The sequence below is a fragment of the Puntigrus tetrazona genome, chromosome 25 (genome assembly GCF_018831695.1).
Source record: "Puntigrus tetrazona isolate hp1 chromosome 25, ASM1883169v1, whole genome shotgun sequence".
Lineage (NCBI taxonomy): Eukaryota > Metazoa > Chordata > Actinopteri > Cypriniformes > Cyprinidae > Puntigrus > Puntigrus tetrazona.
Genome location: NC_056723.1, coordinates 16,460,833 through 16,516,043, shown reverse-complemented (window position 1 = coordinate 16,516,043; position 55,211 = coordinate 16,460,833). Strand labels below are relative to the sequence as shown.

General features: G+C 38.2%; 4 protein-coding genes and 1 pseudogene across 4 annotated transcripts in view; all 5 read left to right on the top strand.

Moving 5' to 3' along the window:
- Window positions 1-1,978: 1,978 nt before the first annotated feature.
- LOC122331315 lies at window positions 1,979-18,430 on the top strand (annotated as a pseudogene).
- Window positions 18,431-25,359: 6,929 nt separating this feature from the next.
- LOC122331314 (serine/threonine-protein kinase pim-3-like) lies at window positions 25,360-32,807 on the top strand. Its single transcript, XM_043228876.1, has 8 exons — window positions 25,360-25,445; window positions 28,439-28,483; window positions 29,192-29,243; window positions 29,338-29,686; window positions 29,775-29,984; window positions 32,115-32,315; window positions 32,404-32,563; window positions 32,673-32,807. Exons 1-6 carry the CDS (start codon window positions 25,360-25,362, stop codon window positions 32,132-32,134), a joined length of 762 nt encoding a protein of 253 aa, XP_043084811.1. The 3' UTR covers window positions 32,135-32,315; window positions 32,404-32,563; window positions 32,673-32,807.
- LOC122331312 (serine/threonine-protein kinase pim-3-like) lies at window positions 32,398-42,655 on the top strand. Its single transcript, XM_043228873.1, has 5 exons — window positions 32,398-32,563; window positions 32,673-32,746; window positions 41,485-41,535; window positions 41,684-41,978; window positions 42,067-42,655. Exons 1-5 carry the CDS (start codon window positions 32,398-32,400, stop codon window positions 42,414-42,416), a joined length of 936 nt encoding a protein of 311 aa, XP_043084808.1. The 3' UTR covers window positions 42,417-42,655.
- On the top strand, window positions 42,139-45,264 carry LOC122331045 (laminin subunit beta-1-like). The gene is made up of 3 exons (XM_043228475.1): window positions 42,139-42,276; window positions 44,492-44,929; window positions 45,016-45,264. The coding sequence occupies exons 2-3, from the start codon at window positions 44,764-44,766 to the stop codon at window positions 45,150-45,152; spliced, it is 303 nt and encodes a 100-aa protein (XP_043084410.1). The 5' UTR covers window positions 42,139-42,276; window positions 44,492-44,763; the 3' UTR covers window positions 45,153-45,264.
- A 7,300-nt stretch (window positions 45,265-52,564) lies between these two features.
- LOC122330713 (immunoglobulin superfamily containing leucine-rich repeat protein 2-like) overlaps window positions 52,565-55,211 on the top strand; it is a 3,763-nt gene continuing 1,116 nt past the window's right edge. Inside the window, exons 1-2 of the mRNA XM_043227958.1 lie at window positions 52,565-52,785; window positions 53,311-55,211. The exon at window positions 53,311-55,211 is cut by the window's right edge and continues 1,116 nt beyond it. Coding sequence (XP_043083893.1) covers window positions 53,320-55,211 — 1,892 coding nt within the window. The 5' untranslated portion in view covers window positions 52,565-52,785; window positions 53,311-53,319. The remainder of the gene's footprint in view (window positions 52,786-53,310) is intronic.

Below are 55,211 nucleotides of genomic sequence, written 5' to 3'. Positions count from 1 at the left end.
ATCAGTTTACGTGAATGTGGTTCGAATAAATGATGCTTCTTTTTTTGTTGTAAGTTACCGGCCGCACAGGCAATGCTTTGGGGATTTGCCCCAGGTGGAAGTCCTACATACAAATTCCAGGAACCGTCAGCAACAAACGCCTCGTCACTGGAAGGAATCTGTGACTTCAGCGTCTGGTGCGTGCTCTATTTATTTTATGAGTTCTACTATTCCTTCTTGTGCAAATAGCACTGTGAATGGGTGATTTTAGAAACATGATATTCAATTATTAATGTTAACTACATCAGCAGTAAAAGCGTGACTATGAGGATAGAATGGTATGAGCGCAGTAGATTCTGTGATTCTGTACAGCTCCATCTCTGCATTGCACAGCACTGGATTTGTATCAAGACATTATTTTAACTCAAAAAGCAAATCTATGCTCTCTTCTGAAACTGGGTTGCTGCTTAAAATACAAATCTTGGGTAATCCTATGGGGCTGTCTGTAGAGAGGCTGTTGTGAAGAATAGGCTATAAATGGCAGGATGCAAAAGCTAAGTCTAGTAGCTGGGACTCAATTTCTTGTGTTTACAGACGGGACATGATGACTTATTATAAGTTACTTCTATTTATTGTATCTCAGTTATTCCTAAAATTGTGGGATCTTTTGTCTTTAAGAACTGCTGCTTCTTGTGAGGTCTTTCAAAATACTCTGTGGTGTTCAAACGGTCTTTGAATTCAGCCTCTCTTTCTCTCTTTGTGTCCCTTTCTCTTTTCTCCCTTCTCATAGCCTCAGCACTGTGGGTCTGTGGTTACGACATGGGATGGCTGCAGACCATGCGATCAGGATCATGGTGTGCAATCACAACCAGTGAGTAAAACTACTCTAATTCTGGCGATGTTCCTCTAATCTCTCATTCAAATACATTTAATTGCTGGCTATTATTAGTACGCATTTTTTATAAATTTTTCTCATTGAGACACTTATGGTACTCCTCTAACTCTATGCTGCTTTCTATGGAGAGTTGTGTTATTACTTTCTTTGTGATCATACTTAAATTTTGACAACAAAAATGGATTTAAAAATACACATTTTCTCTTCCAGAATTTGTAAAAATCTATTTCCTACTTCTACTGCCCTCTCTTCTAAGCAAGTTGAATCAGTTTGTTGAGAAACTGCTGGCAGGAAGCCTCAAAATAACAATGAAAATAAGTCTGAACTGGCTGTGTCATCCAATAACTAAACTGCAACATGATCCAACATGGCGGAAGATGGTACTCGGGGAGAAGAATGGCTGAGTAGTGTTTTTCTTTGCACAAAAAAATTCTGTAAAGCTAGCCACAAAACCTCCAAGCTTAGCCACTATTTATTTAAGTTAAGCATAGACTATTTTACTGGATGTATTTACTACGCTCCCAGGCCTGGAACAGATAGCACTCAGATTTCATAAAAAAATATCTGAATTTATATTCTGGAAGATGAATAAAGGTCTTATGAGTTTGGATCGAGACGAGGGTGATTAATTAATGACAGAGCTTTAATTTTGGAGGAACTAACCTTTAAATATGTCCTCCAGATCTTTAGGAAGAACTATGCAAACGTAAACTAAGAAGTTGTTTCTTCCCCAGCTGCTCTCCTGAATCGGTCAGTGTCAGTGTCATGAGCACATGTTTGGCAGACGCCGTGACCAGGTGGAGTCTGGTTTTTATCTCCATCGCTTCCGACCACTACACTTATGAAGCCGAGGATCGCCAAGTTTGACCTGCACGCGTCCTCCCCATTGAGATCTCTCAAAGTCTTAGCATTTGAATGATTTATCTCTATATATGTCTGTCTTTCGGGTAGGGGTGTGACTGTCGCCCCAAGACCCCAGCCTCAGGACAGATCTCCTACGTGACTGGCATTGGTTTTGTGAACGCCTCCTGAAGGCGCCTTTTCTCGAGTTCAACATCGATAACATCCCCTACTTCCTATGGAGTACTTACATTATCATCCGATATGAGCTCTCAGGTGACTAGTTTTATACCTCTGCAGTATAAAACCAACTTAGGAGTGTAGACGTGTTTCATCAGCCTTGAGTTGGAAAGGTAAGTAGATCCTTACATCATCTGTTGCTCTTTCGTGGTGTGTAGCTGCTGGAGCAGTGGGAGGAGCTGTGCGATGACTGCCTCACCAGGCCTCGAAGTCATTACTGTTTCGACCAGCCACTAAAAGCAACACAATGCCTGACGATGACAACCAGGTGGTGTCTCCTGCATCCTGGATCCAGGTATCTACAGAAGATTGACCACCTGAAGCACATTACCTTTCATCCAGTAATAATTCAGGCAGTGTTTGAAAGTCATCATGCTGTAGATGCATTCTTTATGCAAAGATTAAAATGAACTGAAATTAAAGTTAAACATTAGATTAATGTGAAATGTTGTTTTGATAATTACCTGGTTAAAAATAAAAATGGAAATTAAAACAACTAAAAATGAAAACTGAAATAAATTTAACCCAAATACAAATAAATTAATACTATAAAACAATAAATTGTGAACAATCGATTTAAGAAGTTTTTTGTTTCATATAGTATTTGTGTGTGTACTTGTACGTAATGCACATATTTATGTATATATAAACACATACATACATAGTATATAATATTTCAAAAAACGATGATAGTGGATAACATTTAGCTTATTTTGACCAAATTTAAGTGGCAGAGAACCTAATCCCCAGAATGCAGTACAATAAATCCAGAAAGTGTTTATTATAAATGCTTATTGCATTTAAAGCTTTAAAAGTAATAATATAAAATAATAAAATCTCAGTAAAACTCCAAAATGTTTGTGCTCATTGCATTTTATTCTTTATTAGAGTATTAAGTTAATTATCTTAAACTCCTCCTTAAAACCCCATTGAAGCTAATTGCATGTTGAAGTCTTATTGTAGTGGTACAGAGTTCCTGCCAATGTTTTTTTAGATTTGCTACCAGTTAGGGTAGTCTAGTTAAGTTTTTTAGTCAGATGATCACATCAGCTAAATGTGCAGCCAAAATAAAACTCTTTAAAATGCTTTAAAGTAGCTTGTGGGTCACTGAATCAAATTTGCAGCACTAACTCGAACTCATGTGGAAATCTGCAAAATAACAACATGCGCCTAATTTCCATTGAAAGGACTTGAGTTTTAGCGCAAGAATGAGCTGAACTGTGAAAATGTACCTGCACCTTTAGACGGCTGTTTGTTGTCTTCTATTAAGCTGATGTGTTTGAGTGTTGAATCTGAGAAGGTGAATTCTCTTGGTTTTGCCTCCATCAGGTATGTGGTGCTGTCTAGGCCTGTGTGTTCCAAAGAGGGCTTCAACTACACCATGCGCTTGAGTCTGTCTCGCTACTGCCTCTCAGCGGCGTGCAGTCGCCGGTGACACGCTCATCGACTCGGTAGGCTCCTCTTTACCTCCTTGCCACAATTGCACGGGAATCTTCGAATGCTGAAGGAGCGATTTCTGTTCTTGCTCTCAGATCGTCCCCATGCCACACTGCAAAAACCTGGATCTTTTCTCTGGCTCTGGGGTCAGAGGGTGGAGACATGGTGACCAACAGCGCCTGGGAAACGTTCCAGCGCTACCGCTGTTTGGAGAACAGCCAAGCAGTGGTGAAAACTCCATGACTGATATCTGCAGGAATTACATCTTCAGTGTGTCGGCTTTTCTCCACCAGGAGTTAAAGGTATAGCCATAAGGTCGTGATAAAATACCCACCTTAAATGTGAAAATTACAGCATATAAATGCTGACTGCTCATTCTAAAAATTATTACAACCTCTACAATATATTACAAAGTAAACACCATAAAGTAATCTCAAGGCAATTCGTACATATATTACGAGGTGTAAAATTTTGCTAAATTGTGCATATTTTACGTGTTGCCCACGCTGTACTTTTCAGAATTCTTCAGATTTTTTCCAATACTAGCTCTAACATCACAATGATCTCTTGAACTTTTAAGACCTTTCCTCTTTGTTTAAAGTGCACACACATACAGATTCTCAGCCTGTCATCAAAATGACTTTGGCTCCATTCTCTAACCACATAAGAATCCCCTTTCCCTTTATGACAGACGTGACAGTCTTCATTCTGTCATCGTTCATTCAGCTTTCATTTTCCTCCGTCTGCCGTCTCTCGTCAGAGGTGCTTTCTGCCTCGTGTCAGAGCTTGTAACAGAGCCTCGGGCATAATTATACTGCTTTACATGCTTCCTGTCTGAGAATTTACAATTTCATCAACTGTCAGGATGAGAAGAAAAGCAAAAGACGTGGCTAGAGGCATAAATCAGAACGCAAGCTTTGCTGACTATAAATATCAGTGTGAAAATATCGACTTTCACACGATGAAATCAAACACACCACTACCGAGAAGACATCTTCAAGTCATACTTTAAGAAACTGTAACTTGTCAAGCTTCATATGATACATAATGTAAAAATACAATCAAACTCCTACTGGGAAAAGTGAGGCCACATTTCAAGGCTTCACTTTAATAAGTAGCAAATAACACTGAATCTACGTGAGGAAGCAGTCTTTTTAAAATATGTAGCTTTGATTATATAACAGATACATCTAATGCTAAAAACAGAGCAGTATAATGGCACAAAATTAACAATTTTTCAATGACGATAGTGACAACATTAAACGTATTCAAACTAATAAAACTCTAATTAAAGTTAAATCAAAGTGATGAACAGATGCATTTGGCTTTAAAAAGACTAGTTTTGTGATCCTTCTTCATCTTGGTAATCTTCATCAGGTATTATTATATGTTTTAATTGACTTTGATTTTAATTTTAGCGGTGAGATCGATTAATTCAGCCTGTTTAACTTCCAGTTTCAATATGTTATTTGTGTCATTCTTTGAATTTTTTGCAAATAAATAATAAAAAGTAATTTGTTATGCACTGATATTGCGCTGCAGAAATAAAAATAATGTAGTATTCATCCATCAGTTAATTTACCAAAAACTACATAGCATAAAAAGATCAACGCACAAAAACATGAAAGATCATAAAATGTTTGATTTTAGGATGTTTGTATCTGAGTGTGCTCGGCTGTAAAGGGCATTAAAGCCAGCGACCTGCTACATTTTGGAAAGCATAGCCAGTAACTAGAGAAGTAAGACTATTTTGAAAAGGTTTGTGGTGTTGTTACCTCAGTTTCCCCTCAGTAATGCTTTAGCGATCCGCTAGGACTGATGTTTGGTTTAAAGAAAATGTCAAATTTCATTTCATTTGACTTTTGGCCTGCACCGGTGATTTCTCTAAGTCCTGTGGGTCTTCGTGGGTCTTTCATGGTCTTTCAAGCAAGCATTTTTATGCAGGTGGTTTGAACTCAGAGCCACTGAGGTGTCGGGTAAACTACCTCAGTGTGATTTATAAGCTGTGCACATCCACCAGAGAGGCTTTTTTTTTGGGTTTGAGCCCATGCTTAAACGGTATGCAAGCTCCAACCTGTGAATACTGATATTAAAACTTTGTTAGCCAAAAAGGTATTTTTACAGCAGATTAACTAATATAATGGATGATATACATAAATGTAGAAGAGATCGAGTGAGAATATTAAACTGCTTTACACACATGTACCTAATATGTTATGTTTATTTATTAAATATATTTCTATTTCTATATGATATAATGTATATGAATATATATATATATATATATATATATATATATATATATATATATATATATATATATATATATATAAATATATATATGTAAATATTCTCCAAATGTATGCTGTATGTGTGTATATTTATTTATACATATTAAATATACACAGTACACAGACATATAATATGTAAACAAAAACTTTTATTTTGAATGTGATTAATCACGATTAATCGTTTGACAGCACTAGTATTTATTCGTTCGTCCTATAAATATGCAAAATAACTCTAATGCAAGCCTTTCACTGCCATTGCTTTGTGTTTTAATGGCCAATGTTTAAAAATGAGTGAAAAGATATGTTTTCACCACCATGCAGCACAGCAATATAAACCGATATTACTTAACCGATATTCGAGTAAGGAAAAATCCTTAAATCTTGTAAAATATATTGGTTGATCTGTAGAATGTAGAGAAAAGTTGTGGAAAATAGTAGAATTTGAAAAATGAAAAAAAAGTAGATCAATCTTGACAGTAAAAACTAATATCGGTTAAGTGGTTAATGTTATATAAAATGCAGCACTTTTGAAGTGAATTAACCCTGTATTTCTCTTTTGGCTTCTGTTCCTCTCAGCCTGTCAGTGTGACCCGCAGGGCTCTCTCAGCACGGTGTGCGACCCGAGCGGCGGCCAGTGCCAGTGCCGTCTCAACGTTGTTGGCAGGAACTGCGATAAATGCGCCCCGGCGACCTTCCTCTTTGGGCCGCAAGGCTGCAGACGTAAGTACAGCCGGTCGGCAGCATAGACCGCACCGTGTATTTCTTTCACAAGCGTAATCGTGGTCTCTCGTTGGTTAGCATGTGACTGCAGTCCTGAGGGGTCCGTCCACTCCTTCTGCCACGAGGCCACCGGTCAGTGCGAGTGTATTCCCGGGGCGTACGGGCGGCAGTGTGACCGCTGTCTGCCGGGACACTGGGGATTCCCAAACTGTCGCCCCTGCACCTGTAATGGCCACGCGGAGCAGTGTGACCCGCTCACGGGACAGTGTCTGTCCTGCCGGGACCACACCACTGGACACAACTGCGAGAGGTCGGTCACCGGGTCTCTCCACAATTATCATGATAGGTCGATGTGTACTGTACAGCCTTTCATTTATAAAATCTCTTCCGCAGGTGTTTGAATGGCTATTACGGTGACCCCGTCCTGGGCTCTGAGACCACTGCCGCCCCTGCATGTGTCCGACGGTCCGGGCAGCGCAGACAGTTCTCCGCACGTGTTATAAAAGCCTCGACTCCAACCAGGTGTTCTGCGCCTGCAACCAGGGATATAAAGGTAACCAGCAGACGTGTATTTGATTTATAAGAGCATCTGTCAGGATCGCCATACATTTCCTGCATCGCGACACATGTTGGAACATGTCATATAGTTTACTGTAACAGCCAAACGTTTGGAAAAGATTTATGTTTTGACAGAAGTCTCTTATGCTACATTTACCAAGGCCTCATTTATTTGATTAAAATACAGTATAAAATTTTAAAGAACTGTTTTCCTTTGAATATAGTTTAATTAAAATTGTTTTCAAATATAATGTGTAATAATCTAAAATATATGTAATTTTTAAATATAATTTATTGTGATCAAATCTACTAAATCCTTCAGAAATCATTGTAGCATGCTGATTTTATTATTTAATAATAAATAATAATATTATTTAATATTTAATAATAATAATAGTTTTTCTTGAGCATCAAATCAGCATCTCTGGAGGATTTCTGGAGGATCATGTGACACTGAAGACTGGAGTAATGATGCTGAAAATTCAGCTTTGATCACAGCAATGCAATATATATTCAAATAGAAAACAGTTCTGATTTTAAAATGATTTAAAAAAAAAAAAAACAATAGTGAATGACAGTGTATGTGATATTTTGTCTTGTAATATGTAATATGTAATTTATTACCGTAAGCGAGCTGTAATTCAGCACACTTCTTGTCTGGTGTCACCCGAGGTGCCAGGTGTGAAGAATGCGCCCCTGGTTATTACGGAAACCCACACGAGGTGGGCGGAGAATGCCGGCCCTGTCAGTGCAACAACAACATCGACATGACGGACCCGGAGTCCTGCGATGCTCGAACGGGCGCTTGTCTCAAATGCCTTTACCACAGCGAGGGTGAAAGCTGTGACCGCTGCAAGATCGGCTATTACGGCAACGCACTGACCCAGAGCTGCAGGAGTAAGTTCTTCAGGAAATCTGTGCTTTAATACTGTGTTTACAAATGTGTTTAGAAAATGTGATCCAAACATTTTTATTATATATTTTTGGCTCATAACCTGTATTTATTTGATCCAAAACACAGCAGAAGCAATATTTTTTTTTAAACATCTACAATAACTGCTTTCTATGCAAATATATTTTTAAACATAATTTATTCCTCTAAATTTTGCATAAGTGACGATAGAAATATTTACTAAAATTATAAATGTCTTTATGTCAGATAAATGCTATTCTTCCGAACTTTTTGTTCTTCGAAGAAACCTGAAAACTCAGCTTTTTTTTCAACATAATAATAATAATAAACGTTTCTGAGTACCAAATCCAAATATTAGAATGACGTCTAGAATCATGTGACTGGAGTAATGATGCTAAAATTCAGCACTGAAATAAATTACATTTTATATTTTTTTTGTACGTTATTAATTAATATTCAAACTGAAAACAGTTATTTTCAATAGTAAAAAATATTTCAGAATATCAGTTTTTGCTGTATGTTTGGGTCAAATAAATGCACTATTGTTAAAACATAGCATGCACGATTAAAAGGTCTAGATAAAGTTTATTTTACTAATCTACCCAAATTATTTCTTTCAAACAGAAGTTATTTACCCCATTGGCAGGTTATTTAGCTTAGTAAAAACTCTCAAGACTAATTAAATCTTCTTAATTTAGGATTTTTTTAATATTTTGGCAAAAATCTAGTCTTGAAAACAATTTTGCAGTGCACTATCCCTATGCCGCTGTGTTCCTAATGCGTAGTCGTGGTCTTTCTCAGAGTGTGTGTGTAATCACATGGGCACGGTTGAGGAGGCGTGCACCTCTCCGGGTAACTGCAGCTGTGAGCTGAGCAGCGGTCAGTGTCAGTGTCTTCCTCAAGTTGTGGGTCAGCGTTGCGATCAGTGCGCTCCGACACCTGGAACATGGCCAGCGGGAACGGCTGCGAGGCCTGCGACTGCGACCTCAAACACTCCTTCGGCTCGTCCTGCAACGAGGTACGGCCGCCTGCGCGCTGACATGTCAGGTTGGGGATCCTAATAAAGTGCACATGGATGAATCTGTGCTTTTATTCCCTGTGATGTAGATCATGGGCCAGTGCTCTTGTAAACCCGGGTTTGGAGGCAGAACCTGTCGAGAGTGTCGAGAGCTGTTCTGGGGAAACCCTGAGGTCAAATGTCACGGTGAGTTCGGAAAAACTGAAAAATATCAGTGCAGTAAATGAGCCGCTCAGTTATGATAATAGTTTGCAATGCAAATGTAATGTATCTCTAAGGAAACCAGAATATTATTTTATTAAATTGTTATTTGTTATTTTTAATATTAAGACAAGTTGGCTGTGATACCTGTTTTAATATTATATTATTATTCAGATGTTGGGGGGTTAGGTCTTATAAAAAAATATATTCCTGCGTCGCAGAAATAAACTACATTTTAAAACATATTCAAACTGAATATAGTTATTTAAATTAAAATAAAAATTCACAATGTTACTGCATTTTTGATCAAGTAATAAAACCTTGATGAGCATCTTTTTTTGAAAAACATAAAATGTTCTTACCTTTTTTTCAGCTTTTGTATGGTATTGTTATATTTAAGTTATATAAGTATTTTTAAATATAACACACACACACAAAGTAAAAAAATATGTTTATATTATTAGTAGTATATAATTAATAATAACGGTAATGTAGTTTTTGTATTTTTTTATTAGCGCTGTCAAACAATGATTTGTGATTAATCAAAAAACAAATGTTTTTGTTTACGTGGCATATGTGTGTGTACTGTGTTTATTATGTATATAATATAACTAAACAACCATGCATGTAAATAAATTTAAATAGAAATATATAAATATATCAGAAATCTATGCTGTATATGTGAATGTATTTATATATACATAATAAGCACAATAAATACACGCACATATATTATGTAAACAAAACATGTTAATTGCAATTAATTCTTTGACATGACTAATTATTATATTATTTTCCCCCACCCATGTAGTCTTCAGTATGACAGCAATCTGAAAACGATTATTTTGTATTCCCATACAAAAATTCACATCAATAAAATGTGATAAATCTTACATTTAAACGATCACTGCCGAACATTGAATAAACCCATAAAATGCAACTCGCTTTGCTGACATTGCAAAAATGCTCTTCCAATACCCTACACCATAAATTCAGTCGACAGCCCGACTCTGTAGGAATGTCTAGCAGAAAGATTCGCCCCAGATGTGCAGGACCATGACGAGCTCATGGGGGGGATCTGTCCAAACCTCACAATACCCTCTCTACTCCCACAATGCACCTTTGTATTCGTGGGCTTCCCTGATGGGGCCATTGAGTCTGCTGCAGCGCTCCTCCTCAGAAAAGAGGCTTTGTCCTCTCTCTGACTGTATCCATGGCTGTGCGGACCATATCTTTAGAAATCTATTTGAAGAATAGTTCTGGCGCTTTTGAGGTCCTGAACCCAAGAAAAGTCAGACGATCTCCTTCAAGAACATCGTGACACATTTATTAGAGCAATCTCAGCCCAATTAAAATCTCATTCTCAAGAACGACGCGTGTGAAATATGACACAGCATCTGCATTTCCTCTACTTCACATGGTGAAAGAGATTTCCAATAAGTAACATTTCACACAAAGCCACACAAGTCTTGAAGGACGTGAAGATAGTCAAATGCTTTTTATGCACAAACTTTTCCCTTAATAAGCCATTTGGTCTCAAGCAGCGCAGGTTTCGGACTCTCTTTGGGCCGATGAAGCGCTTTGCTGACACAGATCTGTTCCACCCCCACACCCTGCGTTTGTTTGCAGAGTCCTGACAGAGCAGGAAGCCCCCCGTGTTCCTCTAAGATCCAGTTACCCCTCTATAACCCTCCTGTTGACTCACCCTCAGTGCGCACCGAGCGTTTGTTCAGCTTGAGCTCCGCTTTATGTGCTTTCCTGTTAAATACTAGTTCGATAAGCTTGTGAAATCTTTACGCTCTGTCCAACCACAACTGATTTCCTCAGAGGTTTTATAGGTTGTTGCTAAACTTTTTGTATAATTAGTAGAAATTTTGTGTGCCTACCACTGTAGTAGAATGCGTTATTGTTATCAATGACTGGGAGATGTTTTATTGAAAATGTGTTACTTATATTTGAATTACAACAATAGGTAAAATTACCCTGTGGTGGATCTAGTCTTAAAGACTAAAAGTTAAACCAAACAAATTAGTTAAAACAAACTCTAAAAGCCCTTGTGAAAGAAAAGATAGCCAGACATAGTTGTGTTCAAGAAGTGACGTTTCCTCTCATGCATTTTTACAATAACTTTATCTGCGTGGTGATGAAAAACAGATGGAAAGGATACATATATTCAGGGGTGCAGATATGTGCACGCAAAACCGTCAGAGCGTAGTTTAGATTTGAGCTTTTTTTTGAGTTGAAACCTTTACAGTATTAGACTTAAGGTCATTGCACACTGAAATTTTCAGATGCGCTTTTTTGTATTCATCATCTTTTCCTGTCAAAATGTATGCTACAGATGCGAAAAGGCAGAAAATCTAACCTGATCCAAATCCGAAAAGCAATGTGTAAACGTGATTACACTTATTTAATTGTTATTGAGAATTTCAGACCCGGTATGCAAAGAAAGTCCTTTAGTCAATCAGAAACAGTTCTTAACAGCCACCAACCATGCCAGCGCAGAAATCAGCGTGCTCACCTATGCACCACTTACTTACTTATTACTGTATGAGACAACCATATCTTTGACAACCATATATAAAACATAAGTGAAAACCTATTGACAGTTAAATTCAAAGTTACTGCTTAAGACTACATTCATTGATAAAAATTGATATTGGTCATGCAGCGGCAACTGCTCTCATGGCTGGTTACTGTTTACACAAATCTGGCAAATATATTACCAACCCAGAAGTTGGTGCATTTTTTAAGGCATATTTCCAATAGCTTGTTAACATCGTCATGAATGTTTAACAGCAGTAAAATGGACTTTGTTATTACAGAAGTACCTCTCGAGTGGTTTCGTCTGGGAGACAGTGGTTCTCCTTCTAATTTTGCGTAATATATGTTTTACACCCCCATGCCTTAGCCATATATGTCTATGTAAACGACTGCTAAATACACAAACACACTGCACTGCATCGAATCTTGTTTATTTTAGCTCTGCTTTTCAAAGGTTCATGCAATTCTCAAGCTGGCTTGTAAACAATAAAATCCAGATGTGTTCCTCTGGCAGTAAAAGCCTATTCTAGCATTTTTGTGACAATTGCTACTAAATACTTCCCGTCACCGACACAAAAGCTCCTACGCCTGTTCACTTCTCCAGGGGTCACATTCATGGCATTGTTCCAACAAGAAACACCCCCGGTGCCTCCTAAGGCCCCCTGGATAATGGCAGGGATTAACCTCCCAGATAATTCCCTATCTCTAGTACCTCATATGCATTAGCGGCCTTAGGTGAAGGAGTCTTTTCCAGTGGAATGTGTGTTTAATCACGTCACACTGGAATGCGTTTTAAGTAAACGAACCATCCCAGACAGGATCCCCATTCACAAATTGTATGCATCACACGTATTGTCCTGAAATCTCCTCGGGGGTCAAAAAGTGCTGATCTCTGGTTACCTATTTGCCTGTAAAGACCTGCACTTTGGTATAAATCCCAGTGAGCTACCAAGACAGCATCATATTCCTGCCCTCTAATGGCGAATTTACTCTACAAAGGTGGCACAGAAGCGCTTCTGAACTGGCATTTGTGTGTCTTTAACTGACTGCATAATGCTGCTCAGAGGTGGCATGAATGCATTTACGCAGCAATTTCTACTGTATACTTTGATACGAGAGGATGTGGTGGATCAGAGCAAGCATGAAATCTGGCTTTTATACAGCGTTTTGTTATATCTTTACAGAGAAATTTAAGGAGGCACAGAGCAGCCTTAACATGCAAGCTGTTTAAAGATGCCTGAAGTTAATTAGTTTTGGCCTAATTTTTATCACCACTCATGGAGAAGTCCATGAAGATTTTGTATTTACAAATTGAAAAACACCACCACAAAGTCATAGTTACGAATGAGAAACCACGCGAATGCAACCTTTGTTTTCAGTTTATTTAAACGCACATGACAACGTAATTTAAAACTCATAAATGCCAACTTTTCAGTAGGGCTTGAATGCACCATCAGAATGATTTGTGCTGATATACTGAAAAGTATTAAAAATAATTAGTTTAATCTAATTAAAGTGGACTATTTCACACAATATTGGTGACTTCTACGTATTTTTAGAGTAGTCTATTGTTAGCTTAGCAACATGCTAAGAGTTGATGCCTGTGTTAAGCATTCAAATTAGGTATGTTTGTCGCAGTAGACAGCTAGCTTATAAGTTTTGGAATAGTGCTAAACAGGTATGTTCAAAATATGGCCTTGATGAAGGTTAACAAGGCTGTTACAACTAGAATGTTCTGTGGAGGAGTACGTTTGTTTAAGGGCCTCATGCTAAGTCATTCCTACTGTGGTGTTTGCTGAGTGTCTCGTCTGTCATTGTGGGGCAGTTATTGCCTTTGTTCACCAAACACTCGCATTGCAGCAGTAAAATGCGCAAACAATCTTTTCCTTCATCCTTGCACTCCCACCACCTCCCCCTGATTCCTGTGGCTCGCTCTTTCATCTCCAGCTTAATAAGGTCACAGTCACTCTAAGTTTGCAGAAAATGCCAGTCAAAGAACAGTCTTAAACATCTCAGGTTCATTTCTTTTAGCCTTTCTAATATCAGCTGTAATTACTAAATCACCATTTCGCTTTTATGCAGAATACACCACATAATTATTGGATTCTTTGTTTTAAATATAATTTCAATGTTTTATTATTTTTGCTCCTTTTATAAATGCAAAAATCTGCACATCAGCTTTATTTCAGTTAACAGAAACAGATTTAGCTTTAGTTGTACCTGTACTTAAACGTCAATGTTCCTGTATATTTTCAGCATGTGATTGTGACCCAAGAGGCATCGCGGAGCAGCAGTGCAACAAGGTCACAGGTCACTGCGCTTTGCGTGGAAAGTGTTTCCGGCCTCGATGTGACACGTGTGCTCGAGGCTACACCGGTGAGTTCCCACACTGCGAGCGCTGCCACCAGTGCTTCGCTGAATGGGATGTGATTGTGGGCGACCTCACCAACCAGACCCACAGACTGGTCCAGAAGGTCAATACCATCAAAGCCACTGGCATTACCGGACCCTACCAAGCTACCATCAATAACGTTGAAAGCAGTGCCAACTCAATCCGCAACATCCTGGCCCAAAATCCAGCCACTCAGCCCCTAACGGAGATCCAAGGACTTCTCAACAAGCTACGTGAGTTAACGCCTTTCTCAGGATGTGGAAACAAGCATAGATCTTTCTCATGAGAATAATCTTTTTGAATATATCTTCTCTCTGAAGTGCCTTGATGTCTGAAATGAACACCAACCTTAACCTGACGGAGGAGACCTTGTCCGAGATATCATCCGACAGCAACAGCACAGGCACCAAACTGAAGTCCTCAAAGAAGAAGCTCAGAAACTGGAACAGACGGTGAAGGACCTTCAGGAGCAGGTGGAGTTTGTGAAGAACTCAGACATTCGAGGTGAGTAATAATCAATCAAGTTCTTGTAAAGCCTTTTCTTTAACACAATGCATCAATGCAAAAAGTTGTTTGATCCGCAGGGGCCAGAGCCAGTGTGACTCGATACTATGAGCAGTCCCAGATGGCGGAGATCCGTGCAAATGCCTCCATCATTGATCCAGACAACCTGGTCAATCAGTCTGCCACCCTGAGGACAGAAACAGAAGACTTAATGAACCAGACCAAAGAAGAGTTCATCCAACGACACGATGAGTTTGAGAAGAAACTGGACAACCTTGCTGGACAGCTGGAGACTCTGGACCTGTCTGAGCTTAGCAAGAAGGTAAAGTGGTCAACAGATCAATGAACATGGTCAAGAGCTTATCTAAATTTTAATTTTTTTAAATTTTAATAAGCAAAGTTTAGTTTTCAGAAACAAATCAATGTCACTTTCATGTTATAAGAAGTTGTGAACACGATTCCTCGTTTCAAAACGTTACATTTTAATTATTCAATAAAAAAAGTTGATTCTGCATCTGCAACTGTAGTTATATGCCTGTAGTAGTAACTGTAGTAGATTCTTCCATTTTCCATTTTCTTCCATTTTTAGTGATGTATAGTGCTAGTTTATCAGGAAGTGACAATTTTGTTCTCTTTGACTCGTTGGATGGAAACGGTCCAATTTAAATTCAAAATTCTTGACTTTGGATGAAAACCCAGCTAGTGAGTTTTGCATATGTAAATTTAAAGCTAGATTTAACTTTGTGCTCTCTCTCCGGATAGACATGTGGCAGTCCAGCTGGCTCAGAGAACTGTGCCGACTCTCCCTGCGGAGGCCTGAGCTGTGTGGATGGGGAAGGAAAGAGGAAGTGTGGAGGAGAGGGATGTGACGGCCTCACCACACTCGCTCACAACGCCTGGCAGAAAGCCAAGGACTTTGACCTGGAGATCATCAGCGCTATGGAGGAAGTGGACAAGCTCTCCAAAATGGTGAGGTTTCTCAGCTGATACCGTATCTGATGTTGATATGACATGCATTTTTGTAGAGGTATGCTTCTGTTTGGATCTTCTCACTGTAAAAGTAATAGTTCACCCAAAAATTTTAATCCTGTCATAATAAACTCACCCTCAAGTAGTTCCAAACTTGTATGAATTTCTTTCAAAGGAAGATATTTTGAAGAAAAGTTTGTAACCAGGCTGTTTTGGGTTATAAATTCCTTTAAATACTAGATAACTTCTGAATGCTTTTGTGGGGACATTGTAGAACTTAAAGGATTTCTTGAATTTGTGTGTTCAGGTGTCAGAGGCAAAGGTAAAAGCAGATGAAGCAAAGTTTAATGCTCAAGAAGTGCTGGCAAAACCAACGAGACCAAAAAGCGTGTGGATGGAAGCAATGAGGAGCTACGGCAACTCATCAGACAGATTCGAGACTTTCTCACTCGTAAGAAACACTTGTGATAGATTGCTTTTGATGATCAGATCCTTGATTTTGAACTCCTGCTCTGTCTGGTTCTACAGAAGATGGGGCGGACCTGAAAGCATCGAGGCTGTGGCCAATGAGGTTCTGCAAATGCAGATGCCCACCACTCCAGCCCAGCTGCAGAACCTGACCGCAGAGATCAGGGACCGCGTGAGCAGCTTGACAGACGTCGAGGACATCCTCAACCAGAGCGCTGCTGACATTCTGAGAGCAGAAAGCCTGCTGGAACAAGCCCGCAAGGCCAGGTCTGAGATCTATTCAGTCATTTACATTAGTCCCAGAGTACAGTCTGATATAGTAAAAATTAAAAATGTATTTATCGATGGATATATCAGATTTACGGAGCTTCAAAATAATTGCCGCTATCCACAAGCTTTACCAAGCATGGATAAATTGTTAAAAACTATGTGTTGGTTTGAAAGAAGAAAGTCATATACACTTAGAATGGCTTGGGGTGAGTAAAATATGCCGTAATTTTAAATTTTGGGTGAACTATTCCTTTAATTTCTCTTTTAATTTTTGTTTTTCCTAAATCAGGAGGGAATCATTTCTCTAATGCTTCAAAAATTTTATTATTTGACTTTAAGTCTCACTATTGTCAACTTAATAATAATAATGACATGGAATTACATTTTTTTTAGATTATAGGCATGTATTTGCCTTCAGGCATTTATAAACAAAAAAACAGAATGTTAAAAATCAAGATTTTCTAAATCATTGAAATGTAAAAATTATATTATATATTATATTATATATCATGTCTTCTGTAGCATTTTTAATTAAGGCATAACACAAGACTTCTTTGTCCTACAAATAATTAAAAGTAAAACATTTAGTAGAAAAATCTGTCATGAAGTGTTTTATTTTTGGAATGAGAACCCCAAAATGAACATGAGAGGGATTCTGGTTGAGAAGCACTTCCTTAAAATGTACCATATCTGTGGAGTGTGGTAGCATTGCCACCTACTGACCAGTTCATTGAACAACATGTTACCTGTATTTATATAGCCCTTTTAACAATACAGATTGTGTCAAAGCACTTAAGATTATCAAACAGGAGAACAGAGTGTCAGTAAAGTAAAATGTAGTACCTGTGCAGTCAAATGACAAAAATAACTGGAAATGAATGTAAATGTTTGTATATTGTCTGGTTTTCACAGAAAGGAGGCGATGGATGTGAAAGACACTGCTGAGATGGTGAAGGAGGCCTTGCAGCAGGCTGAGCGCGCCCAGAGTTCAGTGACCGAGGCTCTGAAACAGGCCAGCGCTGACATCAAGGGAACGCAAGACCTGCTGATCTCCGTAAGTTTACGTTTCTAGCCATTTGTTCCAAAGGGGACCGTTTTAGCCATTCTTTAGTCATTAGTCATTTGGAATTGATCTTTGATGTCATTTGTGACTCTTTTGTTTAAAAGGTGGAGTCGGAGACGTCGGACTCGGAGCTAAAACTGAGTAACGCCACCCGAAGGCTGCTGAAGTTGGAAAGCGATGTAGCTTTGCTGAAAGAAAAGGCACTCAACACCTCCACCAGCGCCAACAGCACAGAGAAAGAGGCGGACAGCATCAAGGCACTTGCTGAGCAGCTCAAAAAGGTGCATGAATCACCTGGATATGATACGTCATCTGCTATGAAGTGTTGTGGGTTTGTAACCTATACTATACATGACTGTTTATGCAGGATCTGGATTCAGAGTTGAAGGACAAGTACAGTAGTGTTGAGGAGCTAATCACACAGAAAGCAGAAGGAGTGGCAGAGGCCAAGAAAAGAGCAGAAAAACTCCAACAGGAAGCCAAAACTCTGCTGCTACAGGCCAGTGACAAACTCCAGCTGCTAAAAAGTATGTAAATAACGCATCTCTAATTAAAGTATTAGAAGAGAACATAACAAAACATTGATATTTTAAATGTTCTCGCTTAAAAATGAACTATATGTCTGTGTTTTTCAGATCTTGAGAAAAACTATGATGAAAATCAGAAGCTGCTGGAGGACAAGGCCAATGAACTGGTGGATCTGGAGAAGGCTGTGAAAGAACTGCTTCAGGAGATCAGTCACAAAGTCACCGTCTACAGCACCTGTCTGTTTTAACACTACTACTGACTGCTTTAGGAACATATATTACATCAAATCCCTGAGAAAGTTTTGTGAGTTTTACCCATACTTTATGATCACTGTATGGAAGGGTGTTACACACTTTTATGAACACGAGAGAATGTGATTTGGATTTTAAAACATAGCAGACCAAAGAGTGAATGTAGGATATGCCCAACATAACTATGAGACTGCAATTACATTGACCTCATTGTTTCAATTTTAGATTAGAGTTAAAAAGTAAAATAATATAAATGTGATTTTTAAAAAACGTTTTTGTTTACAGATACTTGGACCAACTTGTGAATACCATGAAAGTTCAATCAGAATAAACTCAAGTGTGAAACTGACATTGTTATTTTGTGAATTTCTCAAATCAAGGAAATCGATCAATCTGAGGAAACCTTAAAATATGCAAATAACACTGAAGACTTGTGTATTTTTACATTGTTTATTTTCAGTTGTTGGTTTTATTTCTGGAAAATGATACTGATATGGACCGGGATCATGGCTGTAGACTGGAGCTGGACCTGTCCTGAATCAATTAGGCTCACAGACTGATGATACACGGAGCCCATGACTGATCTAAATGATCCAGATAAAGATCTGTTACCTATTCTCAATTGCCCTGTGTATCATCAGTCTTGGGCTACAGCTCTGACATTGTTCTTGTGGTCATTAAAATAACCAGAAGCAGCGTTATTTGACATTACGTTAGATTATGCTCTATTTACTTCATTAAGTTAAGGTTACATCAGACTTGTCTTACACTGGTAACGTTCATTCCAGACACTTCCATAACAGTTGCATTAAAGATGGATATTTTGGAAGTGTCTAAAATGACTGCTATATGTACAGTACATGTTTACCAGTACGTACATTGGTGCTTGGTGATGAGTTTTTGGCTCAAGGACTACATTTAAACTCACACCAGAAGTGTTTAGCTGGGATTTGGCTTTATGAAGACCAGTGAAGTTTTTACACACTGACTCAATCAATCATTTCTTATTTAAACTACTTTATACACAGAGGCATTGTCATGTTAGAGTCCTGTCCAAAAATATGTATCCACAATTCCTAGAACATCATTGTATGCTTTAACATTACGATTTGTACTCATGGATATTATAATAATACATACATACTTAATAATAAATTTAATAATGAAATTAATAATAAATTAAAGTAGTTCAACCTGTTTATTGGAAGAGGGTGACCCAATACTTTTGTCAATATAGTGTATAAAGTTACATTTATGTTTGTGATTACACTTGTGTTTAATTTTAAGTTTTAAGTGTTTTATCTGTCTTTATCTCTTTAGACTGTTTTTAGACACATTAAATATGTTACCCTGTACTCTACAGAACTTAACTGCACTCTAAAAGACTTACTCAACAAACATCACCTGTACTCTGCAGGATTTACTTTTAGTCAACAAACCTTAGCTGTATTCTACAGGACTTACCTTTAGTCAAGAAACCTTACCTATATTCTACAGGACGTACCCATATTCTACAACACTTACCTTTATATAACAAACCTAACCTGTTTCCCCGAAACACTTACCTTTAATCAGCAGACCTAATGTGTACTCCAAAACACTTACCTTTACTCAACAAACTTTACCTTTATTCTGCAGGACTTACCTTTAGTCAACAAACTGTATCTGGACTCTAAAACAATTACCTTTAGTCAAAAAACCTTTTCTGCATTCTAAAACACTTACCTTTATTCAACAAACCTTACCTGTATTCTGCAGGACTTACCTTTATTCAACAAACCTTACCTTTATTCTGCAGGATTTACCTTTAGTCAACAGACCTAATCTGTACTCTAAAACACTTTCCTTTAGTCAACAAACTGTACCTGTAATCTAAAACACTTACCTTTATTCAACAAACCTTAACTGTATTCTACAGGACTTACCTTTAGTCAACAAACCTTACTTATACTTTACAGGACTAACCTTTAGTCAACAGACCTAATCTGTACTCTAAAACACTTACCTTTAGTCAACAAACCTTACCTGTATTCTGCAGGATTTACCTTTAGTCAACAAACTGTTCCTGTATTCTACAGGACTTACCTGTTTTCTAAATCACATACCTTCACTCAACAAACCTTATATGTATTCTACAGGACTTACCTGTTTTCTAAATCCCTTACCTTTAGTCAACAAACTGTACCTGTACTCTAAAACACTTACCTTTATTCAACAAACCTTAACTGTATTCTACAGGACTTACCTTTAGTCAACAAACCTTACGTATACTTTATTCAGCAGGACTTACCTTTATTCAACTAACTTACTTATACTTTTACAGGACTTACCTTTAGTCAACAAACCTTACCTACATTCTGCAGGACTTACCTGTAAATCCTTACCTTCAGTCAAAAACCTTACATGTATTCTACTGTACCTTACTTATTCTACTTACCTTTACTACAGACCTAATCTGTACTCTAAAACAGTTAACTTTACTCAAGAAACCTTACCTGTATTCTACAGGACTGCATTCTGAGGCTTACCTTTTTCTAAATCAGTCCTTCAAAAAACCTTACTGTACCTGTATTCTACTTACCTTCAGAACTTAACTTACTTATACTTTACAGGACTTACCTTTAGTCAACAGACCAAATCTTTACTTTAATCAACAAAACTTACCTGTATTCTGCAGGACTTACCTTAGTCAACAAACCTTACCTGTATTCTACAGGACTTACCTTAAATCACTTAGTCATTCTAAACCTTACCTGCATTCTACAGGACTTACCTTTAATCAACAGACCTAAAATCTGTAACAAATCTGTACTCTAAAACAGTTACCTTTACTCAACAAACCTTACCTGTATTCTGCAGGACTTACCTTTATTCAACAAGGACTTACCTGTTTTCTAAATCACTTACCTTCATTCAACAAACCTTATTCTGCAGGACTTACCTTTAGTCAACTATTCTACAGGACTTACCTTCAGTCAAGGACTAACCTTTACTTATACTTTATTCTGCAGGACTTACCTTTAGTCAACAGACCTAATCTGTACTCTGGACTCTAAAACAGTTAACTTTACTCAACAAACCTTACCTGTATTCTACAGGACTTACCTTTATTCTGCAGGCCTTTACCTGTTTTCTAAATCACTTACCTTCATTTAACAAACCTTACATGTATTCTACAGGACTTACCTTTAGTCAACAAACCTTACCTGTATTCTGCAGGACTTACCTTCAGTCAACTAAACTTACTTATACTTTTTACAGGACTTACCTTTAGTCAACAGACCAAATCTGTACACTAACACACTTACCTTTAATCAACAAAACTTACCTGTATTCTGCAGGACTTACCATTAGTCAACAAACTGTACCTGTATTCTACAGGACTTACCTGTTTTCTAAATCACTTACCTTCATTCAACAGAACTTACCTGCATTCTACAGGACTTGCCTTTAATCAACATACCTTACTTGTACTCTAAAATACTTACCTTTAGTCAACAAATTGTACCTGTACTCTAAAACAGTTACCTTCATTCAACAAACCTTACCTGTATTCTGCAGGACTTACCTTTAATCAACAAACCTTACATGTATTCTACAGGACTTACCTGTTTTCTAAATAACTTACCTTCATTCAACAGACCTTACCTGTATTCTGCAGGACTTACCTTTAGTCAACTAACCTTACTTATAATTTACAGGACTTACCTTTAATCAAAAAACCTTACCTGTATTCTACAGGACTTACCTTTAGTTAAGAAACTTTACCTGTATTTTACAGGATTTGCCTTTATTCTGCAGGATTTACCTTTATTCAACAAACCTTACCTATACTCTAAAGGACTTACATTTACTCAACAAACCTTACCTTTATTCTGCAAGACTTACCTATATTCTGCAGGACTTACCTTTAGTCAACAAACTGTATCTGGACTCTAAAACAATTACCTTTAGTCAATAAACCTTTCCTGCATTCTAAAACACTTACCTTTATTCAACAAACCTTGCCTGTATTCTGTAGGACTTACCTTTATTCAACAAACCTTACCTTTATTCTGCAGGACTTACCTTTAGTCAACAGACCTAATCTGTACTCTAAAACACTTTACTTTTAGTCAACAAACCTTACCTGTATTCTAGAGGACTTATCTGTACTCAACAGATCTTACTTGTACTCTAAAACACTTACCTTTAGTCAACAAACTGTACCTGTAATCTAAAACACTTACCTTTATTCAACAAACCTTACATGCATTCTACAGGACTTACCTTCAGTCAACTAACCTTACTTATACTTTACAGGACTTACCTTTAGTCAACAGACCTAATCTGAACTCTAAAACAGTTAACTTTACTCAAGAAACCTTACCTGTATTTTACAGGACTTAACTTTATTCTGCAGGACTTACCTGTTTTCTAAAACACTTACCTTCATTTAACAAACCCTACCTGTATTATACAGGACTTACCTTTATTCAACAAACCTTACCTTTATTCTGCAGGACTTACCTTTAGTCAAAAAACTGTACCTGTATTCAACAGGACTTACCTTTATTCTGCAGGACTTACCTGTTTTCTAAATCACTTACCTTTAGTCAACAAACCTTAACTGTATTCTGCAGGACTTACCTTCAGTCAACTAAACTTACTTATACTTTACAGGACTTACCTTTAGTCAACAGACCAAATCTGTACTCTAAAACACTTACCTTTAATTAACAAACCTAACCTGTATTCTGCAGGACTTACCTGTTTTCTAAATTACTTACCTTCATTCAGCAAACCTTACATTTATTCTACAGGACTTACCTTCATTCAACAGGCCTTACCTGTATTCTGCAGGACTTACCTTTAGTCAAAAAAACTGTACCTGTACTCTAAAACACTTACCTTTATTCAACAAACCTTAACTGTATTCTACAGGACTTACCTTTAGTCAACAAACCTTACATATACTTTACAGGACTAACCTTTAGTCAACAGACCTAATCTGTACTCTAAAACACTTACCTTTAGTCAACAAACCATACCTGTATTCTGCAGGACTTACCTTTAGTCAAGTTAGTTAAGAAACTTTACCTGTATTTTACAGGACTTGCCTTTATTCTGCAGGATTTACCTTTATTCAACAAACCTTACCTGTACTCCAAAACACTTACCTTTACTCAACAAACCGTACTTTTATTCTGCAAGACTTACCTATATTCTGCAGGACTTACCTTTAGTCAACAAACTGTATCTGAACTCTAAAACAATTACATTTAGTCAATAAACCTGTCCTGCATTCTACAACACTTACCTTTAATGAACAAACCTTACCTGTATTCTGCAGGACTTACCTTTAGTCAACAAACTGTACCTGTATTCTACAGGACTTACCTGTTTTCTAAATCACTTACCTTCATTCAGCAAACCTTACATGTATTCTACAGGACTTACCTTTAGTCAACAAACCTTACCTGTATTCTGCAGGACTTACCTTCAGTCAACTAACTTTACTTATACTTTACAGAACTTACCTTTAGTCAACAGACCTAATCTGTATTCTACAAGACTTACCTTCATTCAACAGGCCTTACCTGTATTCTGCAGGACTTACCTTTAGTCAAAAAAACTGTACCTGTACTCTAAAAACACTTACCTTTATTCAACAAACCTTAACTGTATTCTACAGGACTTACCTTTAGTCAACAAACCTTACATATACTTTACAGGACTAACCTTTAGTCAACAGACCTAATCTGTGCTCTAAAACACTTACCTTTAGTCAACAAACCTTACCTGTATTCTACAGGACTTACCTTTAGTCAAGTTAGTTAAGAAACTTTACCTGTATTTTACAGGACCTGCCTTTATTCTGCAGGATTTACCTTTATTCAACAAACCTTACCTGTACTCCAAAACACGTACCTTTACTCAACAAACCTTACCTTTATTCTGCAAGACTTAACTATATTCTGCAGGACTTACCTTTAGTCAACAAACTGTATCTGGACTCTAAAACAATTACCTTTAGTCAATAAACCTTTCCTGCATTCTAAAACACTTACCTTTATTCAACAAACCTTACCTGTATTCTGTAGGACTTACCTTTATTCATCAAACCTTACCTTTATTCTAGAGGACTTATCTGTACTCAACAGATCTTACTTGTACTCTAAAACACTTACCTTTAGTCAACAAACTGTACTTGTAATCTAAAACACTTACCTTTATTCAACAAACCTTACGTATACTTTACAGGACTAACCTTTAGTCAACAGACCTAATCTGTACTCTAAAACACTTACCTTTAGTCAACAAACCTTACCTGTATTCTGCAGGACTTACCTGTTTTCTAAATCACTTACCTTTATTCAACAAACCTTACATGTATTCTACAGGACTTACCTTTATTCTACAGGACTTACCTGTTTTCTAAATCACTTACCTTCATTCAGCAAACCTTACCTGTATTCTGCAGGACTTACCTTTAGTCAACTAACCTTACTTATAATTTACAGGACTTACCTTTAGTCAAAAACCTTACCCGTATTCTACAGGACTTACCTTTAGTCAAACAAAAATGTACCTGTACTCTAAAACACTTACCTTTATTCAACAAACCTTAACTGTATTCTACACGACTTACCTTTAGTTAAGAAACTTTACCTGTAGTCTGAAACACTTACCTTTATTCAACAAACCTTACCTGTGCTCTACAGGACTTAACTGTATTCTACAACACTTACCTTTAGTCAACAAACCTTACCTGTATGTGTAACGCCCTGGAAAAAGCTGGAAAAAGCAGGGGAAAATAACCACGAGTGTTACGACTATGTTTCTTGTTGAAAACTTTCACTCAGTATCGTACACAATCACATTACATGTCACAAATCAATCATGGAAGCAAATCCATCACCGTATGGATATATTGCGTTTGCATAAAACAGACAAACGCATTTTTTCATACATTTGTAATTGTTTGTAATTGTAGTAGAATAAAGTAACTTAAAGTAATAACTGTATAGTCTCTTATACAACTTATAACAATTATCAAATGTTTAACTGAATGTAACACAAAATATGTGCTCACTAGATTATCTCACTAGATTTGTGAGAAGGGAAATCCCCTAGCAGCCATGTGCTGCACACCGCGGCCATGCGCCTTCACACTCCGCAAGCAGCACAATTGCAGCGAATATCACACTCTTTCAACTTCTAATATACCGGTTCATACTCTTGGCATGCATTATAAAAACACACAATGATGAGTTTACACATATATCACAGTAACACATGGAAAAAACAGGGGAAAATAACACAACACTTCCTCAACAGGCTCTGAGTCGCATGAGGAAATTCTCGCGATACTCCCCGGAAAGGTATATTACCACACCCAATCAATTGCTCCCAGAATAATGGATGCTTTCACTTGGCAATCGCTGCCCAATCAAACCGGGCACCTACACCATTATTTTCCCCGACGCTCACACACACACTCCCGAAAGAGCCGCCTGTGTTACATACACTACTGAATGGAATGAAATATATATCGAACCAAACCAAATATATTTCCATTTGAACAGAACCGTTACCATGGCAAACTTGGTCCATTTTAGACCCATACCATTTAAAGTACCCAAATACTATTATATACTACCTGTTACATATACTAAAGAACTTATCTGTACTCTATAAGACTTACCTGTAGTGTACAACGCCAACCTTTATTCAACAAACATTACCTGTATTCTACAGGACCTAATTGTATTCTATAACACTTACCTCTAGTCAAGAAACCTTACCGTACTCTACAACATATACCTATAGTAATAATATGATTCTAGAACAGGTTTTTGAAGTTTGCTTTTATGCTGCAATACCTTTTTCTAATTATTTTTCTTAAATAATGACCCCAAAACACTTTTGCGTGTTTACTGTTTGATGTTAATGGAAAGAAGCTAAGCCCTGAATTGTGTTTCCATCTTACTGCAGATGTATTTTAATCACAACCTATATTACATTTGAATTTATTCAGCCATGTAAGAAAAACTAGCAAATAGCAGTAGTAAATGTATGTTGCGTCTTCGGGTTTCATAAAGGGATATTCACAACATTAATAAATGTGATTTGGCTCTAATTTAAACACCGTTAAGGATTAAGATGACTCATATACAAATTAACTTAATAAAGCAATATAAAAACATAAGTTTATCGTGGACTCACCAGCAGATCAGATGTGATACCGATGCGAGACTGAAGCAGCACAAGTTTAATCTTCGACATTCTTTTCAGACATCTACTGTGACGACATAAGCGCCTCAAAGAACGCTCGCGCCACACGTTCTAATTCTTTTTATTAGTCTATAGAGCCATTCATTTAACAGCAGTTAGAAAGACCAACAAAAACACTTCCTGTTCCTCGCAAGTATAAAAGACCCGTTACAAAATAATGAGATCAAATAAAATAGAGTATGCTTCGATGTTCTAGAAGTTCAGTAAATGTGAGAATAAACAATATATGCGTGTTAATGATTTTATGATATTTGTCATTTTAAAATGAAATGTTTAGAAATGGCCTGTTTTTATGATCCTATAGGTTATGTAGATACCTGATGTGTTTTAATAGAATTATTTCGAAGCTACATCCACAAGTCATCACAACAAATGGAGTTTCTGAGTGAATCTGTAGTACATTTGACTGTAGACTGATTTTAATATGAAATGCAAATGTCCATATATGTGGTTTGATGGCAAGGACTTTCAAATAAATTAATAATTGTATTACCTCTATATTCATTCGTGTTAATTTCCAACAATGCATTATGTAACTCTACTAAAATGAATATCAACCGCAAAAATGACAACAACATAAAATGACCACTAGATGGCAGCGTACAAAAGGTCTCGGTGGTCACAATCACAAACCACAGACATAAACAAGGTCTGTGTCTTTTCAAAGTCAATTCATTTTCATTGTGTTTAGTATTGTAAGAGCGAGGATCCTTAGAGACAAGTCAATAAAGCAAGCAATGTCCACAATTACAAGCAGAAAACTCTTGCTGAGCTCCATTGTGTTTTAATGCAGCTCAGTTTCTTTTATTTATTTTTAATGCACACTGGTTTGATCATATCAACAAATTTCACTATAGGACATTTACAGACAAAATAGCTTACACACCATATTAAAAGAAACAATAGCTTACCAAATAATAATACAATTTATGCTCATTTTTAACAGATGGTCACCAGACAAGAATAGCTGGACTTTTTAGTCCTTCCCTTGCTGTTTTTCAATTTTGTTTTTGTTGCTGCACTGTAAAATATGTTTTTCTTACTTACAATTTTGTCTTGTTTCGGAAAAAATATCTAGAAGCCAAAATTATTGCTTCATTGTAGGAAAAAGTTAGTCAAAAATAAGTGAGAGATTTTGCTTGAAAACTCTGTCAGTAAACTTGCTGTCTAGAAAATCCTCTAATTTAAGAATTATTTAATATTTTGGCTGGAAACATGACAACAAATTGATTTTTTCTTCACATATGAAGATTTTTTGCAGTGTGGTACATACAGTAGCATATTTTATGATGGCATATATATATATATATATATATATATATATATATATATATATATATATATATATATATATATATATATATATATATAAATATATAAAATAAAAACTCAAATGTGAATAGTATTGTACAATTAAAACTAAAAGTCCGAATCATACGTTCAATTGATTCGTTCAAAAGGCTGATTCATTCAGGAGTCTATTCTTAATGAGTGTCTAACTGAATCATTGACTCGTTCGTTTAAAAACGCACAGTCATGCATAAACAAAACTCATTTAAAACTTTTTTCTTTGACGAAACAGAACAAAATCATGAAAAAGTGTTGCAGTCAATGTAAGTAATTTAAAATCATCGTCGTTTATTGAACTGTTGTATGAAATCTTGCAAATTAAATAATAATAGCATAAATATTTAACTCGTGCTGAGATGCACGCGCGATGCGGAACTGACGTAAGCGCCGGCGTGATTCGCGTCTTAGTTGCTATAGCGACGCGTGTTATGAGTTCTGGCTGAATATATAAACACTCGAACCCATCGCTATCTGTTGGTTGTGAGACGAAGAGACTTTTGAGTATTTTCTGATCAGATCTTGTTGCTTTCTGAAGCTCATCGGAGGATTCCTTGAAAGAAGACTTTTATTTCAGACGGAGATCAGCGGACTTTCTTGGAGAAGAGTTTTAAACTGTTATTTGTTCTATAACTAAACTTATTTCTGCACTCGTGTCTTGTATTGTTATTGTATTTCATTTTAATTTACTTTGATTAATTTTCTCTTTTTCTCCCTATTTTCTTATCTTGAGGAGTTTGGAGGAGGTCGTCAATGGTTCACTCGGACGAAAGACGAGGTATGTTTTTTAATTGATTATTTTAGGATATTTATTATTGGTATGTGCATAGTTTGACAGCTTGCGCAACCCGTTATATATAAGTTAAGTGATGTGTATCTTGTTCCACGTGACAGATAAACTGTGCTAAATATGTTTTGATTATTGCCTGTTAATACAACAGTATGAAGTATTGTAAGTGTGTAATATTTCAGCCTCGGGCCGCTCCAGATCCAGGAGAGCTGGTATCTCTCAGACGGCTGCTCAGGAGGATGGGAGACGAGGCTCTGGTGATCGTGACCCAGAGCAGCCCCTGAGCCAAGAGCTACCAGGATACATCGCACCTCTGCCTTCTGACCTGGCTGTTTCTGTGTCCACAGATCAGCCTCACAGGAAGAGGAAGCGGCAGAGCGGCGGCCGGGAGGATGAAGGGCCGTCTACCTCCAACACAAGACCAGCCAAACGCTCCCGCAGAGGTCAGCATTATCAAAGATGTCATGACTCAGTTATTAATAGAAAATGTTCCGTTTATACATTTCTTGTGCGTTTTTTAGAAGCGTACGCCAAGGGCCCGTTGCTGGGCCGAGGTGGATTCGGCTCGGTGCATGCTGGGATACGCAGGTCCGACAGACTGCCAGTAAGACTTTTCCTTCCCTGCTTCATTCAAACAGCTTTTAGAAATGGCCATATCAGCGAATGCGTGATTTACTGCGGTTTATCTGTTCACAGGTCGCCATCAAATACGTTTGCAAAAGCAGGGGCGCCTGAGACGCTGAACGTGGTGAGTTGAAGGTGAATCTGTTGTGAATCTGCATTCAGCTCTGGATGTGACGGATCTTTGGTCTCTGCAGGAAGGTCAGGGTCTGCTGCCGCTGGAGGTGGCGTTGATGACCCTGGTCAGTTCGGCTCCTGCCTGCCCAAACGTCCTGCAGCTGCTGGAGTGGTTCGACCATCGCAGACGCTACACCATGATCCTGGAGCGTCCCGTTCCTTGCCAAGATCTCCAGAGTTTCTGCGAGGAGAACGGATGTCTGGAGGAGACTCTGGCCAAGAAAGTCCTGCTCCAGCTGATCACGGCGCTGAAACACTGCAAGAGCCGCGGAGTCCTGCACCGGGACGTCAAACCGGAGAATCTGCTGATCTCCACTGAGTCCCACGACATCAAGCTGATGGACTTCGGCTGTGGAGATCTGCTGCGAGACTCGGCCTACAGACACTTTGCAGGTTGCTTTGATCTCACTGCAGTGATGTGTTTGTGAACACCAAAGGGAAGATTTTGATCTGACGTTTGTGGTCTTGTTGTGTCTCTCAGGCACTCTTCAATACGCCCCTCCTGAGTGGTTTCGGCAGCATCTCTATCATGCAGGACCGGCTACGGTTTGGTCGGTCGGAGTGACGCTCTACAGCATCCTGTGCGGCTGTTTCCCCTTCAGAGGAGCACGGAAGGACACCTCCAGAAGAAGACTGCTTTTCCCTAGACAGCTGTCTAGAGGCAAGAGACAGACGTCACGTCCAGATCCAGGTGAAGCGTGTGCTTTTGTGTTGCTGAAGACTGTGTTATGTGTAACAGAGTGCCGTCAGCTGATTGGCTGGTGTCTCAGTGCATCGGCATCAGACCGGCCCAGTTTAGAGGACATTGAGAGCCACCCCTGGTTAAAGTGAACAGGTGTAAGGCCGGTGACACACACTTTCTGAATCACAGCAGTCACGGCTGGATTGTGTCGTTGGGATCAGTCTAGATCAATGCTTTCGACTGTTTGTATAGGGAGAGCAGGAGTGTCACAGGAAGTGCGGAGAACTGCTTCCTGGTCACCTTCTGTCCGTGAGGGGCTCTGTGTGGATCCTGGAGGAGCTGAACACACAGCACCAGCAGAAACCAGAGCCTGAGATCAGATAGAGATTGGGGGGTTTTAGCTAAAGCGTCTTTTTCAGAATGAGAGTAGAGAAAAGGGAGAAATTGTGTAAATAAGAGGAACAGACCGAGGCACTAGACACTAAATTGTACATATAATTCATATTTATTAATGTTTAGATGTAATAGATTTTTAGTTGGTTTGCAAAAGGAGTCTGTGCTTTTGTAAATTAATTTTGTCATATAATGAAATATAATTGGTGTAAATATATTTGAATAAAGCCTGTACATTTGCAGATGATTTCAGTGTGTCTTTTAATGGACAGAAGGTTAACGTGTGTATTTGTTTGTTATGTTACACTTTAAGTGATACATTCTGCTATTTCTAGGGATTAGGATGAAACAGGAACACATGAATTATGATAATACTGTATATTATACCTTTTAGTGCAAATACACTCTTAGAAATAAAGGTACAAAAGCTGTCACTGGAGCGGTAGATTTTTAAAAAGGACATGTTTGTACCTAAAGGGTCTATTTTGGTAGCTTAAAGGTACATATTAGTACTTAAAGTGTACATATATTTGAACCTATGTCACGGTGTGGTTTGCGAGAAGGAGCACTCAATGAGATAAATAAACGTAAACAGTTTTAATTCTCTACAAACGAACAAAATAGCAATATAGTTGCAAGCAGGCAGGACATAAAACCACACGCATTAAAGACGAGAACTGACGATTAAACAAAAGAAAACTGGAACTTAAATACACACAGGAAGTGACTAAATTAAGAAGACACACCTGAAGACAATTAGACAGTTAATAGAAAGTAGGTGACACTGAACACATGGGAGAAGACAAAACAACAACAAAGAGTCCACATGTGTGACAACCTAATAGGTACAAAAGTGTATTTTTTAAAAAGGTACCTCCCCAGTGACAGCTTTTGTACCTTTTTTTCTGAGAGAAAAGAGAAAAAACAGCAGGTTTGAAATGATCTGACATTATTTGCTCATTTAGCAGTAAACTGTGTAACTCCTGAAGTGTTAAGGTATCTTTTGAAACACTTCAATCAATAAATGTGACGATGCTGGCCTCACGAAAAACTTATCCCTGACTTGTTAAACCCTCATATTAAACCCACTTGTTAAAACCTTTTACAGCACGAATCCCATTCCAGAGCTCAAGAAATGACTAAATTCCTCTGATTTGTGATATTTTTGTGTTAATATCAAGCAATTGTTTTGGAGTTCATCACAATTCTGTTTTTGATGCATGTGTCTGTGTTGTGAGGAAGTCATTGTGCAAGAGTTTATGGAGAAAATGATATGACAATATATCTCTCACTCTTTATGTACGGTCAGTTTAATTGTGGAAAGTACAGATATTTATAGACATGTATTTGCCTTCAGGTATTTATAAACAAAAATAGGCATGAAATATTGTTTTCTAAATCATTAAAATTTGAAAATTGACAAAAAGTATCACAGGAAAATAGAAATCATGTTTTTATAAACAAAAGGTGTAGTAGACTTCTTTGTCCTATAAATAATTGTCAAAAGCAAAAACATTTAGTACTAAAATCTGACGTGAAGCAAAACTATTTTATAATGTGGTAGCTTACTGACCAGTTCATTGAACAACATGTTACCTGTATTTATATAGCGCTTTTAACAATACAGAATGAGTATCAAACTGAAGAATAGAGTGTCAGTGAAGTAAAATGTAGTACCTGTGCAGTCAAATGACAATAATAACTGGAAATGAATGTAAATGTTTGTATATTGTCTGGTTTTCACAGAAAGGAGGCGACAGATGTGAAAGACACCGCTGAGATGGTGAAGGAGGCCTTGCAGCAGGCTGAGCGCAGACTCGGAGCTAAAACCTTCGGCTGCTGAAGTTGGAAAGCGATGTAGCTTTGCTGAAAGAAAAGGCACTCAACACCTCCACCAGCGCCAACAGCACAGAGAAAGAGACGGACAGCATCAAGCAGCTCAAAAAGGTGCATGAATCACCTGGATATGATACGTCATCTCTGCTATGAAGTGTTGTGGGTTTGTAACCTATACTATACATGACTGTTTATGCAGGATCTGGATTCAGAGCTGAAGGACAAGTACAGTAGTGTCGAGGAGCTGATCACACAGAAAGCAGAAGGAGTGGCAGAGGCCAAGAAAAGAGCAGAGAAACTCCAACAGGAAGCCAAAACTCTGCTGCTACAGGCCAGCGACAAACTCCAGCTGCTAAAAAGTATGTCAATAATGCATCTCTGATTAAAGTATTAAGAAGAGAACCATCACAAAACATTGACTTTTTAAATGTTCTCGGTTAAAATGAACTATATGTCTGTGTTTTTCAGATCTTGAGAAGAACTATGATGAAAATCAGAAGCTGCTGGAGGACAAGGCCAATGAACTGGTGGATCTGGAGAAGGCCAGATTAAAAAATAAAATAATAGAAATGTGATTTTTAAAAACGTTTTTGTTTACAGATACTTTGACCAACTTGTAAATACTATGAAAGTTCAATCAGAATAAACTCAAGAGTGAAACTGACATTGTTATTTTGTGAATTTCTCAAATCAAGGAAATCAATCAGTCTGAGGAAATCTTAAAATATGCAAATAACAAATAACTGAAAACTTGTGTATTTTTACATTGTTTATTTTAAGTTGTTGGTTTTATTGCTGGAAAATGATACTGATATGGACCGGGATCATGGCTGTAGACTGGAGCTGGACCTGTCCTGAATCAATGAGGCTCGCAGACTGATGATACACGGAGCCCACGACTGATCTAAATGATCCAGATAAAGATCTGTTACCTATTCTCAATTGCCCTGTGTATCATCAGTCTTGGGCTACAGCTCTGACATTGTTCTTGTGGTCATTAAAATAACCAGAAGCAGCGTTATTTGACATTACGTTAGATTATGCTCTATTTACTTCATTAAGTTAAGGTTGCATCAGACTTGTCTTACACTGGTAACATTCATTTTAGACTCCACACTGACTCAATCAACCATTTCTTATATAAACGTGCCTTATACACAGAGGCATTGTCATGTTAGAGTCCTGTCCAAAAATTTGTTTCCACAATTGCTTAGAACATTGATTACGATTTGTACTCATGGATATTATAATAATAAATACATACTTAATAATAAACTTAATAATACAAATAATAATAAATTAAAGTAGTTGTCACGTTCGCAGATTCGCGAGACATGGCACGTAAAATGAACTTAAACAGGTTTAATTCCAAACGGGCAAAATAATAATAATTACGGGCAAGCAGACAAGACATAAACCAAGTAAGTAACTTCGTATGGACATTGAATGGCTATTGAATGGACACTGACGATCGGACAAACTCAAGACAAACACACAGGACTTAAATATACAACATAATTGACTTAACTAACGAGACACAGCTGAAGACAATTATACACTAAACACGAAAGGAAGGTAGGTCACAGATAGCATGTGGCACGAGACAAAAACAATAACACAAAAGGAGTCCAGAGACGTGACATTACTCCCCCCTCGCGGAAGGTGTGTCCTCGCACCTAAAGTAACATCAAAAAAAGACAAAAAACAAAACTTAGAATTCGGGGATACCGGGTCTTGGGAGGAGGTTCTGGTGGAGGACAACCCCCCGGAGGGGGTAGGCAGACAGGAGTCCAGGGAGGTGCAGACGGAGGGAGGAGCCATGGAGGAGACAGGAGGAGTCCGGAGCAGGAGGAGATCCAGAGTCCAGCCATGATGGTCCATGGTGGCGCCGACGGAGGGAGGAGCCATGGAGGAGGAGCGGCCATCGACTCCATGGGCCCGACTGCCGGCGGCGGATGAGACTGAGGCGGAGGTCAGAGAGCTGAAGAGCCAGGGTGATGCCGAGGCGCTGGAGGACCAAGGCGACGCCGTAGGCTTCGACAACCGATGCGGAGACGGGGGGCGGGAAGGACGCAGCGAAGCCAGAGCGACAGAGGACTGAGGTGGAGCCGGAGGGAAGGAGGAGCCTGACAGAGCCAGAGGGATTGAGGGACGAGCGAAGCTGGAGGAGGGGAATACCGAGGCGACGGATGGTCGACGACTGACCAAGGCGGAGCCGGAGGGACGCTGGAGCCTGGTGGAGCTGGTGGACTGACGGACCACAGTGGAGAGGAGGGAGCTAGGAGCCTAGGAGGAGCTGATGGGTCTACGAGCCGAGGTGGAGTCCGGGACTCGGAGGCGGAACGGTGAGGCGAGGGATCCTTCTGGACTTACCTTTAGTCAACAAACCTTACCCATATTTTACAGGACATACCTTCATCTAACAAAGCTTACCTGTACTGTACAACACTTACCTTTAATCAACAGACCTAATCTGTACTGTAAAATGCTTACCTGTGTTTAGCAAACCTTACCTGTATTGTACAGGACTTACCTTTAGTCAAGAAACCTTATCGGTATTCTACAAGACTTATCTTTATTCTGCAGGACTTACCTTTATTCAACAAACTTTACTTGTACTCTACAGGACTTACATTTAGTCAACAAACCTTTCCTGCACTCTAAAACACTTACTTTTATTCAACAAACATTAAATATATTCTACAACACTTACCTTTATTCAACAAACCTTACCTTTATTCTGCAGGCCTTACCTTTAGTAAACAGACCTAATCTGTACTTTAAAACACTAACCTTTAGTCAAAAGACCTTACCTGTGTTCTACAGGACCGACCTTTAGTCAAGAAACCTTACCTGTATTCTACAGGACTTACCTATATTCTGCAGGACTTACCTTTAGTTAACAAACCTTTCCTGCACTCTAAAACACTTACTTTTATTCAACAAACATTAAATGTATTCTACAACACTTTATTCAAAAAACCTTACCTGTATTCTGCAGGACTTTCCTTTATTCAACAAACCTTACCTTTATTCTGCCGGACTTAGCTTCAGTCAACAGACTTAATTTGTACTCTAAAACACTTTTCTTTTAGTCAACAAACCTTACCTATATTCTGGAGAACTTACCTTTAGTCAACAAACTGTACCTGTCCTCTAAAACACTTACCTTTATTCAAGAAACCTTAACCGTATTCTACAGGATTTACCTTTATTCTGCAGAAATTACCTTTAGTCAACAAACTGTACCTGTACTCTAAAACAGTTACTTTCATTCAACAAACCTTACCTGTATTCTGCAGGACTTACCTTTAATCAACAAACCTTACTTATACGTTACAGGTCTAACCTTTAGTTAACAGACCTAATCTGTACTCTAAAACAGTTACCTTTAGTCAATAAACCTTACCTGTATTCGGCAGGACTTACCTTTAGTCAACAAACTTTACGTGTATCCTACAGGACTTACCTGTTTTCTAAATCACATACCTTCATTCAACGAACTTTATATGTAGTCTACAAGACTTACCTGTTTTCTAAATCACTTACCTTCATTCACCAAACCTTACATGTATTCAACAGGACTTACCTTCAGTCAACTAACCTTACTTATTTTTTACAGGACTTACCTTTAGTCAACAGACCTTACTTGTACTCTAAAACACTTACCTTCATTTAACAAACCCTACCTGTATTCTGCAGGACTTACCTTTATTCAACAAACCTTACCTTTATTCTGCAGGACTTCCCTTTCGTCAACAAACTGTACCTGTACTCTAAAACACTTACCTTTATTCAACAAACTTTAACTGTATTCTACAGGACTTACCTTCATTCAACAAACCTTACCTACCTGTACATTCTACAGGACTTACCTGTACTGTACAACACTTACCTTTACTCAACAGACCTAATCTGTACTCTAAAACACTTACCTTTAGTCAATAAACCTTACCTGTAATCTGCAGGATTTACCTTTAGTCAACAAACTGTACCTGTATTCTACAGGACTTACCTGTTTTCTAAATCACTTACCTTCATTCACCAAACCTTACAAGTATTCAACAGGACTTACCTTTAGTCAACTAACCTTACTTATATTTTACAGGACTTACCTTTAGTCAACAAACTGTACCTGGACTCAATAACACTTACCTTTATTCAACAAACCTTAGCTGTATTCTGCAGGACTTTCCTTTATTCAACAAACCTTACCTGTATTCTGCAGGACTTACCTTAGTTAACAAACCTTACTTGTACCCTAAAATAATTACCAAACCTTACCTGTATTCTACAAGACATACTTATATTCTGCAGGACTTACCTTTAATCAACAAAATGTACCTGGACTCTAGAATTATTTAATATTTTGGTATTCTACAGGACTTACCTTTAATTAAGAAACCTTACATGCATTCTGTAGGACTTACCTTTAACCAACAAACCTTACTTATACTTTATAGGACTTACCTTTAGTCAACAGACCTTACTTGTACTCTAAAACGCTTACCTTTAGTCAATAAACCTTACCTGTATTCGGCAGGACTTACCTTTAGTCAACAAACTGTACCTGTCCTCTAAAACACTTACCTTTATTCAAGAAACCTTAACCGTATTCTATAGGAACTTACCTTTAGTCAACAAACTGTACCTGTACTCTAAAACAGTTACCTTCATTCAACAAACCTTACCTGTATTCTGCAGGACTTACCTTAGTTAACAAACCTTACTTGTACCCTAAAACAATTACCAAACCTTACCTGTATTCTACAGGACATACTTATATTCTGCAGGACTTACCTTTAAATCAACAAAATGTACCTGGACTCTAGAATTATTTAATATTTTGGTATTCTACAGGACTTACCTTTAATTAAGAAAAATTACATGCATTCTGTAGGACTTACCTTTAACCAACAAACCTTACTTATACTTTATAGGACTTACCTTTAGTCAACAGACCTTATTTGTACTCTAAAACACTTACCTTTAGTCAATAAACTGTACCTGCACTCTAAAACACTTACCCTCATTTAACAAACCCTATCTGTATTCTACAGGACTTACCTTTAGTCAACAAAACTTACCTGTATTCTGCAGGACTTACCTTTAGTAAACAGACCTAATCTGTACTCTAAAACACTTACCTTTAGTCAACAAAACCTACCTGTAGTCTACAGGACTTACCTTTAATCAACAGACTTTACTTGTACTCTAAAACACTTACCTTTTGTCAATAAACTGTACCTGCACTCTAAAACACTTACCCTCATTTAACAAACCTTATCTTCATTCTACAGGACTTACCTTTAGACAACAAAACCTACCTGTATTCTGCAGGACTTACCTTTAGTCAACAAACTGTACCTGTCCTCTAAAACACTTACCTTTATTCAAGAAACATTAACCATATTCTAAAGGACTTACCTTTAGTCAACAAACTGTACCTGTACTTTAAAACAGCTACCTTCATTCAACAATCCTTACCTGTATTCTACAGGACTTACCTTTATTCTGCAGGACTTACCTTTAGTCAACAAACTGTACCTGTACTCTAAAACACTTACCTTTATTCAACAATCCTTACCTGTATTCTGCAGGACTTACCTTTATTCTGCAGGACTTACCTTTAGTCAGCAAACTGTACCTGTACTCTAAAACACTTACCTTTAGTCAACAGATCTTACTTACACTCTAAAACACATACCTGTATTTAACAAACCTTACCTGTGCTCTACAGAACTTACCTTTAGTCAATGATCTGTACTTGTACTCTAAAACACTTACCTGTATTTAACAAACCTTATCTGTGTTCTACAGGACTTACCTTTATTCAACAATCCTTACCTGTATTCTACAGGATCTAACTGTATTCTACAACACGTACCTTTATTCCACAAACCTTACCCGTACTGCACAACATATACCTATAGTAATAACATACTTTTAGAACATGTTTTTGAAGTTTGCTTTTATGCTGCAATACCTTTTTCGAATTATTTTTCTTAAATAATGACCCCAAAACACTGTTTTGCCTGTTTACTGTTTGATGTTAATGGAAAGAAGCTAAGCCCTAATTTGTGTTTCATTTATACTGCAGATGTATTTTTATCACAACCTAGATTACATTTGAATTTATTCAGCCATGTAAGAAGCACCACAAAGTTTTGAATAAGGGAAAAATGAAATAAAAATAGCAGTAATTAATGTATGTTGCGTCTTCGGGTCTTCATAAAGGGATATTCACACTAATAAATGTGATTTGGCTCTAATTCAGTTCACGCGGAAACACCGTTAAGGATTAAAATGACTCATATACAAATTAACTCAATAAAGCAATATAAAAACATAAGTTTATCGTGGACTCACCAGCAGATCAGATGTGATACCGATGCGAGACTGAAGCAGCACAAGTTTAATCTTCGACATTCTTTTCAGACATCTACTGTGACGACATAAGCGCCTCAAAGAACGCTCGCGCCACACGTTCTAATTCTTTTTATTAGTCTATAGAGCCATTCATTTAACAGCAGTTAGAAAGACCAACAAAAACACTTCCTGTTCCTCGCAAGTATAAAAGACCCGTTACAAAATAATGAGATCAAATAAAATAGAGTATGCTTCGATGTTCTAGAAGTTCAGTAAATGTGAGAATAAACAATATATGCGTGTTAATGATTTTATGATATTTGTCATTTTAAAATGAAATGTGTTTAGAAATGGCCTGTTTTTATGATCCTATAGGTTATGTAGATACCTGATGTGTTTTAATAGAATTATTTCGAAGCTACATCCACAAGTCATCACAACAAATGGAGTTTCTGAGTGAATCTGTAGTACATTTGACTGTAGACTGATTTTAATATGAAATGCAAATGTCCATATATGTGGTTTGATGGCAAGGACTTTCAAATAAATTAATAATTGTATTACCTCTATATTCATTCGTGTTAATTTCCAACAATGCATTATGTAACTCTACTAAAATGAATATCAACCGCAAAAATGACAACAACATAAAATGACCACTAGATGGCAGCGTACAAAAGGTCTCGGTGGTCACAATCACAAACCACAGACATAAACAAGGTCTGTGTCTTTCAAAGTCAATTCATTTTCATTGTGTTTAGTATTGTAAGAGCGAGGATCCTTAGAGACAAGTCAATAAAGCAAGCAATGTCCACAATTACAAGCAGAAAACTCTTGCTGAGCTCCATTGTGTTTTAATGCAGCTCAGTTTCTTTTATTTATTTTTTAATGCACACTGGTTTGATCATATCAACAAATTTCACTATAGGGACATTTACAGACAAAATAGCTTACACACCATATTAAAAGAAACAATAGCTTACCAAATAATAATACAATTTATGCTCATTTTTAACAGATGGTCACCAGACAAGAATAGCTGGACTTTTTAGTCCTTCCCTTGCTGTTTTTCAATTTTGTTTTTGTTGCTGCACTGTAAAATATGTTTTTCTTACTTACAATTTTTGTCTTGTTTCCGGAAAAAATATCTAGAAGCCAAAATTATTGCTTCATTGTAGGAAAAAGTTAGTCAAAAATAAGTGAGAGATTTTGCTTGAAAACTCTGTCAGTAAACTTGCTGTCTAGAAAATCCCTCTAATTTAAGAATTATTTAATATTTTGGCTGGAAACATGACAACAAATTGATTTTTTCTTCACATATGAAGATTTTTTTGCAGTGTGGTACATACAGTAGCATATTTTATGATGGCATATATATATATATATATATATATATATATATATATATATATATATATATATATATATATATATATATATATATATATATATCATAAAATATGCTAAACTCAAATGTGAAATAGTATTGTACAATTAAAACTAAAAGTCCGAATCATACGTTCAATTGATTCGTTCAAAAGGCTGATTCATTCAGGAGTCTATTCTTAATGAGTGTCTAACTGAATCATTGACTCGTTCGTTTAAAAACGCACAGTCATGCATAAACAAAACTCATTTAAAACTTTTTTCTTTGACGAAACAGAACAAAATCATGAAAAAGTGTTGCAGTCAATGTAAGTAATTTAAAATCATCGTCGTTTATTGAACTGTTGTATGAAATCTTGCAAATTAAATAATAATAGCATAAATATTTAACTCGTGCTGAGATGCACGCGCGATGCGGAACTGACGTAAGCGCCGGCGTGATTCGCGTCTTAGTTGCTATAGCGACGCGTGTTATGAGTTCTGGCTGAATATATAAACACTCGAACCCATCGCTATCTGTTGGTTGTGAGACGAAGAGACTTTTGAGTATTTTCTGATCAGATCTTGTTGCTTTCTGAAGCTCATCGGAGGATTCCCGAGAAGAAGACTTTTATTTCAGACGGAGATCAGCGGACTTTCTTGGAGAAGAGTTTTAAACTGTTATTTGTTCTATAACTAAACTTATTTCTGCACTCGTGTCTTGTATTGTTATTGTATTTCATTTTAATTTACTTTGATTAATTTTCTCTTTTTCTCCCTATTTTCTTATCTTGAGGAGTTTGGAGGAGGTCGTCAATGGTTCACTCGGACGAAAGACGAGGTATGTTTTTTAATTGATTATTTTAGGATATTTATTATTGGTATGTGCATAGTTTGACAGCTTGCGCAACCCGTTATATATAAGTTAAGTGATGTGTATCTTGTTCCACGTGACAGATAAACTGTGCTAAATATGTTTTGATTATTGCCTGTTAATACAACAGTATGAAGTATTGTAAGTGTGTAATATTTCAGCCTCGGGCCGCTCCAGATCCAGGAGAGCTGGTATCTCTCAGACGGCTGCTCAGGAGGATGGGAGACGAGGCTCTGGTGATCGTGACCCAGAGCAGCCCCTGAGCCAAGAGCTACCAGGATACATCGCACCTCTGCCTTCTGACCTGGCTGTTTCTGTGTCCACAGATCAGCCTCACAGGAAGAGGAAGCGGCAGAGCGGCGGCCGGGAGGATGAAGGGCCGTCTACCTCCAACACAAGACCAGCCAAACGCTCCCGCAGAGGTCAGGATTATCAAAGATGTCATGACTCAGTTATTAATAGAAAATGTTCCGTTTATACATTTCTTGTGCGTTTTTAGAAGCGTCGCCAAGGGCCCGTTGCTGGGCGAGGTGGATTCGGCTCGGTGCATGCTGGGATACGCAGGTCCGACAGACTGCCAGTAAGACTTTTCCTTCCCTGCTTCATTCAAACAGCTTTTAGAAATGGCCATATCAGCGAATGCGTGATTTACTGCGGTTTATCTGTTCACAGGTCGCCATCAAGTACGTTTGCAAAAGCAGGGCGCCTGAGACGCTGAACGTGGTGAGTTGAAGGTGAATCTGTTGTGAATCTGCATTCAGCTCTGGATGTGACGGATCTTTGGTCTCTGCAGGAAGGTCAGGGTCTGCTGCCGCTGGAGGTGGCGTTGATGACCCTGGTCAGTTCGGCTCCTGCCTGCCCAAACGTCCTGCAGCTGCTGGAGTGGTTCGACCATCGCAGACGCTACACCATGATCCTGGAGCGTCCCGTTCCTTGCCAAGATCTCCAGAGTTTCTGCGAGGAGAACGGATGTCTGGAGGAGACTCTGGCCAAGAAAGTCCTGCTGCAGCTGATCACGGCGCTGAAACACTGCAAGAGCCGCGGAGTCCTGCACCGGGACGTCAAACCGGAGAATCTGCTGATCTCCACTGAGTCCCACGACATCAAGCTGATGGACTTCGGCTGTGGAGATCTGCTGCGAGACTCGGCCTACCAACACTTTGCAGGTAGCTTTGATCTCACTGCAGTGATGTGTTTGTGAACACCAAAGGGAAGATTTTGATCGGACGTTTGTGGTCTTGTTGTGTCTCTCAGGCACTCTTCAATACGCCCCTCCTGAGTGGTTTCGGCAGCATCTCTATCACGCAGGACCGGCTACGGTTTGGTCGGTCGGGGTGACGCTCTACAGCATCCTGTGCGGCTGTTTCCCCTTCAGAGGAGCACGGAAGGACACCTCCAGAAGAAGACTGCGCTTCCCTAGACAGCTGTCTAGAGGCAAGAGACAGACGTCACGTCCAGATCCAGGTGAAGCGTGTGCTTTTGTGTTGCTGAAGACTGTGTTGTGTGTAACAGAGTGCCGTCAGCTGATTGGCTGGTGTCTCAGTGCATCGGCATCAGACCGGCCCAGTTTAGAGGACATTGAGAGCCACCCCTGGTTAAAGTGAACAGGTGTAAGGCCGGTGACACACACTTTCTGAATCACAGCAGTCACGGCTGGATTGTGTCGTTGGGATCAGTCTAGATCAATGCTTTCGACTGTTTGTATAGGGAGAGCAGGAGTGTCACAGGAAGTGCGGAGAACTGCTTCCTGGTCACCTTCTGTCCGTGAGGGGCTCTGTGTGGATCCTGGAGGAGCTGAACACACAGCACCAGCAGAAACCAGAGCCTGAGATCAGATAGAGATTGGGGGGTTTTTTAGCTAAAGCGTGTTTTTCAGAATGAGAGTAGAGAAAAGGGAGAAATGGGACATTGTGTAAATAAGAGGAACAGACCGAGGCACTAGACACTAAATTGTACATATAATTCATATTTATTCATGTTTAGATGTAATAGATTTTTAGTTGGTTTTCAAAAGGAGTCTGTGCTTTTGTAAATTAATTTTTGTCATATAATGAAATATAATTGGTGTAAATATATTTGAATAAAGCCTGTACATTTGCAGATGATTTCAGTGTGTCTTTTAATGGACAGAAGGTTAACGTGTGTATTTGTTTGTTATGTTACACTTTAAGTGATACATTCTGCTATTTCTAGGGATTAGGATGAAACAGGAACACATGAATTATGATAATACTGTATATTATACCTTTTAGTGCAAATACACTCTTAGAAATAAAGGTACAAAAGCTGTCACTGGGACGGTAGATTTTTAAAAAGGACATGTTTGTACCTAAAGGGTCTATTTTGGTGGCTTAAAGGTACATATTAGTACTTAAAGTGTACATATATTTGAACCTATGTCACGGTGTGGTTTGCGAGAAGGAGCACTCAATGAGAAAAATAAACGTAAACAGTTTTAATCCTCTACAAACGAACAAAATGGCAATATAGTTGCAAGCAGGCAGGACATAAAAACCACACGCATTAAAGACGAGAACTGACGATTAAACAGAAGAAAACTGGAACTTAAATACACACAGGAAGTGACTAAATTAAGAAGACACACCTGAAGACAATTAGACAGTTAATAGAAAGTAGGTGACACTGAACACATGGGAGAAGACAAAACAACAACAAAAGAGTCCACATGTGTGACAACCTAATAGGTACAAAAGTGTATTTTTTAAAAAGGTACCTCCCCAGTGACAGCTTTTGTACCTTTATTTCTGAGAGAAAAAGAGAAAAAAACAGCAGGTTTGAAATGATCTGACATTATTTGCTCATTTAGCAGTAAACTGTGTAACTCCTGAAGTGTTAAGGTATCTTTTGAAACACTTCAATCAATAAATGTGACGATGCTGGCCTCACGAAAAACTTATCCCTGACTTGTTAAACCCTCATTAAACCCACTTGTTAAAACCTTTTACAGCACGAATCCCATTCCAGAGCTCAAGAAATGACTAAATTCCTCTGATTTGTGATATTTTTGTGTTAATATCAAGCAATTGTTTTGGAGTTCATCACAATTCTGTTTTTGATGCATGTGTCTGTGTTGTGAGGAAGTCATTGTGCAAGAGTTTATGGAGAAAATGATATGACAATATATCTCTCACTCTTTATGTACGGTCAGTTTAATTCTGTCAGCTTCCCTGAAAAAAGAAAGAGTAAAGAAAGGAATAAAAGAAGGACAGAAAGAGAGAGAGAGAATCTGCAGCTGTGGAAAGTACAGATATTTATAGACATGTATTTGCCTTCAGGTATTTATAAACAAAAATAGGCATGAAATATTGTTTTCTAAATCATTAAAATGTGAAAATTGACAAAAAGTATCAGAGGAAAATAGAAATCATGTTTTTATAGCGTTTTTGATTAAGGTGTAGTAGACTTCTTTGTCCTATAAATAATTGTCAAAAGCAAAAACATTTAGTACAAAGCAAAACTATTTTATAATGTGGTAGCTTACTGACCAGTTCATTGAACAACATGTTACCTGTATTTATATAGCGCTTTTAACAATACAGAATGAGTATCAAACTGAAGAATAGAGTGTCAGTGAAGTAAAATGTAGTACCTGTGCAGTCAAATGACAATAATAACTGGAAATGAATGTAAATGTTTGTATATTGTCTGGTTTTCACAGAAAGGAGGCGACAGATGTGAAAGACACCGCTGAGATGGTGAAGGAGGCCTTGCAGCAGGCTGAGCGCAGACTCGGAGCTAAAACCTTCGGCTGCTGAAGTTGGAAAGCGATGTAGCTTTGCTGAAAGAAAAGGCACTCAACACCTCCAACAGCACAGAGAAAGAGACGGACAGCATCAAGCAGCTCAAAAAGGTGCATGAATCACCTGGATATGATACGTCATCTGCTATGAAGTGTTGTGGGTTTGTAACCTATACTATACATGACTGTTTATGCAGGATCTGGATTCTGAGCTGAAGGACAAGTACAGTAGTGTTGAGGAGCTAATCACACAGAAAGCAGAAGGAGTGGCAGAGGCCAAGAAAAGAGCAGAGAAACTCCAACAGGAAGCCAAAACTCTGCTGCTACAGGCCAGTGACAAACTCCAGCTGCTAAAAAGTATGTCAATAACGCATCTCTGATTAAAGTATTAAGAAGAGAACCATCACAAAACATTGACTTTTTAAATGTTCTCGCTTTTTCAGATCTTGAGAAGAACTATGATGAAAATCAGAAGCTGCTGGAGGACAAGGCCAATGAACTGGTGGATCTGGAGAAGGCTGTGAAAGAACTGCTTCAGGAGATCATGCCCAACATAACTATGAGACTGCAATTACATTGACCTCATTGTTAAAAAATAAAATAATAGAAATGTGATTTTTAAAAACGTTTTTGTTTACAGATACTTTGACCAACTTGTAAATACCCTGCAAGTTCAATCAGAATAAACTCCAGTGTGTGACTGACATTGTTATTTTGTGAATTTCTCAAATCAAGGAAATCAATCAATCTGAGGAAATCTTAAAATACGCAAATAACAAATAACTGAAAACTTGTGTATTTTTACATTGTTTATTTTAAGTTGTTGGTTTTATTGCTGAAAAATGATACTGATATGGACCGGGATCATGGCTATAGACTGGAGCTGGACCTGTCCTGAATCAATGAGGCTCGCAGACTGATGATACACGGAGCCCACGACTGATCTAAATGATCCAGATAAAGATCTGTTACCTATTCTCAATTGCCCTGTGTATCATCAGTCTTGGGCTACAGCTCTGACATTGTTCTTGTGGTCATTAAAATAACCAGAAGCAGCGTTATTTGACATTACGTTAGATTATGCTCTATTTACTTCATTAAGTTAAGGTTGCATCAGACTTGTCTTACACTGGTAACATTCGTTTTAGACTCCACACTGACTCAATCAATCATTTCTTATATAAACTTGCCTTATACACAGAGGCATTGTCATGTTAGAGTCCTGTCCAAAAATTTGTTTCCACAATTGCTTAGAACATCGATTACGATTTGTACTCATGGATATTATAATAATAAATACATACTTAATAATAAAATTAATAATAAATTAAAGTAGTTGTCACGTTCGCAGATTCGAGAGACTGAGCACACGGCACGTAAAATGAACTTAAACAGGTTTAATTCCAAACTGGCAAAATAATAATACTTATAGGCAAGCAGACAAGACATAAACCAAGTAAGTAACTTCGAATGGACATTGAATGGCCATTGAATGGACATTGACGATCGGACAAACTCAAGACAAACACAGGACTTAAATATACAACATAACTGACTTAACTAACGAGACACAGCTGAAGACAATTATACACTAAACACGACGGGAAGGTAGGGCACAGATAGCACGTGGCACGAGACAAAAACAATAATACCGGGTCTTGGGAGGAGGTTCTGGTGGAGGACAACCCCCCGGAGGGGGTAGGCAGACAGGAGTCCAGGGAGGTGCAGACGGAGGGAGGAGCCATGGAGGAGACAGGAGGAGTCCGGAGCAGGAGGAGATCCAGAGTCCAGCCATGATGGTCCATGCTGGCGCCGACGGAGGAAGGAGCCATGGAGGAGGAGCGGCCATCGACTCCATGGGCCCGACTGCCGGCGGAGGATGAGACTGAGGCGGAGGTCGGAGAGCTGAAGAGCCAGGGTGATGCCGAGGCGCTGGAGGACCAAGGCGACGCCGCAGGCTTCGACGACCGATGCGGAGACAGGGGGCGGGAAGGACGCAGCGGAGCCAGAGCGACAGAGGACTGAGGTGGAGCCGGAGGGAAGGAGGAGCTGGGGAAGGAGGAGCTGGTGGACTGACGGACCACAGTGGAGAGGAGGGAGCTAGGAGCCTAGGAGGAGCTGACGGGTCTACGAGCCGAGGTGAAGTCCGGGACTTGGAGGCGAAATGGTGAGGCGAGGGATCCTTCTGGACTTACCTTTAGTCAACAAACCTTACCCATATTTTACAGGACATACCTTCATTCAACAAACCTTACCTGTACTGTACAACACTTACCTTTAATCAACAGACCTAATCTGTACTTTAAAATGCTTACCTGTGTTTAGCAAACCTTACCTGTATTGTACAGGACTTACCTTTAGTCAAGAAACCTTATCTGTATTCTACAAGACTTATCTTTATTCTGCAGGACTTACCTTTATTCAACAAACTTTACTTGTACTCTACAGGACTTACATTTAGTCAACAAACCTTACCTGTATTCTACTGGACTTACCTTTACTCAACAAACCTTACCTGTATTCTACAGGACTGACCTTTAGTCAACAAACCTTTCCTGCACTCTAAAACACTTACTTTTATTCAACAAACATTAAATGTATTCTGCAGGACTTTCCTTTATTCAACAAACCTTACCTGTATTCTGCAGGACTTTCCTTTATTCAACAAACCTTACCTTTATTCTGCCAGACTTAGCTTCAGTCAACAGACTTAATTTGTACTCTAAAACACTTTTCTTTTAGTCAACAAACCTTACCTATATTCTGGAGAACTTACCTTTAGTCAACAAACTGTACCTATACTCTAAAACAGTTACCTTCATTCAACATACCTTACCTGTATTCTGCAGGACTTACCTTAGTTAACAAACCTTACCTGTACCCTAAAACAATTATCAAACCTTACCTGTATTCTACAGGACATACTTATATTCTACAAGACTTACCTTTAATTAAGAAACCTTACATGCATTCTGTAGGACTTACCTTTAACCAACAAACCTTACTTATACTTTATAGGACTTACCTTTAGTCAACAGACCTTACTTGTACTCTAAAACACTTACCTTTAGTCAATAAACTGTACCTGCACTCTAAAACACTTAACTTCATTTAACAAACCCTATCTGTATTCTACAGGACTTACCTTTAGTCAACAAAACTTACCTGTATTCTGCAGGATTTACCTTTAGTCAACAGACCTAATCTGTACTCTAAAACACTTACCTATAGTCAACAAAACCTACCTGTAGTCTACAGGACTTACCTTTAGTCAACAAACTGTACCTGTGCTCTAAAACACTTACCCTCATTTAACAAACCCTATCTGTATTCTACAGGACTTACCTTTAGTCAACAAAACCTATCTGTATTCTGCAGGACTTACCTGTATTCTACAGGACTTACCTTTATTGTGCAGGACTTACCTTTAGTCAACAAACTGTACCTGTACTCTAAAACACTTACCTTTAGTCAATAAACTGTACCTGCACTCTAAAACACTTACCCTCATTTAACAAACCCTATCTGTATTCTACAGGACTTACCTTAAGTCAACAAAACCTACCTGTATTCTTCAGGACTTACCTGTATTCTACAGGACTTACCTTTATTGTGCAGGACTTACCTTTAGTCAACAAACTGTACCTGCACTCTAAAACACTTTCCCTCATTTAACAAAACCTACCTGTATTCTGCAGGACTTACCTTTAGTCAACAAACTGTACCTGTACTCTAAAACACTTACCTTTAGTCAACAATCCTTACCTGTATTCTACAGGACTTACCTTTATTCTGCAGGACTTACCTTTAGTCAACAAACTGTACCTGTACTCTAAAACACTTACCTTTAGTCAATAAACTGTACCTGCACTCTAAAACACTTACCCTCATTTAACAAACCCTATCTGTATTCTACAGGACTTACCTTAAGTCAACAAAACCTACCTGTATTCTTCAGGACTTACCTGTATTCTACAGGACTTACCTTTATTGTGCAGGACTTACCTTTAGTCAACAAACTGTACCTGCACTCTAAAACACTTTCCCTCATTTAACAAAACCTACCTGTATTCTGCAGGACTTACCTTTAGTCAACAAACTGTACCTGTACTCTAAAACACTTACCTTTAGTCAATAAACTGTACCTGCACTCTAAAACACTTACCCTCATTTAACAAACCCTATCTGTATTCTACAGGACTTACCTTAAGTCAACAAAACCTATCTGTATTCTGCAGGACTTACCTGTATTCTACAGGACTTACCTTTATTGTGCAGGACTTACCTTTAGTCAACAAACTGTACCTGTACTCTAAAACACTTACCTTTAGTCAACAATCCTTACCTGTATTCTACAGGACTTACCTTTTACCTTTAGTCAACAAACTGTACCTGTACTCTAAAACACTTACCTGTATTGCACTCTACAAACTTACCCTCATTTAACAAACCCTACCTGTATTCTGCAGGACTTACCTTTAGTCAACAAACTGTACCTTCAGGACTCTAAAACACTTACCTTTAGTCAACAAACTGACTCTTACTTACTTCACACTCTAAAAAAAACACATACCTGTATTTAACAAACCTTACCTGTGCACTACAGAACTTACCTTTAGTCAATAAACTGTACTTGTACTCTAAAACACTTACCTGTATTTAACAAACCTTATCTGTGTTCTACAGGACTTACCTTTATTCAACAATCCTTACCTGTATTCTACAGGATCTAACTGTATTCTACAACACGTACCTTTATTCCACAAACCTTACCCGTACTGTACAACATATACCTATAGTAATAACATACTTTTAGAACATGTTTTTGAAGTTTGCTTTTATGCTGCAATACCTTTTTCGAATTATTTTTCTTAAATAATGACCCCAAAACACTGTTTTGCCTGTTTACTGTTTGATGTTAATGGAAAGAAGCTAAGCCCTAATTTGTGTTTCATTTATACTGCAGATGTATTTTTATCACAACCTAGATTACATTTGAATTTATTCAGCCATGTAAGAAGCACCACAAAGTTTTGAATAAGGGAAAAATGAAATAAAAATGTGTATTAAAATCGCAAATAGCAGTAATTAATGCATGTTGCGTCTTCGGGTTTCATAAAGGGATATTCACACTAATAAATGTGATTTGGCTCTAATTCAGTTCACGCGGAAACACCGTTAAGGATTAAGATGACTCATATACAAATTAACTTAATAAAGCAATATAAAAACATAAGTTTATCGTGGACTCACCAGCAGATCAGATGTGATACCGATGCGAGACTGAAGCAGCACAAGTTTAATCTTCGACATTCTTTTCAAACATCTACTGTGACGACATAAAGCGCCTCAAAGAACGCTCGCGCCACACGTTCTAATTCTTTTTATTAGTCTATAGAGCCATTCATTGAACAGCAGCGAGAAAGACCAACAAAAACACTTCCTGTTCCCCGCAAGTATAAAAGACCCGTTACAAATAAAAACGAGATAAAATAAAATAGAGTATCCTTCTATGTTCTAGTAGTTCAGTAAATGTGAGAATAAAGAATATATGAGCGTTATAGGTTCATGTTAATTAATTTATGATATTAGCCATTTTAAAATGGAATGTTAATGATTTAGAAATGGCCTGTTTTTATGATCCTATAGGTTATGTAGATACCTGATGTGTTTTAGTAGAATTATTTCGAAGCTACATCCACAAGTCATTACAACAAATGGAGTTTCTGAGTGAATCTGTAGTACATTTGACTGTAGACTGATTTTAATATGAAATGCAAATGTCCATATATGTTGTTTTATGGCAAAGACTTTCAATTAAATGAATAATTTTATTACCTCTATATTCATTCGTGTTAATTTCCAACAATGCATTATGTAACTCTACTAAAATGAATATCAACCTCAAAAATGACAACAACATAAAATGACCACTAGATGGCAGCGTACAAAAGGTCTCGGTGGTCACAATCACAAACCACAGACATAAACAAGGTCTGTGTCTTTCAAAGTCAATTCATTTTCATTGTGTTTAGTATTGTAAGAGCGAGGATCCTTAGGGACAAGTCAATAAATCAAGCAATGTCCACAATTACAAGCAGAAAACTCTTGCTGAGCTCCATTGTGTTTTAATGCAGCTCAGTTTCTTTTATTTATTTTTTAATGCACACTGGTTTGATCATATCAGCAAATTTCACTATAGGGACATTTACAGACAAAATAGCTTACACACCATATTAAAAGAAACAATAGCTTACCAAATAATAATACAATTTATGCTCATTTTTAACAGATGGTCACCAGACAAGAATAGCTGGACTTTTTAGTCCTTCCCTTGCTGTTTTTCAATTTTGTTTTTGTTGCTGCACTGTAAAATAAGTTTTTCTTACTTACAATTTTTGTCTTGTTTCCGGAAAAAAATATCTAGAAGCCAAAATTATTGCTTCATTGTAGGAAAAAGTTAGTCAAAAAGTAAGTGAGAGATTTTGCTTGAAAACTCTGTCAGTAAACTTGCTGTCTAGAAAATCCCTCTAATTTAAGAATTATTTAATATTTTGGCTGGAAACATGACAACAAATTGATTTTTTCTTCACATATGAAGATTTTATATATATATATATATATATATATATATATATATATATATATATATATATATATATAACTCAAATCTGAAATAGTATTTTAAAAAAACTAAAAGTCCGAATCATACGTTCAATTGATTCGTTCAAAAGGCTGATTCATTCAAATAAATAAATAAATAGTTTAATGCATCACGACAACGAAGCCCACGACAAAAATAGTTGAATTTATTACATTTACGAATTGAAATTGGAAAGCTAATGATTGATGAGACTTTTTCAGATGCTTTAGGAATGTCTGTTTTCATGATAAGAAAAAGCTTTTCTGATATATTTTTAATAAAAGCACAACAAATAGAGTGAGTTTATATTTAATACATTTAGTTAGCTGATTTTAATATGATATACAAATGTCAATATGCTGTTTTGGTAAATACTTAAAAAAAATAATAAGTAAATAAAAATAAATGTATTGGTATTCTCCTTTAATTTCCAACAATGCACCTACTAAAAAATCTAAAAAAAAAAAAAATACTGACGCACGAGCATAAAAAGACCACTAGATGGCAGCATATAAAAAGGTTTCGTCCTTCACCAGAACAAACAGCAGCACAGTAAAACATCCGTGTTCTTCAAAGTCAAGTGTATTCACATTTTCATTGTGTTTATTTGATCGAGAGCGAGGCTCCTTCAAGACAAGTCAACAAATCAAGCAATTTCTGTCACCATAATTAGGTTACAAGCAGATAATTTAGCTGTTGCCGCGCTCCATCATGTTGTCATTGTTAATTCAGCTCAGTTGACTAGTTTTTTGATCATATGTTTTTAATAAGCTGGTTTGCTCATATCAGCAAATTTCACTTCAAGGACATTTGTAATGACAGACAAAATAACCTACACCCCATATCAAAAGTAACAATATTCTACTAAATAATAGCCTACTAAATAATACGCTTTCTCGCTCATTTTTAACAGATGGTCACTATAAAGAATAGCTTGACTTCCTTTTTGGTCATTCTCCTCTGTTTTTACGGCATTAAAGCAGGAATGAATAGAATTTTATGACCAATTTGTCCAATTTTTGCTAGAACATACAGTAGCCTATTTTATGATGTGCGACGTCTCATCAAAAAAAAATAAATCTGACCTGTATAATGTATACAAAAATATTTATATATAAATAATTAAAAATGCATAGTTGTTAGGTAGAAAAAAGTAGCCTATCGTGTGGATACACTCGCATTGAAAAGACAAACGAGGGCATAGGTCGTGCGATATAAATTATCAACTGTATCTGAATTATGAATAACCTTCATCTGGACGGCAGAGTCCCTATGGCTTTAATGCGGAATTGAAGGGAGAGGCTGCGCGTTCACGATCCTTCCCCTTCCACCGTGGAGGCGGGAGCGCGCGGCAGATTCTGTCCAAACTCGAGCGCGAGGAGAAAACAGCTCAGCTTCACGCGGACACTAAAATGCATCTTATGCCTTCTGCTGACCGAAACAGCAGAGATTTGCTGCATCATGCCTTGGGATAAAGCGACCTCTGAGCATTAAGTGTTGTTATTCTCACATCTCGTCAAAGTGTGGTGTTGACTGAAATCCGCGCGAGTGTTAGGAATATCACTTACAGGTAAGGCAATGTTAAAAAAAAAAAAAAAGTTAAACTTGTTATTAAGCGTGCGCGTTTTTCAGAAAGCGGGCTGGGTAGAAACACGACTAAATAAACGGTAAAAAAAAAAAGTGCATTTATCGTTAAAAAAAACTTCCAGCAGGCGACCGACTTGGTAAACAGTCGATGCAAATCTCGGAAAGTTTGAGACGTTCACAAAGCAAACGCGCTTTATTAAAAAGTGAAGAGCGCTGATTTCAGAACGCTGGACAGCAACGTGATCCGAGCGTTCCGTTGTCGAGCCGTTCGGGTAACGCGGCGATGTGCGTCTTTGTTTGTTGTTTTCATCTCATTAATCGTAATCAGTCGACAAAAGCTTAAAAAAAGAGACAAGAAAAAAGCATTTGTTAACTTTTCAAAATAAATGTAATGTGCTTTTTGTAATCACCCTCAGTGTGCAAAGCTTCATGTTACTTGTCTGTTCTTTGTACATGAAAAATATAGAAATCATTTGTACTAATCCGCACCTTGGCGTGTGCTTGGCAGGTGCTGAAAATGGCAACCAAATACCTGATGCTCATTGCCTTGGGGACTGCGGTGATTGGCAGCGCGCGCAGTTGCCCCGAGCAGTGCAAATGCTCTGATAAATCAAACCACCAGTTAACTGATTGTGCCTACATAGGTCTTCTGGAAGTACCCGTGGGCTTGCCGTCCAATGTGACCACCCTGAGTCTTTCGGCGAACAAGATTAAAGTGCTGAAATCCAAAAACTTTAGAAACGTGACCCAGGTGACCTCTCTTTGGTTGGCTCACAATGAAATCGTCACTATCGATAGGGGCACCTTCGCTCCATTGATTCATCTGAAAAATCTGGATATTAGCCACAACAAAATAGTGCATTTTCCATGGGAGGACTTGACCAATCTCACTGCCCTGCAGTTGTTGAAGATGAACAACAATGAGATGGTCAGTATCCCCAAGGATACTTTTGCCAACCTGAAAGAACTGCGTTCGGTCCGTATCAACAATAACAAGTTTACCACCATTGTGCAAGGAACGTTTGATGCGCTGATTACCATGTCTCACCTTCAAATCTTCCACAACCCCTTCACCTGCTCCTGCAACCTTGAGTGGCTCAGGGACTGGATCGTCAAGTCCTCAATCTCAATCCCTGAGCAAAACAACATCGTCTGCGAGGCTCCTTCCCACCTCAAAGGCACTCAGGTCATCAGCATGCCCAAACTGGACTGCAAGGCCCCGTCGGTGTCCATCACAAATCAGCCAAACATCGAAAAAACTGAACTCTATGAGGGATATATGGTCACGCTTTACTGCGAAACAAAAGGAACCCCTAAACCCGTGGTCACGTGGGAGATATATGCTGGAAACCAACTAATCACATTTCCTTTGCCGGCCGTTGTTGAGAAAATTGATGTTCCGATTAATGGGCCACCTACGAACGGCAGGTTCCTTGTGTTTCAAAATGGCACCTTGATCATCCCTCGCATTAGCAAGAAAGAAGACGGAAACTACACATGCTCTGCCGTCAACGACATGGGGAAAGCAGAGCGCTCGGTGAGGCTCGTTGTGGCGGGCGCCAAAAAGCACGCCATCAATCCCATGCTGGACCCGAAAGCATCCAGCCATTTACCGGAAGACAAACTCGGCTCAAAAGGCTCCAAAAACAGCGTTATTAGCATGTGGCCCAAATCTGAGGAGAAGACAAAGAGCCTTCCAACGGGAACTTCTCTCATTAAGGTGGATAAAGAGCAAGAGAAAGAAGGGACAGATACTCTGCCATTTGTTGGCAAATGCGGAATAAATGATGGCACACAGTACATCTCCAACCACGCTTTCAACCTCAGCTTGGATGAACTCAAACAGTACACATTTGATTTCGGAGTCATCGCTTTGGAAGTTTCTGAAACGGAGGCCAAAGTTCAGTTGAACCCTTTCCAAATGGCAAACGCCAAGTCGAACGTTCACCTCAGCCAACAACTAGACCTCCAAACTGTGAATAAAGAGCTTTTTAGTCTATTCCAGGCGTCCACCAAAAAGTTACCCCTGGATATGTTGTACCTTTGCGTCAGTACTGGCAACGGACATTCAGTGGTGCAGTGGTCCAAGATAGAGGAGGGCGTCAACGCCTATCGCTTCCAGGGCCTCAAGCCAGGCACTAATTACACCCTGTGCCTCACCTATGGGGGCCAGGACTGTCAAGTCCAAGTGGTCTTCACAACTAGAAAGAAAATCCCATCTTTGCTAATCATAGTGGTCGTTAGCATTTTTTTGCTAGCTTTGGCCACCGTTCCCCTGCTGGGCGCCACCTGCTGCCATTTGCTCTACAAGTACCAAGGCAAGACCTACAAGTTGATCATGAAGACGCAAAACCCAGATCAGATGGAGAAGCAAATAGCGACGGACTTCGACCCCAGGGCGTCTTTCGC

Excerpts from the sequence above, each read along its gene's own strand:
- LOC122331045 (XM_043228475.1), top strand. The coding sequence starts at position 44,764 with ATGCAGGATCTGGATTCTGAGCTGAAGGACAAGTACAGTAGTGTTGAG. Across the intron at positions 44,930-45,015 it reads CAAACTCCAGCTGCTAAAAA|ATCTTGAGAAGAACTATGAT; the intron begins GTATGTCAATAA and ends TCGCTTTTTCAG.
- LOC122331312 (XM_043228873.1), top strand. The coding sequence starts at position 32,398 with ATGCAGGATCTGGATTCAGAGCTGAAGGACAAGTACAGTAGTGTCGAG. Across the intron at positions 32,564-32,672 it reads CAAACTCCAGCTGCTAAAAA|ATCTTGAGAAGAACTATGAT; the intron begins GTATGTCAATAA and ends TGTGTTTTTCAG. Across the intron at positions 32,747-41,484 it reads AACTGGTGGATCTGGAGAAG|GTCGCCATCAAGTACGTTTG; the intron begins GCCAGATTAAAA and ends ATCTGTTCACAG.
- LOC122331314 (XM_043228876.1), top strand. The coding sequence starts at position 25,360 with ATGGAAAAAACAGGGGAAAATAACACAACACTTCCTCAACAGGCTCTG. Across the intron at positions 28,484-29,191 it reads TCACTCGGACGAAAGACGAG|GTCGCCATCAAATACGTTTG; the intron begins GTATGTTTTTTA and ends ATCTGTTCACAG. Across the intron at positions 29,985-32,114 it reads GACGTCACGTCCAGATCCAG|AAAGGAGGCGACAGATGTGA; the intron begins GTGAAGCGTGTG and ends TGGTTTTCACAG.